This window comes from Solanum stenotomum, chromosome 9 (assembly GCF_019186545.1).
Source record: "Solanum stenotomum isolate F172 chromosome 9, ASM1918654v1, whole genome shotgun sequence".
Taxonomy (NCBI): domain Eukaryota; kingdom Viridiplantae; phylum Streptophyta; class Magnoliopsida; order Solanales; family Solanaceae; genus Solanum; species Solanum stenotomum.
In genome coordinates this window covers 4,717,764-4,789,852 of record NC_064290.1, presented here as the reverse complement: position 1 = coordinate 4,789,852, position 72,089 = coordinate 4,717,764, and the positions used below count along the sequence as shown (strand labels likewise).

At 28.6% G+C, this 72,089-nt stretch overlaps 4 protein-coding genes and 3 non-coding genes across 7 annotated transcripts in view; 1 reads left to right on the top strand and 6 right to left on the bottom strand.

Moving 5' to 3' along the window:
• Window positions 1-486, bottom strand: part of LOC125875853 (transcription factor TCP4-like) — a 2,438-nt gene extending 1,952 nt beyond the window's left edge. Inside the window, exon 1 of the mRNA XM_049556896.1 lies at window positions 1-486. This exon is cut by the window's left edge and continues 827 nt beyond it. Coding sequence (XP_049412853.1) covers window positions 1-106 — 106 coding nt within the window. The 5' untranslated portion in view covers window positions 107-486.
• A 12,650-nt stretch (window positions 487-13,136) lies between these two features.
• TRNAW-CCA (transfer RNA tryptophan (anticodon CCA)) lies at window positions 13,137-13,208 on the bottom strand. Its single transcript has one exon. It is a non-coding gene; the product is annotated as a tRNA-Trp (tRNA).
• Window positions 13,209-13,404: 196 nt separating this feature from the next.
• On the bottom strand, window positions 13,405-13,476 carry TRNAC-ACA (transfer RNA cysteine (anticodon ACA)). The gene has a single exon. It is a non-coding gene; the product is annotated as a tRNA-Cys (tRNA).
• A 2,105-nt stretch (window positions 13,477-15,581) lies between these two features.
• TRNAW-CCA (transfer RNA tryptophan (anticodon CCA)) lies at window positions 15,582-15,653 on the bottom strand. The gene has a single exon. It is a non-coding gene; the product is annotated as a tRNA-Trp (tRNA).
• A 5,418-nt stretch (window positions 15,654-21,071) lies between these two features.
• LOC125875837 (pentatricopeptide repeat-containing protein At3g58590) lies at window positions 21,072-24,244 on the top strand. Its single transcript, XM_049556882.1, has one exon. It carries the CDS (start codon window positions 21,219-21,221, stop codon window positions 23,478-23,480), a length of 2,262 nt encoding a protein of 753 aa, XP_049412839.1. The 5' UTR covers window positions 21,072-21,218; the 3' UTR covers window positions 23,481-24,244.
• A 19,875-nt stretch (window positions 24,245-44,119) lies between these two features.
• On the bottom strand, window positions 44,120-46,053 carry LOC125875842 (seed biotin-containing protein SBP65). The gene is made up of 2 exons (XM_049556886.1): window positions 44,754-46,053; window positions 44,120-44,647 (listed from the first exon to the last, which is right to left on the bottom strand). Exons 1-2 carry the CDS (start codon window positions 46,035-46,037, stop codon window positions 44,384-44,386), a joined length of 1,548 nt encoding a protein of 515 aa, XP_049412843.1. The 5' UTR covers window positions 46,038-46,053; the 3' UTR covers window positions 44,120-44,383.
• A 10,722-nt stretch (window positions 46,054-56,775) lies between these two features.
• On the bottom strand, window positions 56,776-62,913 carry LOC125875849 (protein trichome birefringence-like 39). The gene is made up of 5 exons (XM_049556893.1): window positions 62,482-62,913; window positions 62,126-62,297; window positions 58,430-58,605; window positions 58,005-58,163; window positions 56,776-57,437 (listed from the first exon to the last, which is right to left on the bottom strand). The coding sequence occupies exons 1-5, from the start codon at window positions 62,775-62,777 to the stop codon at window positions 57,149-57,151; spliced, it is 1,092 nt and encodes a 363-aa protein (XP_049412850.1). The 5' UTR covers window positions 62,778-62,913; the 3' UTR covers window positions 56,776-57,148.
• Window positions 62,914-72,089: the final 9,176 nt, after the last annotated feature.

Genomic DNA, 72,089 nt, shown 5'->3' with positions numbered 1-72,089 from the left:
CTTTTGCCGTATAAACTTTACTATGCCGGTCTTTTCTACCAGTAGACCGGAGAATATGACCTCCTTCAACTTGCACTATCTCTCCTCCTCCCGTTGCTCTCTTCATTATAAATCTTTCAACATAGTAATATGAATATTCAGATTCTCACAATTTTCTTCTTATCATAAAATAACACTACTGGCTTTATAATAAGATCTGAAAATTAACTCTGCTAGTGCTGCAGCTGAGGCTGATCCCGAGGAACACTGACAACGTACGCTACAAATCCCATAGGCCCAATGAGATTTCTTTGTCCCAAATCTCAAATATCAAAGAGAAAAAAATTACTACTAACAATAAAAGAAAACCTAATTAAATTTGAAATTTTTGGAATTGTTTTGGCAATATTGAAAGTAGCATATATCTAGTTTAGGCTTTAGCTTTAAGCTAGGGTTAACAAAAAAAAAAAATTATTATTTTTTGAAGAAAAATGAAATTATAAGAATGAAAATACAATGAATGTAGTTATAGAGAAGGACTTATCTTTTTTGGCCTTTCATGGTCATTGGAGTAGTACTGATGTAGACAGTTACAGCACGTCAACTTTATATTTTAATTTTTTTTAAAATTATTTTTGCATTATGCTTCCATCAGTATCATTCTATTTCTTTCAAGTTGGAATTGTTTGAAAGAAAAAAAAAAACGTCATATATAAACATATGTGCATGTTTTGTTTGAAAGGTGTGTAATGTGTTCGGTACGATGAAAAATATTTTTTTTTTTTGTGTTCGATACCTAAAAAAAGAATTATTGTAAAATTATTTATAGTATATGATTTAGACAAAAAGCATTGGAGGTGAGTATTACGGGGGGCGGGGGTGTGTTGGAGGGTAACATTTGTGGAATTTGTTTTCCTTCGTAACGAGCACACCCTAAAGCCATGTACATATTTTAGAATTGGGCAATCTCCCGTACTTGTTAAAGGGAAGAATGCGGTTAAGGTTAGTAGCTAGTGTTGCGTTTGGTTAAGGGCGGAGCTATCATATTAGATATATTAATAACTATAGGCTTAACGCATGGGGATTCGAGGAATCGGAGTCAGATAGGCGTAAGGTGTTCATTCGAAGTTTTTGGTAAATAATTTTATATATATATATATATGATTTATTTTTGTTAAGTAGACAAATATAGGTCTACCAATGAAAATGATAAATATTCACAATTTATTAGACGACAAAGATATAAATACATAATTTATTAGATGGGGGGATATTTATTCATGTTAAATCACAAAATTGAAAGATTCATTTAAACACTTTTTTTCCAATTTTGAATCCCCTCAATAAATTTTTTAACTTAACCATTTATTGATAAATTCAAAATCCATAAATCATTAAATTTTGGCTTCTCTTTACCTTTATATATGACCTTATCTAAGTGAATAGTACTATTTATTAAAATATATGACTATTCATCATGCATCTATTATATAGTGGTGGTGCTATATATGCTATGATAAAATTTTAATGCAGCCTGAAAATAATATTTAAAATTGATATATGATCAACATTCTCATGATACATATATAGAATTATTTATGATTAGCTTGATCTTTTTCTAAACCTATTCATAAAAACTTTTTTCATTAAAAAAATTATATTAATTAAGGGTATTATAAACTTTAAAAGAGTGATGAGTAAATGCAACTCTTGATGGTCCCAATACAGCAATATATATAAATAAATTTAGACCCACCCTCATTGAAACATGACAGTGATTTCTAACTGCTTTTTCCTTCATTGCTCTATGAATTTTTGTATATATATATATTTTTTTTTTTCTTTTAGGGTTTTATCGTTGTTTGATATTTATTGGGGTGTGACTAGCTAAATTTGAATTTACACTGAAAAATTTCATATAAAAAATAAAGTGTTTTCATATTTCATAACGTTGGAACTCAAGAGCTCTGATCTGATAAATAATGAANACTGCTTTTTCCTTCATTGCTCTATGAATTTTTGTATATATATATATATATTTTTTTTTCTTTTGGGGTTTTATCGTTGTTTGATATTTATTGAGGTGTGACTAGCTAAATTTGAATTTACACTGAAAAATTTCATATAAAGAATAAAGTGTTTTCATATTTCATAACGTTTGAACTCAAGTGCTCTGATCTGATAAATAATGAAGATTTAGTACTACTAAAACAAGTCGAAAACCGACGGATGCCCATGATTATTTTTCTACTAAGACCGCGGACTTGATAACATCACTAGACAATGCATACTCTTTGTTGAAATATTTTCGTTATTTTTATTTGTACTCTTCAACTGCAGTTTTGCATTTCAAAAACCTAACAAGTGTCCTTTGATTTTCATAAAAATAAAATAAAATCATTTTTTGTAATTTGCTTACATCTTCACCCCGGAAAATGACCAATGGACATCTATAATTTTCTTAAAGTCCTTCGATTTTCTTTATTAATATTCTTTAAAAAAAATTGAAAATCCAATTATATTTATCAATTTCATCACAATTCTTGTTGGTAACTTTATATATATTATTTCGTACATCGGATTATATATAAATACTAGTTGTGATTAATTAACTTTAACTAACTAAATTTAAGGCATCTAATTGCCATCAATTTAATCAATGAATGTGATTTTTCTCGAATAACATATATTGTTTCTATGTTTAATTTTATAGAGCTAACTCCCTTTTACATTATTTTATATTTATTACTTGGTTTTATGTTTATGGTTTCAACCTTTTTGTCTTTGACAAGACGAAGACAGTTGAACTTTACGAAACCTTAAAAGAATGAAAAAGAACAAAAAAAATCAGTAATTTATTGCCTTATTCAATCGTTTCAAATTAAAAATTATGATTTGTACAGACAAGTAATTTTTAAGTTGTCATGTCACAATAATATCTAAAAAGATATATTTTTTAAATAAATTATCACCGTATAATAACGTGACAATTATATTAATGAGTAAAATTATAAAGTTAAGCGTGATCCACTATTTCACGTAGAATACTTTGAATGATTTATCTTGTCTTGTACGAGTATATATCTTCTTTTTAACGACGATACAAAAGGTACCACATCATATGATGTTATAAGAAAAAAGAATACATGCTACCTATTATAATAAATAAAAAATATTTACACATATTACATAAAAAAATTACTTGGCTAGCAATTTAGGTCATTAATTGCAAAAGTGATTATCTTTTTCAAAATTCTATAAAAGGAAGTGGTATACATTCGTTCATCCACTAGTCGTAGAAAAATTTAAAGAAGAAAAAAAAAAGAAATAAAGAAGGAGAAAGGTAAAATTAGAAAATGTATGGTCTATATTTATTTATAAAAAAATAAAGATAAAAATAAAAAAGAGAAAAGGGAAACTATAAAATCAAGAGGAAAAAATGTAACCTTAACTCGTGGAAAAGATCTAATATTCAAAAAGATATCCTTAATATGCTAAAGTATACAAGAAAAAAATGAAGATGAAGAAAAATAAGAAATTATTCAAGTAAAACTAAACACAATTCACATATAATAAACATAATCATCTAAAAGTTTAAACCAGTTATGTCAAATTGAACATTAATATATTAATTCAACTTTTTAATTTCGATTAAATTTAACTTAACCTGTTCATTTGACGCTCTTAATTTTTGCCCAAAAATTCAAATTTAGAAGGAATACATTAGGAAAAAGCATTTATCAATTGGACCTCCCAATAAAGATGATCAACTCTCATGCTCCCTTTATTCCAATTTGATAAAGACTTGCTTTCATTTTCTTTGAATTATTTGCATTACATTTCACACCTCTATTTTCCTTTTTATCATCATAGTCACATGACCATCATCCTTCAATTCCTCTTTATACAAATCAAATTAATTATTTTTATGTAGTACAAGTCAATCTCTCTCTTTCGCTCTTCATCTCCAATCTTAAAATTTTAAGTTTTATTTCGGAGCGAAAAGGTGAGAGTTTCTAGGCAAAAGAAAATGTTAATTAACATTTAGTTCTAAAAAAAATGACTACAAAAATAGGAATTTGTCTTTGATGTTTATATAATATAATAATATAACAATTCAACTTATGGAAATTGTGGTACTTTGTCTTTCGTTATGGATGGATGAGTGACACTCAAAAAGGATAAGAATATATTTATTGATATATGGATAGGAACAATACATGGGATAGATAATTAAAATGTGTTCAAGCTGCAACAAGCTAGGAAACATTTGTTGATATACATGTACATACTAAAATAATCCATATCAATCATTTTATTGGTGTTTTCTTATATAGTATATGTTTTTGGTGTTGAAAGTACAATTAAGTAACATAAAGTGTCTCTCTAACAATTTAAGCATTTTTTAATAATATGATTACACACTATAACATTATATATATCAAAGCAAATAGATGTCTTAGAATTGAATTTTAACACCATTTATTATAAAAAGAAAATTGTCACGTGCTTGACCCATTAAAAAAAAAATCAAACTCGCTCATAAGAAGGAGTGTTGAGAATATAATTAATTAAATAACAAAAATATAATCTCTCTAACAACTTAAATTTTTATATGAAATGATCGCGCACTTCAACATATTACACTCCTATCTCAACCTTCCAATACCCCCATCATTTACCACCAATTTTACAGTGTTTGTTTAGTTTATATATATGATTACTTTCGGGATAACTTTGTACTAGAAAACAAAGAATTATCAACAGACAATATTCTGTAGCTAAACAACAAAAAATCTCATACTAATCTTATCTAGTTACATATTAGCAACAAATTATAAACAGAATCAACTGGAGATTACCGACAAATTTCATAGCTAGCTAGCTAGTTCCATATTATCTAAAAGTGATTTTCTTTCTACTTACTTACCAATTACCAATAGACAGTGTATAAGAAAACCACTTATTTTTCACGAAAACATTTTCCTTTGAAATACACCCTTAATTAGATTACTACTAATATATATAGGAAAAGGATAGGAGAGAAATAATGTGAAAGCAATCCTATGGTGAAAGCAACATAACAATGAAATGAAAGTGTCAGTATGGTGTGTGATCCAAGAATTAGAAAACAAAGTCCATCTTATAGGTGTAGGTACTGCATGCTTCCTTCTGATAATAAAATCAAATAAATGTCTTCACTGATCAGCATATATATTCTGAAAGACAAATGAAAGAGACAACACAACATATATATAGCCATAGGATCAGCATCACAATATATATGCCTTAATTGCTTACAATTTATTATGACTACTCCTACCCAACAAAATGACAATATGTCACTTTCTTTTATTTCAGACAACTTGCAACCATTCATATATATTGGAGCAACCTCCCCTTCCCAAAATACAATTAAATAATATACACTACAACAAAATAAGGAGTTTTTAGGTTCAAAATTCAGTGGAGATAAAAAAATATTAGGTGATTTTTTCGATATGTTCTAATCTTGGTGAACAGAGTTACCTGGTATCTATTGTTGGTGAGGAGTGACAGATATCACGTTAAGAGCTAGTTCAGATACTACGGTCATAAAAAAAAAGAAGTTAATCCATAACTAAATGAAATTTCATAGAGTTTTGTAATTTGATTACGAAATTTTATCTATCGTTATTTTCTAGTAATGATATGAGCATCGATCATCCCTAAATGCCAATATGTTTCGATAAACATGTATTAATTATGGTGTGCTTTTTGGGATATGTAATTTGTTGGATGCACATCCTCAACTTGGAGAGAGGGTGTCCACTTACGTACTGGGTAGGAAATTATGCAGAATAATTTTGGAAACGAGTGATTTTGAATTATTTAACCTCAGTTTTCCTCATGAAAAGTAAAATTCGTTAAATTTGAAGTTTTATCTAAGTAAGTATGATAAAAAATTCAAGATCGATAACTTTTAAGATCATTTTTATAGGTAATTAATTGACAAGATCATGTGGATTTTGACAATAATTGATAACCTACGTTGATATTGATGGATGATATATTAACAAGAACAATAATTGTGTATCTATTAACAATACTGAAAATTTATCGAACCTATATAGATAAAAAAAAAACTCCAAGTCGTACCTTTTAATTTGAAGAGAAGAAGAGGTTACAAAAATTACAAAATTTCCTCCAAAAAATCCACGTTCAAGATACTTCTAAGTAGCCTTTTAATAACTTCCTCTTTGTTATTTCTCTTAATTAGGTTGGGTAAGATCAGTTCACATAGGCGATTCATGACCTAAACTCATATCCAACATATATCATGATAAGATTATATATTTTGAGTTTAACTAAACTTCAACATCTAGCATTTGAGGTAAGAAATATTGAGAACATATAAATATCTCACTATGAATGTGGGACTCAACACATTGGAGATATACGACGACATATCATAGCCAGATATTTAGTATTTGAGCTAGAAATTACTAGAAGATTCAAAATATGAAGAAGTAACACATGAAAATATTTAGAAATTCCATATCTATTGTATATATATATATATATAAAACAATAATTTTAATATTGTATATCGATGGAATTCGAATGAACCCTTATGTATGTCTAGAAAAATTTCAAAATAGGAGATACCACAAATACTTCACCTGTCCAAACCAGTCTTCTATTTCCATTTGGACCACAAATTCAAAGCCCAACTTGCTGACAATTGGAATGGTATAAAGACAGTTTTAGTAGTTGGGCCTGGAAATATATTTGAAAAGATAGCTAAAGTTTTTGAGTGAAAATTTTAAATTTCTTCGAAAACCTTTACACAAATAGCCCAACGGATTCATTGATTACGTATTTTAGCCAATATACATATATTATATATTGATTATACACCGTTATTTATATAAATCATAATGTACATAGTCAGTGCTAGATTTCTTCAAAGATATAACTAGAAGCTTTATACATCATCAATAAATCATAATGTACGTAATCTTATTAATATTTTAATTTTCTCTGACAACTTAAGCTCTATCTATTTAATTTGCCCGTGATAGGCTATTAATCTTTGGATTTTTAGGCCAATTCTTTTTTCAAATTTTACCCTGCAGGGGCAACAACTTTCACATATAGCAAATATAAAAATCATATTTATATGCTATAGCTATAGTTTGCATAATTGTGCTTCATAGCATGGTTATCAATATGTATATTTCGATATACATATACAAAAGAAGCAATTGTATAATTTGTTTCGGTATACATATACAAAAGAATCAATTGTATAATATGTATTTGTATAAAGCGAGAGAGAGAGAAAGATAAAAGAAAATTGGGCAGGGAAAAGTCTGTATTTGTATAATCATAAGTGTATATGATGAAAATATATGTATTTATATATGTATATACAATCTTCTCTCGCTTTATACATACACAAACGCAATTTATATATTTATGTTTGTATAAAGTGAGAAAGGCGAGTGAGAGTGGTGAGCGAGATCTGGGAGAGGGGAAAGAGGGGTATGTATATATACAATTTTCTCTAGCTTTATACAAACACAAACACATTTTATACATTTGTGTTTGTATAAAGTGAGAGAGGCGAGGAGAGACTGCCCAACGAGAAATGAGAGTGGCGGTTTGCTATGGGTTACAATTAAATCAAACTGTGATTATAACATTTAATTTAAATTAATAGTTTTTTATTTTATACAATTTTTCCCTAAAAAATTATGTAACAATGTTGTCGTCATGGGTAGAGTTCCTCATACTTGTGTGATGTGTGTATTGAAAGATAGCTAATAAAAGGACAGTTTGGTGCACAAAGTATTTTACATTAGATTGGTTCGGAGAAGGGTCACATCTTGAATGGTGTGATATAGACAACCTATTCTATTACAGATATTAATGGTAATTTAAAAAAAATGCTAGAGATAAAGGTAAATTAGGCCTAATATTATAACCGTAAGGGGTCGTTTGGTTGGGAACTAGCTATCCCAGGATTAATTCTCCTGTGAACTAGTTATCCCAGGATTAGTTATCCTGGGATAACTTATCCATCACTATGTTATAAATGGTGGAATAAGTTATTCCAAACATGTCAACCAAACAAGACATCAAAATTTTATCCCAAGACTTTTTATTCTAATCCCTGACACCAAACGAGTCCTAAGGGTAAATTTAGTTGGATGCTATAACAATAGAGATAAATTGTCGTATAATTTTAGATTTTGAGAAATAATTTAAAGAAAAAACTAATATTGAGAAAAAATTTGAAAAAAAAAATTATATTTTTTTATTACATAAAAAATGACAAGTAAAAATCATGGCAGTAAGTATACATGAAACCGGAAATGTATGAAAAGTGAAAACTATGAAAATTGAAATATGTTCAAAGCATCAAAATTGAATTCCCTCTCATTTGATAGGAAAATATTTTTGTTTTGACTTAAAACTTTAGCGGGCCCCATCTATATTTCTTCAAATTTCAAAATCTCCCTCGTTGTTCATAGATTCTCTACCAAAAATAATCATTAAAAATTCAAAAAAAAAAAAACTCCAATTCTCCCTCCTATTGCCCAAAAAATTAAACACCTACCTAAAATTTTACAAAGAAAAAAATTAATTTCAAATCCTTCCCTCCAACATTTTCAGTCCTTATACCTATAAATATTTATACAAATCTCATTAGATCTATCTATTAATCTCCATTTCTATTTTCTCCACATTACTTCGATTTCTCAAATGGAGGTTTTAGATATTTCTATATACGAAAATGAATCGAATAAAGAAAATATTGCGCCAAGTTCTGTAGAAAAATTGTCCACAAATTGTTTGAAGGTGAAATGCTGCACAAAAAAATTTAAGAGGAATTTCAAAAGGGGGCCATTGAGGGATATTACTCACCTATTCGATTCGCCGGTTCAGCCTGGTTCGATTGCATTCAAGAGATTCCATCAATCCGTTTGTGGAAAACGGAAAATGGTTGATGAAGATGTTGATTTGTTGCAGAAGAATAAATCGAAGATACTTAGAAGAGATTTCAGATAGTTTAGTTATGTTTTCGACTTTTCACTCAGGTTCTGTATCTAAAAGTGATGTTCCCAACGGTATTTTCTACTTTGAATACTAATAAGACAATACTTGTAGCATAGGTAAACAGATGGAACATCATTTTTATTTGCCCAATTGTATTTTGGGGAATATATGGAGACAGAAATTTGTTATGGCATAACATTAATTAGTAGAATTGATTTGATAGAAGAAACAATTCTGCTCTCTTTGAATTTTTATTTTCTAAGTATTGTTTTTGTTTTAATTTATTTGTTTTATTTCTTATTTTAGTTCATTCCGAAAGGAATGTTTTTCTCCTTTTCTAATAACTTTTTAATTTTAGTTCTCCTATTACATGTTTAAGATTAAAGATTGAAGTGCATTTTGGAAATTATAAGCTATACATCTTGTTCAATACTTTCTTTGTCCCTAATTGCTTGTCCGCTTTTGAATTGTCAGACATATTAAGAAAACAATGATTGTCATAGTGAGTTTACCATTTACTCCTATTAATTATGAAGTAGATGAATTAAAAATTAAAAATTTTCAAGAAGTTTTATCTTTTTCAAAATTAATTAATCGAGAGTATAATAGATAAAAAGATAAATAAAAATTGTCATTTCTTGATTTATCAAAATAGACAAGTAATTAGAGACATATGGAGTATTATTTTTATACTTAATAAACTATGACATACCTTCAAAAGTTTATTTATTACTCCTTCCGTTCAATAATAGTCAACAATAGTTATCTACTTTATGAAATTAATAGATAATTTTACATTTAGTTCTTAATTTACTTTTATCATTAATTATAGTCATTTATCTATTATATTTTTCAAGACATTGAATTTATTATATTCAAAGAATGATATAGTAAAATTACCATTTTATTTATAGTTTTCTTTAAAAATGTACAAAATCAATAGTGGACAAGTATTATTCACATTCTAATACACCATATTCATTAAGTACTAATTATATTCTAATATACCCATTCATTAAATACAACAAACCAAACATAGACAAAAAATAATACCAACATCACTAATCTTGCATTACTAATACATCTTATTCACTACTATCTCTGTCACAATTTATATGATTTACTTTTTTTTTAGTCAGTCTCAAAAGAATGACACGTTTTTATATTAAGTAACAATTTAATTTTAAAATTTTAATTTTATTCTTAATAAAATAATTTGTAGTCACACTAACATCTATCATTTATTTTAGATCACAAATTTCAAAAAAATTATTTCTTAAACTCTATGTCAAGTTAAACTAACTCATATAAAATAAGACAAAGATAATACTATTTTATACACGCTTTCATACAACCCCCTGATGTATTAGAATAAGGGTCCTACAAATTTCAATTTGGTGACCATTTGATCTACCACAGTTAAGAACCCTTGTGATATATATTAATTATTAATTTCTTTTGATATTATAATTTGTTATCTTATATTAGTTAAAAATCTACAGTAGTTCAATATCTTAGAATTTAAGGTCAAATAATTTTACAAGTTTCACATTTGCAATAGTAGTAACTCATAATGATTGTTTAATGCTTGTTTGGAGAGCGTAAATCAATAGTATTGAATTTAATTCAATATTTAATCTGAAATCTAGTTATTATCAGTTTGTTAATAGAAAAATGTACAAGCTTCCCTCTAAACACATACCTTTTATGTTTTTTTTTTCTCTCTTTCATTTTTATTTAGACCCTTGTACTATTTATATCTATAATAAATACTTACAAAATTTTTTGGTCATTTGATGTAATTTACCCAAATAAGTTTATAAGATAACCATTTAATCAACTTTTATCGCTCTAAGATCAAGGGACTATAACTTTTCTGTTTTCAACCTCGTTGTCAAATTCATATTATATCTTTTATTTGAGCTATTTAATGATTGAGCTTAAAAAGTAAAATAAAGAAGGGCCCTACCAGATTCGATGCAGTGAAATGTTCTACCACTAAGCTAAGGACAATTGTTATATATATTAATATTTAATTTCTTTCGATATAATAATTTACTATCTCTTATTGATTAAAGGTCTAAAATAGTCCACTATTTCGAATTTAAGGTCAAAATGATTCTACAACTTTCACATGAATAATCCATAATGATTGATAAAGTAGTGTATATTCAGGTCGAAACCTAATTTTGTAAGTTTGTTAATGGAGAAAATTGTACAATCTTTTCTCTAAGCACACATATTTATATTTTTTTTCTCTTCCATTCTTACTTAGACCCCCACTACTTCTATTTATAATAAATTTCACTTTCAGGAATTTCCTATTGAATTGATGTAATTTAGTGTTTAATCAACTCTTTCCTTGCGCTAAGATTATGGGGTAAAAACTTATCATTTTTAATCTAGTGGTATATTTCAATGTGCCTATTTAATGATTGAGCTTAAAAAGTAAAATAAAAAAGAGTCCTATCAGATTTGAACTGGTGACCTTTTGATTTGCAGTCAAACCTACAACTAAGCTAAGGACCCTTGTTATATATATATATTGATATTTAATTTCTTTCGACACAATAATTTACTATCTCTTATTGATTAAAGGTTAAAATAGTCCACTATTTTGAATTTAAGGTCAAAATGATCCTATAACTTTCACATGAATAATCGATAATGATTGATAAAGTAGTGTATATTCAAGTCAAAACCTAACTTTGTAAGTTTGTTAATAGAGAAAATTAAACAACTTTCTCTCTAAACACACATATTTTTATTTTTCTCTTTCATTCTTACTCAAACCCCCGTACTACTTCTATTTTGTAGTACATTTCACTTTTAGGACCTTACTGTTCAATTGATGTAATTTACCAAAATAAGCGCATAAGATAACTATTTAATCAACTATTTCCTTGCTCTAAGATCATGGGGACTTCTCATTTTTAATCTAGGAGAAACGCCATGAAGTCACCACTGAAGTTGTCCCAAATTTTCAAAAAGATACCTTAATTATGCGGGTGTCCTATTACCCCACAAAAGTAATAAATATCGTTGTAAAGAGACCATTTTGACCCATTTTCTCACCAATCCAAGAGGTCTAATAGGAGAGTGATGCACATCCCCTTTTAATGAATTAATTTAAATATTAATAAAGTGCAAACCCAAAACTAAAATATTGGCACATCTTTGCTTGTAAATGACGCTCTTGCTACTTTCAATTTGTGGGTTTCTTCAGAACCTTTTCAATTGATGATTTCAATTTCTTGGGAGCTGATTTGCCTCCGGCTGCTAAAATAAGCTTTCGCTTTTTGGAATCATCCATTTTTGCCTCTATTGTTATGAAGAGTTGAGCTTCTTTAAGTTTTGGAGATTGGGATTTTGCTAGGATTTAATTTGTGGCATTTTTTCATAATGAAATAATGCTCCAGACTCACTCATCTCATGGAACGAAATTTTAATAAACACCAGAAGCTTTTAGAAATGAGAAAAAACATTTTTTTTTTACTTTGACCACTAAATTTGCACTGAAAGTAAGTCTTCATGCTTGCATCGCATCAAACACAACATCGAATCATTCTCGTCATTACAAATATGATTCAAGATTTGTATTTGACATTATAGGAATGTTTTTCCTCAAAATCTAATCACAAAAGATAACTTGATTTCTCAATTTTCAAAGAAATTAAACCTTGACGACCGAAAATTAACAAGAAGTTAGAAAGTTCTTATCTTTTTGGGTTGATTTCATTCAAGAAAAAAGATAAAAAAAATTTCGAGCTTAAACCTTCAACCATGGGATCTTTTTGAAAGAATTGGGGAAGATGGAGTATTTTAAAAAAAGCAATTAAATAATAGAGAAGGAAATGACACGTGGCGCCTTTTAATTTGTTTTTGAAAAAAAATATTACATCCACGCGCATTAATGGTCTCTTTACAACGATATTTAATACTTTTGTGGAGTAATAGAACGTCCGCATAGTTAAGGTGTCTTTTTGAAAATTTAGGATAACTTCAGGTGTCACTTTATGTCTTTTCTCTTAATCTAGTTGTATCTTTCACATGATGCTATTTAATGACTTATGATGCTATTTAATGACTGAGCTCAAAAAGTGGTACAAAAAAGGGCCCTACCAGGTTCGAACCGGTGATCTCTTGATCTGGAGTCAAATGCTCTACCACTGAGCTAAGGACCCTTGTTATATATATTGATTTTTAATTTCTTTGGATATAATAATTTACTATCTATTATNTAAGATAACCATTTAATCAACTTTTATCGCTCTAAGATCAAGGGACTATAACTTTTCTGTTTTCAACCTCGTTGTCAAATTCATATTATATCTTTTATTTGAGCTATTTAATGATTGAGCTTAAAAAGTAAAATAAAGAAGGGCCCTACCAGATTTGAACTGGTGACCTCTTGATCTGTAGTCAAATGCTCTACCACTGAGCTAAGGACCCTTGTTATATATATTAATATTTAATTTCTTTCGATATGATGATTTACTATCTCTTATTGATTAAAGGTCTAAAATAGTCCACTATTTCAAATTTAAGGTCAAAATGATTCTATAACTTTCACATGAATAATCCATAATGATTGATAGAGTAGTGTATATTCAGGTCGAAACCTAATTTTGTAAGTTTGTTAATAGAGAAAATTGTACAATCTTCTCTCTAAACACACATATTTATATTTTTTTCTCTTCCATTCTTACTTAGACCCCCCACTACTTCTATTTATAATAAATTTCACTTTCAGGAATTTCCTATTCAATTGATGTAATTTAGTGTTTAATCAACTCTTTCCTTGCTCTAAGATCATGGGGCAAAAACTTCTCATTTTTAATCTAATGGTATCTTTCACATGAGCCTATTTAATGATTGAGCTTAAAAAGTAAAATAAAAAAGAGTCCTATCAGGTTCGAACTGGTGACCTCTTGCATCTGCAGTCAAATACCCTACAACTAAGCTAAGGACCCTTGTTAGATATATTGATATTTAATTTCTTTCGTCACAATAATTTACTATCTCTTATTGATCAAAAGGTTAAAATAGTCCACTATTTTGAATTTAAGGTCAAAATGATTCTATAACTTTCACATGAATAATCGATAATGATTGATAAAGTAGTGTATATTCAGGTCAAAACCTAACTTTGTAAGTTTGTTAATAGAGAAAATTGCACAATTTTCTCTCTAAACACACATATTTTTATTTTTCTCTTTCATTCTTACTCAAACCCCGTACTACTTCTATTTTATAGTACATTTCACTTTTAGGAATTTACTGTTCAGTTGATGTAATTTACCAAAATAAGCGTATAAGATAACTATTTAATCAACTATTTCCTTGCTCTAAGATAATGGGGACTTCTCATTTTTGATATTGGAGAAAAGCCATGAAGTCACCACTGAAGTTGTCCCAAATTTTCAAAAAGATACCTTAATTATGCGGGTGTCGTATTACCCCACAAAAGTAATAAATATCGTTGTAAAGAGACAATTTTGATCCATTTTCTCACCAATCCAAGAATTTTAATAGGAGAGTGATGCACACCCCCTTTTAATGAATTAATTTAAATATTAATAAAGTGCAAACCCAAAACTAAAAGATTGGCACATCTTTGCTTGTAAATGACGCTCTTGTTGCTTTCAATTTATGGGTTTCTTCAAAATCTTTTCAATTAATGATTTCAATTTCTTGGGAGCTGATTTACCTCCGGATGCTAAAGCAAGCTTTCGCTTTTTGGAATCGTCCATTTTTGCCTCTATTGTTATGAAGAGTTGAGCTTCTTTAAGTTTTGGGGGTTGGCATTTTGCTAGGGTTTAATTTGTGGCATTTTTTTTGATAATGAAATAATGCTCCAGACTCACTCATCTCATGGAATGAAATTTTAATAAACACTAGAAGCTTTTAGAAATGAGAAAAAACATAATTTTTTTTTTACTTTGACCACTAAATTTGCACTAAAAGTAAGTCTTCATGTTTGCATTGCATCACACACAACATCAAATCGTTCTCGTCATTATAAATATGATTCAAGATTTGTATTTGACATTATAGGAATGTTTTTCCTCAAAATCTAATCACAAAAGATAACTTGATTTCTCAATTTTCAAAGAAATTAAACCTTGACGACCGAAAATTAACAAGAAGTTAGAAAGTTCTTATCTTTTTGGGTTGATTTCATTCAAGAAAGAAGATTATTTTTTTTTCGAGTTTAAACCTTCAACCATGGGATCTTTTTGAAAGAATTGGGGAAGATGGAGTATTTTAAAAAAAGCAATTAAATAATAGAGAAGGAAATGACACGTGGCGCCTTTTAATTTGTTTTTGAAAAAAAATATTACATCCACGCGCATTAATGGTCTCTTTACAACGATATTTAATACTTTTGTGGAGTAATAGAACGTCCGCATAGTTAAGGTGTCTTTTTGAAAATTTAGGATAACTTCAGGTGTCACTTTATGTCTTTTCTCTTAATCTAGTTGTATCTTTCACATGATGCTATTTAATGACTTATGATGCTATTTAATGACTGAGCTCAAAAAGTGGTACAAAAAAGGGCCCTACCAGGTTCGAACCGGTGATCTCTTGATCTGGAGTCAAATGCTCTACCACTGAGCTAAGGACCCTTGTTATATATATTGATTTTTAATTTCTTTGGATATAATAATTTACTATCTATTATTGATTTAATGTCTAAAATAGTCCACTATTTTGAATTTAAGGGCAAAATGATCATATAACTTTTACATGAATAATTCATAATGATTGATAAAGTAGAGTATATTCAGGTCGAAATCTAACTTTGTAATTAATAGAGAAAATTGTACAATCTTCTCTCTAGACACACATTTTTTTAATTTTTTTCTCTTCCATTTTTACTCAGTCCAGTCCCCTGTACTACTTCTATTTATAGTACATTTCACCTTCAGGAATTTTCTGTTCAATTAATGTAATTTTCCAAAATAAGCGTTATAATATAACTATTATAATCAACTCTTTCCTAACTCTAAGATATGGGGCTAAAACTTCTCATTTTTAACATAGTTGTTTCTTTCACATGAGGCAATTTTGTGAGTAAGATAAAAAAGTGATGCAAAAAAAGGCCCTACCAGGTTCGAACTGGTGACCTCTTGATCTGCAATCAAATGTTGTACCTATGAGCTAAGGACCCTTGTTATATATATTGATATTTAATTTCTTTCTATATGAAAATTTACTATCTCTTATTGATTAAAGGTTTAAAATAGTTCACTATTTCGAATATAAAGTCAAAATGTTTATATTACTTTCACATGAATAATGAACATAATGATTAATAAAGTAGTGTATATTCAGGTCAAAATCTAACTTTGTAAGTTTGTTAATAGAGAAAATTGTACAATCTTCTCTTTAAACACACATATTTTTATTTTTTTTCTCTTTCATTTTTACTCAGACCCCATACTACTTATATTTATAGTACATTTCACTTTCAGGAATTTTCTGTTCAATTGATGTAATTTATCAAAATAAGCGTATAATATAACTATTTAATCAACTCTTTCCTTGCTCTAAGATCATGCGGTTAAAACTTCTCATTTTAACCTAATTGTTTCTTTTACATAAGGCTATTTAATGACTAGGCTCGAAAAATGGTACAAAAAAAGGCCCTATCAAATTCGAACTGGTGACCTCTTGATCTGCAGTCAAATGCTCTACCACTAAGGACCCATGTTATATATATTAATTATTAATTTCTTTTGATTTAATAATATAGTTTCTTATATTGATTAAAAGTCTAAAATAGCCCATTATTTTGAATTTAATCTCGAAATGATCTTATAACTTTCACATGTGTATCAATAATGATTGATAAAATTGTATCCACTTCCCTCCAAACACATACTTTTTTTTTTCTCTTACATTCTTACTTAGACCCTCACACTACTTATGCTTATAATAAATTTTACTTGCAGAAATATCCTGGTTATTTAATATAATTTTCCCAAACAAATTTATGAGATAGTCATTTAATTAATTTTTTCATCCTTCTATGATCATGAGGCTAGAACTTCTCTTTTTTCAACCTTGTTATCAAGTTTATGATGATCTTTTACTTAAGATTATTTAAAGAGATTAGATCTTTAAATTTCAAGGAATAGAAAATAAGAAAGAAATATTACTTCCTTTAAAGTGTATTTGTAAAATTAACCTTTTATTGAATATTCTTTAGAAAAAACTTGTATTTATAGTTGATAGACTATTCCAAAATGAATTAGAAGAGGTAAAGAAAAACAAAAAAAGATGGGGGTGGGGGCGTTCGGGGGTGAGGAAGGAAAGATATGATGAAAATAGAAAAAAAAAAAAGAAATGAATTTGTATTTAGTGAAAAGATAAATATGTTAAACTACTGAGAGATAAATAAATATAAATTTATGGTATTTTATCTTGAAAAATTAATTTTTTGCCTTTTGAAATAATTAAAAAAATTGTAGATTATTTTCAATTATAAAAAAAATTGTTTGTGTTGTTAAACAAATTAACACTATTAGTGGTACTTGTTTCGTTCGAACACAAGCTATGCTAATATTATTTCTTATTGTATGTTTGATTTGTTACATATATTACATAATATCTAATTTTCTTTTATTTCTTTGCAAATAAATCTTCCATCTTGTTTAATAGAAAAATGATTTGAAGGACCCAATGGATCAAATTTATCATTTTCATTGTTTTATATTGTAATAACTAATCATCATATTATTATTCCAACCTCAAGATAATTTATCACGATATCAATTACTATAATCCTAACAAAAGCAACGGCAAAACTAGAATTTTAATTTGAAAAAGTTTTTATTAAGGTGCCAAAAACCAATTAATTTGGTCCCACTTACTTTTTTAAAACTTTCAAATCTCCCACATTCTTGTCTCTATGTCACATCTTTAGATTCTCTACCAAAAAAACAACCCAAAATTTCAAAAAAATAAAATTAAAAAAAAACTCTTCCCTCCCTTGTTTAAAAAAATAAGCACCCACCTGAATTTTACAGATTAAAAAAATAAACAAATTTCAAATCCTTCCCTCCAAAATTTTAGTCCTTCTTCAAAATCCCATATCTATAAATTACTTCTTCAAATACTTTGTTTTTTACATCTGAAAAAATGGAGGTGTTAGCTATTATTACTGAATTTGATAATAAGGAGAATATCTCACCTTTCTCTGTACAAAAATTGACCCCAAATTCTTCAAAATTGAAATTTTGCAAGAGAAAATTCAGGAGGCCTTTGAAAGATATCACCAATTCAGTTGCATTTGCTAGATTTCAGAGATCTGATTCTTTTTCTTCTCAAGAGATTGTTCGTCGAAAGCGAAAAGAAATTGATGAGAATGTTGATTCATTGCAGAAGCAGCATTGTTCGAAGATGCTTAGAACAGATTTCAGATAGTTCAAATTTTTTTTCAAATAAATATATTAAATTCAATTGTTTTTTTTTTGTTGAAGAAACTATTTGCTCTCTGTTAATTAATGTTCTGAATTAAACGAATTGCACCAACAAAATAAATTCCCAAAATGTATTTTTTTCATATGTGGTTTGATATATGCATTGGGAAATAATTAAATTCGGATTTGTGTATTGGAGAGCACATTTTTGGGGCGGTGCTTTCAGTTAAGTGTAAAGGAATTTCAACCATCTTATTATATCTGGTTAAATTTCTAAAACGATTGTTATATTGTCAATGAGTCTTGCTATATTTCTTATGGAAAAGATATGTTTGATTTGGAATGAGCGAAGGGATCTCAATCATCCCGTACACTTTAATTAGTATGAAAAGGGCCCCACTTAGCTTTTGTTTATTGATTGACTTCATGTTGATTGTTACATTTATCTATATAATTAGTAGTTAGTGCTAGTGAGTAGTGTATTAGTGACATAACCTTATTAATAAGACCAAAAACCAGGCCAGTAAACGGGATTATGCACCTAGATTTTGTAAATTGTGTTTGCAACTTTTCAATTTGACTTTGTCAAAGTGTTTAATGAGTTTTGTATTTGATTAAAAACAAGTAATTAACAAGATACGTAAATCTTGCTTTGAAACATGTATATGACTTAAGCTTCTAATTGCCTTTAGTGGAGTGTGACTAAAATAATATAATTAGAAGAATGAGACTTAAAACAGAGAAAGAACATTGTTTTGGTTTGATATTTGAACAAAGTTTTAAATCGCACTATATTAAAAGTATCTTTGGACTGACTTAGTTAACAACTGGTTTCAGAGTCAATGATTCGACCATACAATTATGAAAATGGTGAAGTGATAGTATAATATTCGGTTTACTATATACCTTTAGAGTAGCTTGAAGATGTGCACACACAAGAAGAAACTAGCTAGCTCCGAGTTTCGGTGGGGCCAAAAATGCTCGGTCTTGTAGTTGGAACACAATAATCTCGGAATAAATTTGTGGATTGTAGTGATGGGCCACGTGAAATTTAGTGTGAGAAGGAGATTTTTGGGTGTGCGAACAAAGTTTCATATTAATAGTTGAAAAAACTAGAAAAGAGCATTTAAGTTGTTTGGATACCCCTAATGGTATGAAAGTGAGCCTTTTTAAGGGAAACCATGGAGGGACCCAGACTAGACAATATCACACTATATCAAGAATATCTAAATATTGAATTTGTTAGTATTATCTTATTATATGCTAATATACAAGAATAGAATGAACGAGGTACATAGGTTTACACCTTTACTTTATCTCTTTCATCTTGGTATTATAGCAGACAAAGCTCTTGAGATCGAATCTCACCCGTCATTCATATAAAAATGAATTTTCACGTGTTTGACCCATAAAAAAAAGCAGGATAGTCACTAACCAAAAATAAAAAGTGGAATATGACAAATCAAATTGATTGTCACAGACCACTTGCAAAACTAAAGATAGACAACTTTTATGAACTATAAAAATAACTTATGTTAGGACAAATAGAAGTCGACTCTTGGATGCCTCACAAAGGAATGTTAAGACAACAAATTAAAAGTTATATTTCAATAAATCTTTTCCAAATAACAAACTCTGAACAAGTGGCCAAATAAATATAAGAAAAATATTTTTTGTCTATATATATGTATGTTGAAAACTAGGCTACATCTATGTTTCAAGTATTTATCATCAATTAGGACAATGTACATGGGGAAATTTTATGTATTTCTAATTGTTGTGCTTATTATGGTGCAATGTTCAAATATTGCTCGTCCTATGGAGCAAAAAAGAAGTTTAACTGAACCTTTTCTCGTATATTTCGAGAGGAAAAAAGCCCTCGAGGTACATTATTATGACGGATATAAAAGCAAATTACAAAGAAGATACAAACCAACGCGACGAAGTCCTTGAGGACCTGATCCCAAACATCATTAATCCATGAATGAGTTGTTGTCATTGAAGGGAAAATAAGAACTTTGTATCATTTTTATTTGTGTTAGATGGATATGCAATGGTGTTGATACTTGCATTTTCACCTTGTTTTCTTCACAAGTAGTAGTAAGAGAAATATATTAATAGTTGAAAGACCATAGTATGATATTTTCACGATACAATTTCCCATAGAATCAGAGATCAATTCTCACTTAATGCATTTTTTTTCGTGATGTATTCATATTCTAAAAAATCTTTAGATTCTCCTCTGTATGTTATATATATGATACNATTGAAGGGAAAATAAGAACTTTGTATCATTTTTATTTGTGTTAGATGGATATGCAATGGTGTTGATACTTGCATTTTCACCTTGTTTTCTTCACAAGTATTAGTAAGAGTAATATATTAAGAGTTAAAAAGGCCATAGTATGATATTTTCACAAGACAATTTCCCACAGAATAAGAGATCAATTCTCACTTAATGCATTTTTTTCGTGATGTATTCATATTCTAAAAAATCGTTAGATTCTCCTCTGTATATTATATAGATGATATGATCCTCGAAAGAATGTTTGATGGTTTAAATAACTTTAGCCTGACTACAATCTTGTGTTTGATTTAAATCCATATGGTTCTTTTTTCTTGAATATAAAATCCATAAACATAGCAGGTAAGGCCGTGTACAGTAAACTCTTGTAATCCGATCTTTCCTCAAATCAAGTGCATAAAATTGTAGCTCCTAAATGCACACAAGCTTAATACTTTCCAGTACTCTTTGGCTGGTGCTGCATGAGGAACACTACTTCACTGTCAAGAATTTCAATATTCCCTAAATATTTCTCTAATCATGGAGATAAAATCAAGCATCAAAGGCTCATTCAGTTACTTCAAGAACCAAATTGGATTCAATCTCTCGACGCAACTAAGGCTCTTCACGCACTCACAATCACAATGGGGCAACACCCAACTCAACCCTTTTTGGCGAATAACACTATCATGTTCAAGTACTCTGTATTCGGTGATATCCGCATTGCACGCAAGGTGTTTGATAATATGTCCAAGAGAAATGTTGCGTCATATAATACAATGATTAGTGGTTATAGTCGGAATGGAAGTTTATTAGAGGCTTGGAAGTTGTTTTCTGAGATGAGGGGTTGTGGATATGAGCCGACTCAGTTTAGTTTTGGTGGGGTTTTGGGTTGCGAGTGTTTGGATGTTATTCAAGGATTTCAGTTGCAAGCGTTGGCTGAAAAATTGGGGCTGTTTTTCGTTGATGCTGTAACAGGGACTGCATTATTGGGTTTACTTGGAAGGAAAGGATGGTTAGATGAAGCTATGCAGGTTTTCGACGAAATGCCTAAAAGGAATTTGGTGACTTTGAATTGTATGATATCCTTGTTTGGACAGTATGAATGTGTTGAGGAGTCAATGATGGTGTTAAGGAGGTTATTAAGGAGTGGAATGGCTCCTTCTGAGAGCACTTTCGTGGGCATATTGGTCGGTTTTGTTGGGGAACTTGATTTTATATTAGGGGAACTAGTACATGGGTTGGTAGTGAAAAATGGACTGGATTTTTCTGTTTCAGTGAATAATTCATTGATTAACATGTATGCGAAATGCTCTGACATACATAAGACGGAGAAAATGTTTGAAGATGTTCCTGTTAAGGATGTTGTGTCGTGGAATACAATGGTTGGTGCAATGGCGAAGATTGAAAGAGCAGATAGGGCATTGGTTGTTTTTAGGAAAATGTGTGTAAGTGGCTTATTGCCTAATGATACGAGTTATGTGAGTGCCCTAAGTTGCTGCACTAGCCAGCAGTTTCGATTGCTTGGGGAGTCCATCCATGCGAAAGTAATCCAGAAAAAGTTTGAATCTGATGTATATGTCGGTAGTGCTTTACTTGACTTTTATGTTAAATGTGATAGATTGGATGATGCCCGTGTTTGCTTTGATGAAATATCAGAGAAGAATGTGGTTACTTGGAATACGTTGATGCTGGGTTACTCGAGTAAAGGTTCTTCTTATGCTATTTCGCTGCTTCAACAAATGATTCACTCGGGTTGTCTTCCAACTGAGTTTTCCTTTTCTATTGCTGTGAAATCGTCAGGAATATTAGAGGTACTTCAGCTCCATTCTTTGTCCATAAAAATGGGTTACATTGATAATGATTATGTCTCTAGCAGTCTCATTTCTTCATATGCAAAAACTAGTTCAGTTGATGATGCCCTAAGGTTTGTCACTACCAATGACATGCCACTTCCTGTTGTTGCATCCAATATGATCGCAAATATTTATAACAGAAATGGACAATTCGACAAGACTCAAGAGTTGTTTTCTGACCTTGAAAATCCAGATACTATATCTTGGAATATTTTGATTGCAGCCTGTTCTAGAAATGGTGATTATGAAGAAGTTTTTGAACTTCTTGAACACATGCGGATGGCTAGAGTATCTCCTGATAGATACACATATGTTAGCCTGTTTAGTGTGTGCACCAAGCTTTGTAACCTTGGTCTAGGTAGCTCACTTCATGGCCTCATTACAAAGACTGATTTTAAGCGTTGTGACACATTTGTCTGCAATATCATGATTGACATGTATGGCAAATGCGGGAGCCTTGCAAGTTCAATCAAGATTTTCAATGAAATGACGACTAAAAATGTGATCACATGGACATCCATTGTTTCAGCCCTTGGACTGCACGGTTATGCATTAGAGGCATTGGAGAAATTCAAGGAGATGGATATGACCGGGATTAAACCTGATAAGGTTGCTTTCCTATCCGTGCTTTCAGCATGTAGGCACGTTGGATTAGTGAAAGAGGGGATGGAATTGTTTGGGCAGATGAAAGGAAAATATGGGGTAGAACCAGATATGGATCACTATCTTATTGCAGTGGACTTGTTGGCTAGGTATGGCTATTTGACAGACGCCGAGCAGTTAATCACTGGGATGCCTTTCCCTCCAAATGCTCTAATATGGCGCATTTTTTTGGAAGGCTGCAAGAAAAAGAGAAGCATAGACGACACTCTCGCTCTTGCTTCATAAAATATGTGTGATGCAGAGTACTACTAATGAAAGTAATGATCATGTTGCTTGGTGGAGCTTATTTATTGTTTTCTCCCAACAACATATGAACAAACAGGAAACTGGTGTCTTGATAACATGATGTTGCCTCAACCGGTTCCAAGGTCGATGGATTATCAAGGTATGAGTTAGTTCCTTGATTATTACTGATGCAGTTGTTGTTTCTTCTGATGGAAAACTAAATTCAACATCAAATGGATGCTCTTAAGTAGAATATTGGAAGATCTTTTCATGTACTTACCTTAACAAATCTGCTTTTAGTTTTTTCCTACTGAGGTTGAATAGCTTACAGAGATCAACTTGTCCGAGCATGAATGACTAAGAAATCATCAAGTACAAACTGGTCTAAACTAATCACAAAGAAAACAGAGGAAACATGTGAGATCTAAAGAAGTCTACCATAAGTGAACAATGGAGTCCTGGGCTTTTGACCACTAAATAATGTGGTGCAGTGGATGAGTCTGCTCCCCCCTTAACTAGAGATCTCGGGTTCGAGCCCTGGATATAGAGAAATCCTTGGTAGGGAGCACTTCCCTCTCAAATGGGGCCCTACGCAACAAGAATCAAATTAGTCAGACTCCAATGCGAGGACAAAGGAGTCATGTCTTTTGTAATCCATAGGCCATTACTCTGCTTCAATTGTGAATCCATATCATCAACATAACATGATATTGTTCGATTTTTTCTTGTTGATTCTATTGATTAAGTGTTCTATCCAGTTGGAGAAATATGAGTTAGGCTTAAAGAAATGGTCTATTTGGTTTATATTTCTGATGATCTCTTTATTTGTCATCAATAAGGATTTGTAATAGAAGAAAAAAGTTAAATAGTATATATTGTGACCATAATAATCAAAACCACAGGGATGCTAATTATATTGTGGTTGACCATAATAATAATAATAATCATTATCCATCATTGCATGATCTACAATTGATACTCCAACAAAATAAAAAATTAGAGTGATCAATTCAACTCAATTGACTTTCCACACTGCCTCCTTGATGTAGATGAATTCCTACAGGTTTTAGAGCTCAAGTGATTTACAGAACTTGAAAGCTGCTTTTTCAAGTGTCAGTAGCGGAACGTTCTATCGATACGAGGAGGTTTTTTTTTCTTTTGACAACTTACATTCTCAAAAAAAACAAGTTATAGTTCTAATGAAGAACCTTCATAGTACTCCAAAGTCTTACCCATGGCAATAGAAGAATGCTTCATATGTACATTTTTTATGTACCTCTTAACTAGAAGTTTATCTTTTTTTTGTGATGTAAAAGGAAGTCGCCATAGTTTACTTTAATATAACCAATTCTAAATAGGAAAAGTCCTCCTATTATGGTATTGATTTTCCTATTAATTCACCCCACTAGTTCTTTTGTTGACTAATTAAACTATCTTTAGCAAGATAGTTGACTAGTGTTACCACCATTAGGATCGGAGGTTAGGTTTATGTCTGTTGCTTTGTACTTTTCATTAATTAAAGATATTAACATGTTAATTAGGAGCCAATGCTAAACCTTCCACTACCATGGAAGATAAAAGCCTGGCTCGATAATTTTAACATACAATATATTTTCTTTTCTACAATGTAATGTAATATAAATATATATTTTTCAATAATTAATGTTATTTAATTTCTTATAATAGATTCCTTACCATTTAATTTATTCTATAGTATCAATCAATACTTATTAAATAGAATTATTTGTGATTACATAAAATTTAAACTCTTCATTGATAGTAATTGCTTCTATTTCTATGGGAGTGTATGGCATTTTCTCCTCCTCTACTCGGGGACGGATCTAGAGAAGGGTTAAAAGTAGGGGTGTACATTGTCGGGTTGCTTCGGGGTTTTCAAATATCAAATCAAATTATTTGTGTCGGATTTTTAAATCTACAAATCAAACCAAACCAAACCAATAAAACTCGGGTTTTTCAACCTCGGGTTTTTCAGATTTTCGGGTTTTTCCGATAAAGTGTTCATATAAACATAAAATTTACTTGTACTTCAAATATTTCTTTAGTCCTATCAAAATACAACTATCTAAGGTGTTTCTTAAGAAAATAACACAAAATGTGATATGAGTAATGACACTAAAATATCCAACAAAAAAATAATAATAATGAAATCGTGTAAAACAAATATTGCAAATTAACAAGTCATAATTTAAAAGTACTAAATCATGCTAAAATAAGTTTAATAAGTATTGGTTACATGACTAAATATTAAAGGAAATTAAAATTAGATTATGTATTTGAATTGTCTAAACCAATGTAAAACCAAAGAACAAATATTCAATATTATTGTCATTCTTAGTGTTGAATTGATTTTCTTTTTGCATTAGTATTAATTTGATTTTGATTTAAGCTTTATTATAATTACCAACATCTGTGAACTATAATCTTTATTGAATCATGCAGAATTCTAAGTTTTTCAAACTTGAAATAATATATTAAAAGATAGAAACTATGAAAAAGTATAAGAAATATTTAAAAATTATATCAAAGTAAATATTTTTATGTATAAAATAAAATTTTAAAATTATATATATAATGTCGGGTTGGTTTGGTCTCGGGTTATTTTTTTTTAGTTAAAACCAAACCAACCCAAATATAGTCGGGTGTTTTTTTCAATACCAAACCAAGTCAAACCAACCACTAGTCGGTTTTGTTTTTCTCGATTTTTAGTTTTATTCGGTTTTCGATTCGATTTTGTACACCCTTAATTAAAAGGTTCACCTAAACCTGCTTGATAAAAAATTACACTTATATATGTATTTGAATGTCCTAAATATATTTTTATTTTTTGGAATGTTGTTAATGAAAATTTTGAATCTGCCAAGATCGCTAACCCTTGGTACCAATGAGAGGTCATTATTGAATATTAATAAACAAAGAACACAATCTAGTCAGCCCTTGTGTTTTGTTATAATGTCATATGTTGGTCGGTGTTAAACTATAGTATAAAGAGACAACCTTATCATTTCTGACATGTTATATTATTCCTTTGATTAGTCAACAGAAAATAACGACACCTGCATTTAATTATTAGCTTTATAATTAATTTATTAATTAAAATATTAATTAATTAACTAACATTAGGGTTAGCAGACAAAACACACTTTAGTATCTTCTATTATCAATTAACCAGTGAATTTGACCGTGCGAAATATAAAGTTATTTAAATTTATTATACCATCTTTTTATGAAAATAAAATTACTTCTAAACAATATATATTTGAGTAATTGACAAATGTAAATTATATAAAAGATGGTGTCAAATTTAAAAAAAATGTAAGTTACAGAAATAAAAAAGAAACGAAAAGTGAAAAGAACGAATTGAAGATAAAATTACCAATAAAATAAAATAATCATTTTTATTTTGCCTATAGAAGGTACTACATCGTCACTCCTCCACAAATCAATTTTATACAAATTACAAAAATCAATGAGTTTACCAAATAAAATTCATACGATATCAAAATGAATTCATTCATCAAATTATCTAAGAATCACAAATAAAAGTATTTTTATGTATGATTTCTTTGTGATATGACATACCAACACATAGTTGATAAAGTTGTGAAGTATAATGTCTACAAATTTTAATCTTTAAGTGCTTACTAATATTTTTAATGTATACTAACACATAGTATTGATAAATTTGTGAAGCATAATGTCTACAAATTTTAGTCTTTAAGTGTTTACTAATACTTATCAAGTTTGTGAAGTATACTTTTTGAAAATTTAATCGTCATTAATATATTTATATGCATCTAACCCTAGGTTTCTTTTATTTGAGTTTTATATCATAAAACATGAAATAAACTAAAAAAAGAAATAAATGATACAATCTAGTTTCTTTTTCATTTTAGTTTTTTCTTTCTTTTTCCTAACACGTTAATTATGCGCCTTTCTTATTTATAACTTTTATTTTCAAGGTTTTCTCTCAAAATAGAAGTCATTTTCTTTATTCTACTTTATTTCTTATTATTTTATACAAAAATGATTGTGTCAATTACTACTTCTTCATTTATTTATATACTTCAATATAAAAATTAATTATCTTTATTTCATAATTCTCATGACTTTTGATGATCATAACTTCTAAATTATATATATATAAAATACATTAGATATTCATATATTGTCTTATAAATAAAAGCATTACAAAATTTTGTTACAATATATTTTTTAAATTATTTTTTTATTATTATTATAATAATATTATTATTATTGTTATTTTATTTTGTTACAGTATATATATACTCCAACATAGGTTTTCTTTTTTCTCCATTCCTTTGGTACTTTTTTTTTATTTCTCCTCTTTATGTACTAACTAATTAAATTAATAAATGTTTTATTCTTTTGTGAGAACCAATCCACGTATATTAGAGAAGTGATCTTCTAATTCTGCCCATGACTATGAATTGAATTTGTATGACAACTTAGAAGTCATTTCCTTTCTTATTCTACTTATAATGAATTCAAATTAAAATACCCTTTTTTTGTTCTTAAATAATATTTCTTTTCATTTAAATAATTTATTATTATTCTCTATAAATTTAGGAAGAATATATATGGAACATACTAAGACTTATATCTGGAATAAAATAAATGGATCATTCTTTAAATATCAAAATTTAATTTGGTAATATTATATATATGGAACACACTGAGACTTATATTTGGAACAAAATAAATGAATCATTCTTTGAATTTAAATTTTAGTTTGACAATATTATATATATGGAACAATGTAAGACTTATATATATGGAACAAAATAAGACTTATATATGGAACAATATAAATGAATCATTCTTTGTATATTAAATTTTAATTTGACAATATTATATATATGGAGCCTTTTCTTTTTCTTCTTTTTCTTGACATCTTTATTTTTTCTTATCCCTCTTTATTTATTTCATTTTTCTTTCTCTCCCGTAGTACTTTATATATTTCCTTTTTGTCTTCTCTTAATTTTAAGCAAAATCCCTCAGTATCAATTTTTTCTTGAAATATTGTCACTTTTTTGTCATACAAAATCTAAGTATTCCAATGAAAAAAGAAGAAGAGGACAAAAGAAGAAAAATAACAATATTCATACAAGGGTTTGAGTTGAAAATTATACCTATCGAATTAGTCGTAGATTCAGACTAAAACTTCTTCAAAAGTTTCAATTCTTGCATCTTTTCTTCTTCTTGCTTTACTCTCGGATGTCAGTCAACTTTTAAATGCTTAGCAGTAGCCGATGATGCCTTTTGTTATATCACGTAAATGGTGTTTGGTATCTTGAAAGGTGATCAATGAAGAGTTATTTTGATCCAACAATACTACAAAAATGCAAGATAGTAATAGTGATCATGCATTAAGATGGTGAATATATTTTGTTTATAACTTTATATAGTTGTTTTCTCATTTAATGGTACAGAAACCTTTCAAATTCTATAATTAAATAATGTGAAATTATTATGTTGTAACTGAAAAAATAAAAATAAAGAGTTTTTCTTATTATAAATGGTAAGGATTGATTTTAACATTGATATCTTTTTGTAAAGATTTTTAATAAGTAAAAACGTTTGGACAATTGTCTCCAATAATGTTCTTTTATTATTTAGTCTTTATTGATGAATTAAGAGAGTTCATAAATTATTCTTGATTTCTACATGACTTGATTATATATTTATTGGATGAGTCTTTTATTAGTCTATTTTATTAATAAATTGGGTATAAAAATGAATTAAAAAATATTTTTTTTTTAGGAATAGTGGCCATTGAGGCATGTCACATAAGCGGACTAAAGATCCTCCTTTATATATATACTAGAGAACTTATTCGCGCTTCGCGCGGTTGTAGAAATTGGTAGGATATCAATTTCTTCTTCCGTCCATTTTTATTTGCCTACAGTACTAAAAATAGATGTCAAACAATACTTGTCCAATTTGAAAATCAATGAATTATTTATCTATTTGTGTCTATTTTACTTGACTATTAGATACTATTCAATATTTAATATATTTTCCAAAGAATTAAATTTAATATATTTAAAATGTAATGTTATATTACCCTATTATTTATTGTTTCTTAAGGCGTTTGTTTAATAGTGGATAACTACCGTAGAATTTAGCTCATCTCATTATAATCGCCAAAAACTTGAAGTTATTTAAACTCCCTCTAACTTCTGAAATATGATACTTGCACCCCTGGGAGGTTTACTTCATCAAGTTTCGCCGCGAATTAATTAGTGGTGTTTGTTTAGACACTTTAGAGGGGAAAATGACATTATTTTGATATAATCTGGACATAAAATATTTTGTTAGTAGTTAGCAGACTTCGCCAACGAAGCATAAGTTATTATTTTGACAAAAAAAACGTATAAAATATAAAATAAAAAATAAAAAATAAAAGAAAAATCATAGAAAGAAAATGTAAAAAAGTGCACTAAATTTTTTACAATCTTAATCATTAAAAATAGAAGGAAACAATACGAAATCAATGCACAATCTTGCAAGCTCTTGTCGATTTCCACTCCCACAAATTGATCATCATTCAATAGCCTTCATCTTATTCTTCAAGTCAAACTAAAGCATGTAAACACCAAAAACATAACAACTTAAAGAGCTAATAATGTGATAATTTCTACAAATTCTTATAGTGTCCTTATTTATAGTACTACAATATTAAATATCAAATAATGTCATGTCTATTAATTATTTTAGGATTTATAATGATAATAAAAATGTGAGAGTAGTGAAAATAAAGATCATTAAATTACATTAACTGCTTGTTTGGATGGTTGGCTTGTTTTGATTGTTAATCTAATTTTATTGTATTGTATCGATGAACTAACCGTAATAACAAAAATTCTCATTATTCTATAAGAAATGAGTTTTTAACATTACACATTTAATATTACTAAGAGAATAAAATGTGTGAATTTCCAAAAAAAAAAAATGTAATATAGCATATAAAGTAGGAAAAAATAAAGAAAATCTCCAAAAAGAGAAAGATACCGCAAATTTAATCTCTGTGAAATTTCTCAACATCATACTAAATCCCAATAAAATGTAAGCATATCTAAAAATAAAAATAATTTAATAGAAAAATATATTAGTGATTTTTTCAGAATCAATCAATTATATATGTTTATAAGTACAAATATTTATATCAATACATCTATTTTCAAGTTAATAAAATCATAACATTTATAAGTTCTTTAGCAATAATTTTCTTTAGTACTTATTTGTGAATGAATTAGAAATTATTTTTTGGTCAAGGATGATTAGATTGCTTGAATTGTAAAATGATGTTTTTTTTTTGGATTTTACGTAAGTAATTATTATTTTATATTATTTTTCACTTTCCTAAGTTATGACGCTATAATGAATAGTGTAATTTTGACTAAATAATACTCCAACAATATACTTGTATTAAAATGAAACAAAAAGTAAGAGATAAAAAAAAGTGCATACACCATCTTTCCTGAGATTATCTCTACGCATTTTGAATGATCATAATTCTATTTCAAGCGTGACACGACCATTTCATCCTTAATAACATAAAATGTTGTATTCATTCAATAATTTTAACGTCTATATTCCTTCGACGCCATCCCTCACTCCTCCATTTTCTTGTCCTTTCTGTTATTAGATAATACTTTAATATTAAAAAGAGAAAAACTTATTACATCAAAATTTGTTGTCATATTGAAGCTCTTTTACATATTAAAGTTTAATTAATTTGTGTTACATGGATTCAATATTCCTTAACATGGGTCATTAAGAAATTAGGCTTAGATTCAATATTCCTTAAGATTGGTCATCAATAAATTAGTTAGGCTCGCGTACATATAAATTTTTTAAATAGTCTGTATTGTACAAATTCAATATTCCTCAAGATTGGTGATAAAAAAAATAGTTAAATTTTGATACATTTGAATTAGAAATGAAAAACATAAAATTCAAATTCAAAATTAATGATATTATAATCTATATACAGTTTTTAAAAGAAGATAATTGATCTTACCTTGATGAAAGCAAACCTATTTAAATATATATAGAGAAAAAAAATTGTATCATACATGAGGAAAGAGGAAAAAAAAATGAAAATAAAATTTACAAAGCATATTATTCACAAGCGACAAAGTGGATTGTTGAACTTATATTTAAAAGAAGAAGAGAGAATTGTTGAACTTACCAAATTTTAATGGAGATATTACAAAGAGAATGAAAGTGAAATCAATTTGTGGCAGAAGGAATATGACATTTTGAGTTTGTATTTGTAAGTAAAAATTGGCAGATTTTTTCTCATACATTAATACTCATAATGATGATATACAATTTATCCAATCAAAAAGAAAAAGAGAAGAAAACCAAAGTAACATAAGGAAAATGGAGAGATTCTAAGAAAGATTAATATTATATTAATAAGGAAAGAAACAAATGAGATATATTTCATCTAATTAAAACGAAAAACTTTTGTAACATAAAGAATATAAAGAGATTCTAGGAAATTAATAGTATTTTATTGATAAGGAAAGGAATAAATGAAATATCGTTATTAGTTAACATATATGATTGGTAGGAGTGATTTCAATAAATGCTAATAATAATTAATAAGGAAATATATAGTTTTTCATGAAGGTTTTAGAATAGAAAATAAACAAAAATTTCAAAATTCTGACAAAATAGCTAAATAGTCATTCTGGCCATTGAGGCATGCCACATCATCATTCTTACATTCAGCTTTATATTATTATATAGATTGATTTTTCACGTAGAAATCGCACTCTCTGACATTGGGATATTCATGTGGGCCTCATGAAATATTAATATTTAGAAACTTTAACATTTGAGGAAAAAAAAACGATAGTATTTGTCATTTTCACTTTTCGAAAGACAAAATTATATTAACTTCTACCAATATTTAAAGCTATGATTCTCACTAAATATCTAAAATTGATATAAGAAAAATTATAACTTATAATATTATTAGTATAACTTTGTAATTTTAAACAAAAACAAAACAAAACAACTAATGAGAGATTGAGGAAGTAAAAACGTCATTAACAAAAATGATAAGTCGACACACAAAATATTCTATGTTCAGGTCTAAAAAATAGTTGCCCCAAGGGTTAATGATGTAGGTAGGCATGATCTGACCCTAGCATCAGTAATTCTGAAACTTAAATACATAACTTATCGATCATACAAATTAAAAGAAAAAGTCAAAAGATGGAAAATTCAATATTTTATATGGCAAGATTGGATATATATTCTAGCGGTGTGTATCGGTCGGTTCGGTTTGATTCGGTTTTAAGTATTATTGATTCGGTTTATCAATTTTCGGTTTTTAAATATGCTAAATCGATAACCAAACCAATAAGATATTTGTTATTAGTTTTTGGTTTATCGGTTTTGGTCTTTAACGGTTCGGTTTTCGGATTAACCAATAAGAAAATGATTTCAAAACAAATATATGACTTGTCCAACAATTTAACGCGAAATAAAAAAGAGAGAAATCTAATTACTCATTGAGTGCAAAAATTCTGCTTAGTGTAGTAAAAGTATAGCAAATACTCATAATTCACAACCCTAGTTGTTGCCTAAAAGAGTAAAGTAATACTAAAACCTAAAGAATAAATGCAGAGAGCAAAGTTAATTAAATAATGTTAATTGTTTAGGGTCCTTATAATTAAAGTCTAATATAGTGATTATATTAATATTTTTTGTTTGATATTTATGTATGACTAAAAATTAAAATGCTAAATTATTATATTTTTAATGGGTTATCGGTTAACCCAATAACCCAATATTAAAAAACCAATATCGAGCCGATAACAATAATTTTTTTTATAAATTCATTAAATAACCGTTAACCCAATAACCCAATAACAATAAACCAATAACACTTTTATTGGTTCGATTTATCAGTCAATTCGATTTTTGTACACCCTAATATATTGGACGTTTGATTTTGACAAAAGAAATAGCAACTATATGTTTAATATTTGAACTTTAAATAGTGGAGAATCTTAAAAAAAATAAAAATTGCAAAATATTGAAGTAGAAAAGAAAAAATATTTTTAAAAATTGGAGGAGACTATACAGACGTTATAGTATTTGGTTAGTGCCATCAACTAGATAAGCTTTGAACATATATAGTGTTTTGACTTTTTGTATCAGCACACTGCCCCATTATAGTTTACGCATGCAATATAATGTAATAGTACGAAAAAGGTTTAAATATGTCTTTGCACTATATAAAATTGAGCAATTTATCATCATTAATATTTTAACTTATGTATATTCTTATCGTTAAATATTTGGCTTAGATATACTTTTACTTTAAATGATTTCCCCATTTAAGTAAAATCTTCTAAGTTTCTTTTTATTGTAATTTGAAAATTTGATGATATTCACAACTTATGAGATCTAGTCCCCGAGTAGAGCATGCCTCTATGGTCATATGGTGAACAACTGTAAAACTGTCAATTCTAACATGGTAGGTGAGCACAGGAAATGATAACAGTGTACTCAACCAATGAGAAAACACTAGGTTGTTTTGCTCAGAGGACAATATATCCTTATTGATATGAAACAACCTAGTCAAGACATTCAAGCATATCAATTAAAAAATGTATTTTCTCTTTGAAGAACAACAGTCTTCAAGAACCTCAAGGGACTTGATAGAGTTATCGAGTGTTTCTTTTGAGTGTTGTGTGAAAAAGCTTGTGTCGTGTGTGTTTAACTTATAAGATTCGTTTCTAATCTATAAAATGCATCGTGTCTTTACTGTGATAACAAACAATGAGTATGATTAAAGTTAATTGTGTAGAATGTGATTGGAGTCTATATTAATTAGAGATAATTAGTATAGCGGGAAATGATACAAAACAAAGTTCAATGACTTTGCTAGGTAAATTGTCAAAGTTGAATGACCTTTTGAGATATTAACTCAGTCAAGTAATTAAGTTTTTGGTCTCTTAGATTATATGACCGGGGGGGTTCATGGGTTCGGATGAACCAATAACTTTTCTGTGAACCCTGTATTTTTATTAGAAAATTAAATAAATATATATGTATATTAACTTGTGAATCCATTAACAAAATTGACTGATGGCTTAGTAGAACCCCGAACTACTAATTTTAGCTCCGCCTCAAATTATGACATGAGCGATATAATGTTAATATTGAGTAATTAATTTCATAATCAGGTTAAATGAAAGAATCATTTAAGATAAGAGCATGTTTAGACTAATTATTTGACGAAAAAGATATATGTAAGCTAAAGTATTATTTGAAGGCAAATATGTTCAATTTTATATAATATGAAGTCCTATTTGAATCTTTTCCATTTTTAATATCTGAATTACATTATTTTACTTTGAAAGGGCAAAAAGTACACTGCAATACTTTAGTTTTAAACTTTGACTCTTCAAGGCACTATTCTTCAAAGAAATAAAAAGGAGCAAATTAAAGAGGCAACTTTGTGTGATGAGACTCGACGCAGGAATAGAATAGTTATTTATTTAATTACTCCCCCCNCCCCCCCCCCCCCCCGCCAAATCCTAATTTTTGTCACATCTCATTTTTTATAGTTAATTTAGATATTTAAAAATTATATAAAAAATATCATAAGTTATAATATTTTCGAACCAATTATATGTTTCAACATACGTATTCAAAATCTATGTAATTTAATTCTCAAAAAAATAAAAAATGTCAAGTGACCCTTTGGGATGGTTCGGTGGTTTGGGCTCAGGACTTTCATGTTAGATGTCTCAAGTTAAAAACCCCTTGTTAGTGAAAGCAAGAGATTTGTCTTCTGGGTCGAGCTCGTCGCACCATGCGGGTCACCTGTGCGGTTTGCGAGCTATTGTATAGAAGCGAAGGTTTTGCCCTCTGCGCACCTAAAGAGTAGCGAATATGGACAAGTATATTGGGACGGAGGGAGTAGTATTATATAATACTCCTATAAACTATAAATTCAGAATGCAATTTATGATCTATGACACCCTTGATGATGTTATCAAAGTCACCCCAGCTCAGCACCAGCAAATTGAAGTTAATTAATTGCTTTAAACCCTAATCTAATTAAGTCCTTGTTTGTCGTTACTACTTAATTTTCACTCTAGGTTTTATGATCACTGCCTAATACATATAGACTACTAGTTAACTTTTGCATTTAGTTAATCTCAAAAAGAATATTATTTTTTATAATTAGAAATAATTTAATTTTAAAATTCTCTTAATAAAATAATTTATAGCTTTATAATAAATGTCTAAAGTTTGTTTTAGATTCTAAATTTCAAAAGTGACCCTAGTAAATATACATGTATGTATGCAATGAACAACAGTATAGAGATTGTTTAATTGTATGAATAATCAACTAGGAATGATTATGTGACTAGTAACAATAGGCATGAATTACTATTTAAAAGAGATTTTTATTTCTAAATAATCTTATTCATAATACTCCTACTCTTAATAAATAAATATATATTTTTTTGTTTTTCATCCTATGTGAGGTATTCATTTTGAGACCTGACTAATTCAGGTCCGCGTCATGAAGATTTTATATTGAATGTTAAGCATTTTCTACTGAATGCAACTCCATACCTAAAAAATTCAAATCTAAAACTTCTAATTAAGAATGAAAGTACTCATCACTCTACCAAAATTCAAATCATAGAATTAATTCATGTACTATCCTCCAAAAAAGAAAGGAATATTGTTTCAAAACATTATATATATGCACATATTATTTTCTAAAGTAACAACTAAAATACATGAAAATGAAATGAATGTTGAATGTAATGAAATTGGAACAACTAACCTAGAACAAAATCCACATGAAATTGGCATGTGAAAGTCGGCGCTCTTATGTTCCTACTAATTATTTTCTTATAATTAAATTAACTGTTTTTAACGATACCTAACTAATATATATTATCTCATGACTAGGAGCTTTATCAACATTGGCATCAAATGAAAGTAAACGGCAAACAAATATGTCCATTGCTATATATAAGAAAAAATATATTCAACATGAGTATTTTGCAGCCATTTAAATTAGAGTTATGAGTTAAAAACATATTTAAATTATTTTACTTTGCTCAGTTTCATATCTCAACTAATGACAGCGTGGATTTTCTACGTGAACTATCACCCAATAGTCAGCGAAATATATCTAGACATTGATTATACCAAATGTTTGTCTAGAAGTAGTTTGAGGCATGTTTATTCATAAAATCTTCGTCCACCTTGCATAAATAACGATTCTATTTATTGATACATTATTTTTTAAAATATATTTTTAATTGACTTCTTTAAAATTCTAGACTCTCCCCTTTCAAATCGGAGATATCCATTGTCATAGACCACAACTAAGAAGATGGTGGATGACACGGTTGAAATAAATTAACTTGTATGATGATAATTTTAACCTTTTACCTAACATTAACTTATTTAAATTTTTCTCAGTGAAATTATGTGGAGTGCCACGTGTTAGTGTACACACATTATCAAAAAATAATCGAGGTGTGTTTCACTTACTATTGAGAGATAGTTCAGGTATGAAACTCACACTCTTATGAATAGTTTAAGTATGAAACTCAAAAAATAAAAATAGTTAAGATATGTTTGTAACCTTTAACCTTTAAAATTACAATATTAAATTTACCTAATTTAATTTATTACAGTTGGAAATAACTATTTGATTAGATCCACCGATAACTAAAAGACACCAACATGTCATGTGAAGCTCACTATCTCAAAATCTAAAAGAATGATCGAGGACGTGGCGCCACGCCTATTTAATTAAAAATAGATAAATTTATTTTATGTTGCACAAATAAAGCTTATGATATACTAATAAATATAAATATATAGGCTAATCAAATGATGGTTGAACCTAAATAAAAAATAATGGCGCCGCCAAGGCATGATAAAATGTCTGTCTTATCATATACTTATTAGTGTATATAATATATCATCAACAAAATATAATTAATTAACATTTTCTTCAAGACCAGGTGTACAAACTACAAGCAATGGTGGTGCCCCATTATGTTTTTATATATTTTTTTTTTCAATTTTGTGTAATTTTAAGGATAATGTAATAGTACTGAAGGACAAATAATTAATGTATAAATAATTGATATGAACTCTAGGAGCGACAGACAGTCAAATTGTCTATTTGCAACTGCTTGTCAGGTGATCGTTGGCTAAGCCAACTGCCAATATATACCAGGGGCCGTTCGACCAATAGAATGAACGAGTTGAATTGAATGAGTTTGAATCGATCTAAGTATGAATTAGTAAATAATTAACTTGCACAAATGTGTCTAAGATTAAGATGAGCTAAGTAATTTAGATTGGTTCATAGTTCAACTTGTCCAATATTTACTAATCTAGTATTTTTTTTTAAAAGAAAAATAATAATTTGTTTAATGACCAAACAAAACAAATAATTTATTTATTAAGATGGTATACGACATATTTTGACATGATCTTTTATGGATTATTTTGAGCTAAATACTTGGCCCAAAATAGCCCTTTTACTTGAGTTGAAATATGTTGATCGATCAAAATAACTTGAATAAATACATGAGCAAATTAGTTATATCACGCTTTTATGAATTAATTTTATCATATAATTGGAACAGATAATAAAACAACTAGAATTTTTTTAAAAATTTTTTTAAATGAGATAATCACAAACTGATGTAAACATTATCAACCATGGAATTGGATAGAGATGATTATGATTACTATGAGATGAGGTTAAACATTATCAACCATGGAATTTGGATAGAGATGATTATGATTACTATGAGATGAGGTTAAATAAAGTAACATGATCATGTGGGAGTTTATTTAGTCAAAAGATATAATTGTATTTTCACAAGAAAATTTATCTCAGATTTTGTTGAGAGGCATAGGAGCTAGATAGCTAGAGTAGTAGAGTATTTTTGTACGCCAACGAGTTGATATACCTTTAATAAAAAGTCAATATGTATATCAATAAATTTGTTCCTTTAACTATATAATAAAATATATACAACTTTAAATTAAGGCAAAAGTTGCGGACTTTGAATTAAAATTTCACAATATCAAACCTTTACGGCTAACATTTGGGTTGTTTTAATTTCTAGCCTCTATTTATTCCTCTTTAATTAGCAGCAAAAGAAGAAACTGACTCATTTTGTGGGGAGAATCTTATCTTGATGCTTCAGATGACTCATACTAAAAGCAAACAAATCGCTTCGTCTGTATCAATTTATGTGATATTTTTTCGTTAATTTTAAAAAAACTAAAAAATTTAAATTGCAATCGATTGTATACTTCTCATTTTACTCTTAAGTAGAGATTTTTATAATAATACCAATATTATGGAACATTTGAAGCAACAAATTTCAAAAGTTTTATCGTTACACAAATACAAATATATTTTAGATCACAAATTTCAGGAAGCTTCAATTCTCTTCTTAAACTTCAGGCAGATTCACAATATATATATATATATATATCAAATACTAAATTAGAATGGAGGGAATATTTAGTGTTGATATAAGTTTCCAAAATCTTTTGAATATTTGTTATATGTACCATATAGCAATGACGTAGCTACATTGGTCTAAGGTGGTCAGTTGAACACTTATCGTCTAAAAATTATTTCTTGCATAAAGAAAATAATATTATAGGTCAAAAACAATTTATATATACAGTATATACTATAGTTTCGAATATTCTTAACAAAATTTCTAGCTTTGCCATTACAATGTAATTTATTGAAGAAACTCTTTGTTTAGTCAAGACATCATTTCAATTCCTTATGATACTTTTTCAATACCTTAATTTGACTTGGTAAATTATATTTCATCTGAATTTCACACGCACCAAAATAGAAAAGAAGAAAAAGAGAAAGCTACAAGCACTAATCATAGGTATAATAATCACACAATTACATTGGTTCTACTAAATTGACAAAGCTTCCATCTATGTTCTATCCTAGGTTATGCTTTTGTTTTTTTCATTTGGTGGAGCAAAAGTGGAATTCTCCCATATGAATATATTAGAAAAAAAAAATAATCCTAATAAAGATATCAATTAAAAAATCCAGTAAAGACTAAAATCTTTTAGATGATATTGGAGAATCCATGCTGGAGGTTTGTCTGTTTTAGTCCACCTAACTACAAAATTAATTTTGATCATGCATGTTCTCTCCATTATCAATATCATCATATAATATCCATTTTTCTTCCTTATAAATAGAATTATCCCATCATAATCTCCATGCAACAACAACACTTATACACCCTCTTTCAACTCAATTAGCCAAAAACCCTTCATTAATTGTTCTTTGCTTAATTAATTAATATTCACATGGCTAATTCATCATCAAAAATGTTACTAATCCTCTTCATGATTATTTTTCTTTTTTGTCACTTCATTTCTTTGGAGGGTCGCATTCTTGGTGATCTTCAAGTTGTTCAAACCAAATATGATAGTCATTTTGTTCTTAGTAAGGCCGGATTTAGCCTAATGGAGATTGAGGAGTATACGAGGCGATCTTTAAAAGGCCGTTCAGATAGAGTTGCACCTGGTGGACCTGACCCTGAACATCACTCTTCGCCTCCAACTAACTAGCGTGCCATCATATGATGCTCGGATCCTCTAAAAATGTCTCTATTATATCTGTGTCGAATCTTTTAAAAATGTATTCTGCATGATATTTTTGAAGGATACGAGCATAGATTGGAGTTGATCAATTGCTTTTTTACAATTTTCGTTTTTCTTATTCCTTTTTGAAGTCATGTCCTTTTTTTTTCTTTCTTATTTCGTTAACGAGAATTAACGTATTTTTGCAAGATCTCATGAAACAATATGAGAGAAAAGCAGCTTGCTGCATCCATCTTGTAACTTATGAGATGATTTGTAATGAGAATTCTCCTTTGTGAAATGAGGCTACATGTTGGAGGTTTAATTATCTCTTCTCAACCCCGCCAAGTGAATTTATAATATAATCTTGAAAATACGACATGCTATCTTCTTTTTCTACGATAGATGATCAAGATGACTTTGATTGTCAAAAAATATATTGATAGTTGGCTAGCACATATGGAACACGTAACACAACAGTTTTCTCTCAATTTAAAATTAAAAAACATTAAAATTTATACTCCCTCCATTTCACTTGGACGTTGTCCACTTTTTTGTTTTAGTCCGTTTTAAAAAAAATGTCTTTTTCTCTTTTTGACCCTTTTTTAATTTTTAATTTTCACGTGACATGTTTAATACCACAAAATCAAAAAATATTTTAATAAATTCAACATATCTTTAATTTAAGATCATCAAATTCAAAAGTCTTTTTTTACTTTATTAAACTCCTTATCAATAACTCAAAAACAAGACAATCAAATAGAAAAAATATGCGTAGTAGATCAGCCGTTAAAAGTAATAACAAGCAATTAATCCCCTTCGTATTTCTTCTTTCTCTACCCTATTTTTTATTTTAAAAAAAGGTTAGGTTATACTATATAGTTCAGCAGTGTACTACTCTCTTCGTTTTTATTTATATGTCGTTCTTTGTTATTTCACAGGTTTAGTACATAAATGAATTTATTCTTCCTATTTTATCCTTGAGAGTTATTAACTTTGAAAGTATGAATTTGACCAACATAGAAAAACTAAATGATTAATTCTTGTTCGTTGGTTAATTTAATTAATCAAAATAATATAATTTTTATTCATTTATTTAAAACTTGACTCCAAAAAATCACTAAATAAGGGCACTATGATAAACTTATTTAGTTTCTTAAAAGACGTAAAATCTATAATTGTACTGGTCCTTTCAAATCAATCTTTCTAAACCCAGAAAAGGACTTTGGCTACGATTCAACCTTGAAAGCTCAAACTTCATAAAAGGCGACTGACTATTCCACTGCTGCATGAACCATCCGCTTCCTTTTCGATTCTTCTTCTATATACGTAAACAAATCGACATATAAATAGAAACAGAGAGAGTAACCTTATCTTAAGCCATGCAAGTAGAGTTGCAACTTACAAGCTTCACTTTTTCTTTTTTCTTTTAACAAAAAAAGTAGTAGGAAGTGGGTCTTACCATAAACATAGCACATTGTACACCAAATTTAATTTGTGGATAAAATAAAGAATGGATACAAAGATCCTATGATAGTGACACCAAATGAAATTTAACATATCACTAGGTTTCATTTAATACGTTGCCCTAGTACTCAATGATAGATTAAACTAATATTTTCACAATAATTAAATATTAGGCACCAGAAACCCTAAAAAATATTCCATAATCCTACCTAAAACCCCGTGCGTGCTAAAAGTATACATCGTCACAGGATTAAAGCAATAATCCATTATTTATTTTCAAGTACTTTAAATGTTTTGTCCTTTAGTATCTGCCAGACAAAATGACTAATTGTGATTACGTGTTAATATCGTGCTTAGTAGATGATTTGTCTCTCTTCCTTTTTATCGACTTGTTTCTCTACAAATAATCATTAAAAAGAGCCTTAATTACTCCTCTGTTCTTAATTATTTATCCATTTTTAAATTGACACACATATTAAGAAAATAATTATTGACATAACGAGTTTACCCCTATTAATTATAAAGTTGATGGATTAAAAATTTAAGATTTTCAAAAAGTTCTATCTTTTTCAAAGTAATTAATTGAGGGTATAATAGGTGGCGGCGGAGGCTAATACCTACCCCATTTGTTATTACTGTGAGAATGATAATAAGGAGGATACTGATTTTGATAGATTACAGATCTAGTACCATAATTTGACTGACTAAAGTTAAAATGGTAATTTTAATTGGAAGGAGGCGAATAGTTGGATGGGGGAGGAGGAGTTAGTAAAGGATAAGGGTTTCGGGAAAGGGGAGGTGTTGTAGAAGTTGTAGGTAAGGAGTAGGTTGGGTGGGGAGGTGGTGAGGAAGGGAAGGAAAGGGCGGAGCAATAGAAGAAGACGGCGGCGGTAGCATCGGAGAAGGTGATGATTTTGATGCCTTTTACTTCATGAAATTCTCATTTTTTCTTCATTGCAGGAACCAGTAGAACAGTAGAAGAAGAATTTTGAAGAAATCAACAGAAGAATTAGAGAAGAAGAATTACTGAAAAGAATAATGAAAAATGTGGGACCCACATTGTTAATGGAAAGTGATTAGTATGTTGACTTGTTGAAAAATAATTTCAAAAAATAAGTTTTACAAAACAATCCATTAATTAATAGGAGTATTACAATAAAATTCTTATTATTATCAAAAATTTTAAAACGCGTGTAAAGTTTAACATAAATAAATAAACTTTAGGATTTTTCTTTGGGATTTTAAAGAGTTTATTTGTGGGTAAATCAGGTGGGTTAATAATTGGGTTATGGGCGGGTTTTTGAAATTTGGGTAAAAAAATTGGTTAACCGCGTTGTGGCATAGGATTGCGACACGTGTACACAATCAATGCTTCGTTAGTGGGAGGGGTAAATATGTACTTATTATTGGACGGCAAGAATTTTGATGAACGAAAAGTATGACGAAGGGTATTGACATACCATTTTCGAAAGTTCGAGGATATATTTGTCATTTTTCCCTTTATTTTTTTAAAATATATGTTTCTAATTTGACAATTCTTTAATTTCAATATCTCATACGATTTACCTAATTAAGACCAAAACAACCAATAGATGTATATGATTTTAATTTAAGATCACAAAAATTTAGAGTCTATCTGGATATGAACTGAATTATACTCCCTCTGTCCAAATTTATGTGACATATTTCGCTTTTCGAAGTCAAACAGTTTAAGTTTGATCGAGAATTTGCTCATGAAATTTTCAATTTTTTAAAAATGAAATTTATATATTTGTAAACTACATAAAACGTACTATAAGTCTCAATAATTGATAATTCAAAATTTTAAAAGATATAGGAAAAATTTACGGTTAAAGATACACTTGTTTGAATTTCGTAATCCGAAATGTGTCACATAAATTGGGACAGAGGGAGTAACTTATTTTATACATTATTTTGGGTTAAAAATATTTCTATTTTATTTTGTGAAATACTGCCAAAAAAGTTGATCGTAAAATACTATGTTCAGCGCACAAGTTATTATTTACATTTTCCTTAATAATTCAAGAACCTAAGAATTTCTCAAAATACAAATATATAATATAATTTTTCGAGAATCGAAAATATGTCTATTATTTGTGCAAGTAGTGTGCATGTATGGTGAATTAGCCATGCGCTACGCCAGCTTGTCTTGTGCGTTGCTTCTATATCGGTATGTTGATTCAAGTATTTTTAAAGTTCAATGATATCTCCCTCAATATGTCTTGCACTATGTTAAACCAGAGTTCAACACTAATTATTAGTAGCTCCGTCCATTTTTAATTGTCATAATTTCATTTAAACTATAAAAAATTTATTAACATTTTATGATGTATTTTTTTCATCATCTAAATTTTTTTGTTTAAAATATGAAAATTAATATAATCTAATTAAACATTAAAAATTAATTATATTAACTTTCGAAATTTTGTGGACAACCATCAATATCCCATTAAGAACAACATATTTGTATCCCCATTGTAAACAAATATCAACTCCCAATGCTTGGTAATTGTTGTTCATAAGGAGAGACGATACATCGTAGAGTCGCCTTATAATAAGGCTAAATGTGACAACAGAACACTATTATTAACATGAGAACATACATAGTACACAAGTCTACGCGATTTATGCTAATTATTATTCAATAGTCTCAGAGAAACAAAACCAACTCGAAACCAAACCAAATCGAAACGAAATGATATGTGTCCATCTCAAGTTCTCTTGATTGTGGTTGTAGACTCTTTCTCAATTCCCACAACTGGTTCATCTCCACCGCGACCTGCAACAAGTTCAGTAGTTGTTTTCCCAATCTCAACTATAGTTTCGCCAATGGCTTGCAACACCACCGCTGCACCTTCCACCGGTTTGCTTTCTTTTCCGACTCCTGATTCTTCTTCTTCCTCGAAGTAGGATTCTTCTGTTTTCTCCTTTCTCCTTTCTTTTTCATCAACCTTTTCTCCTCCTCTGTTTTCTCCCTGTTTAAAATACATTACAAGATTCATAATGCAAAAACTATAATCAAAATGAACCATTAATCAACACTAATTACTTGTGGAAAAAACCCAATTACCGTTTGTTTACCTTGGTGTCTTCTTGTAATTTCTTAGTTTCTAATTCTCTTTCTGCTTCCGCCTTTTTCCTAGCTGCATACTCTGCTGCACTTTCCTCAGCTGAAACTACATAATCCTTCGCAGCACCCAACGTATCCTCTGCAAATCCCACTGTTTTCTTTCCAGCATCAACAACCAAATCCTTCGCGGCCACTGTCGTTCCTCCGGCATACCCAGCAACAGTAGAAGTAACACCAGCTATAGCTTTAGTTGCATCTGCAGCTTTTTCAGCAGTGAAATGTGCAGCTCCCCATCCAGCTACAACCGCTTTGTCCTTCACTGTTTCAGCTACTTTCCCTGCGTATCCTACCGCGCCTTTCCCTGTTTCTAATGTAACATCTTTAACTTGTGCTGCCTTTTCTCCTACATAACTTGCTGCACCTTTGCTCTGTTCTTGAATTTCCCCTGTTTTTTGAGCAACATAATCTTTGGCCTCCCCTGTTTTTTGGGCTGCATAATCTTTAGCTTCCCCTGTTTTTTGCATTGTGTAATCTTTGGTATCCCCTGTTTTTTCCATAGTGTAATCTTTAGCTTGTTGTGCTGATTGAGCTGCAGTTTGTCCGGCACCCGAAAGGGTATCCTTAGTTGCAGCATAAGCTTGTTGGCCTTTTTCGAGGGCGACGTCTTTAGCAGCTCCAGCTTTTTCAGCAACATATTGAGATCCCTTTTGCAGGCCTTGAGTAATGGTGTCTTTAGCTTGTGCACCCTTTTCTGTTGCATAAGTACCGGTAGCACCAAGTCCATGAGTTGCAGATTCTTTAACATTCTGCAATGTGGAACCACCCATTTCCTTCGCTTTTTCGTATCGCTCTTCAGCAGCCCTTATCGCGTTCATCGAGTTCTGCTGTGCCGTTGCTCTGTACTGAGAAATTTCCTCCAAAGACGGACCACCTTTCGTCTCTTCAGCACCACCTTTGCTCTGTTTTCCTTTGCTAATGTCGGAATCTTCGTGTTCTTGGCCCTGAACTCCAAATTTAACACCACCTTGTTTCTCTTGAAATACTTGTTGCTTCCTCTCTTGAGTTTTATCGATTATATCAGATGATTGTTGCTTCTCCGCTTGATGTTCTTGATAAGGAACACTACTAGTAACAGTAGTCTTGACATGAACAAGATCAGGAGAAGTTGTTGTATCCTCATGAACTTTATCAGCTAGAGACTCAAAATGACTTGCCATTTTGTGAACTCTGTCTTTCTCAAGTTGGAGTTTCCTTTCATCAGTAACATTTTCTCTTCTTGCTTGCTCTGAAGCCATTGTTGACAACAAAACTAAATTAATTCTCTTGTAGTTTATATATATAATTGTGATGATGATGATGAGTTGGTAACAAGAAAAATGAGTCTTTTATACTAAAGAATTTAGAGTAACATTGTGATAACTATTTCTTGAGAATTGACAAGTGGTTCAATGTGAGCAATTTTGTCATGCAACGTGGTGAAAAAAGATAGCTGATTTAGGGAACTGCATGACTCAGCAGCTACATGCTAACGTGTTGCCTTTGCCGTCGTGTGTATCCCTTTATTATTATGAAGTGTAAATAGCTTAGTCCAAAGGTTATCCTAAGTAGATTATAACTAGTTCGATGATGACATAGTTTGACTTGATACGAAAAAGTTTTGACACTTATGATTTAGAAGAATTCTTAGTTATTTTTGGAGATAATATTTCAAAGAGAAAAGACATAAAGTGATATCTGAACTTATCTCGAATCTTCAAAAAGATATCTTAACTAATATCCTATTACCCCACTAAACAATTTTGAACTTGTTGGGTTTAGCAAGATGTGAATGGAAAATAAAAAAAAAGAAAATGGAAAGAGGAAGAACCAATGAAAGTGGGGGAACCAATTTTGGAGGGAAAATGAAAAGTCATTGCAAAATGCAAATGAAAAGTCATTTTTACCATATTGGTAGAAGAAAGGAAATTGTTGTTCTTATATTAGGAAACACTTCATTTAGCTCTTAAAGGGTTAAGAAGAAGGTGCCCCTCGCGCCGTCGTCCTCGCTCCCTCAGCTTCGGCTTCAGATTTGGATTTAGATTTGAATTTGGCAAATGATGTGATTGATTGATAATATTTTTGGACAAAATTTATTTAATCAATCTTGTTAATTCATTTCTTTTCTCTTATAAATTAATTCAGAATGTTAGTTAAATAACAGAATTAATTTGGCGCAACGGAATTTATTTTAATTTCATATGCAACGGTAATAACGTTCTGAAAAGTCATTATTTTTTCCAAAAGACATAACCTTCTGGAAAAAATGGGTCTGAACAAAATTGTCTAAACAGACGCATTCCTTACTGTAAATGACTATAAATAGAGATGTTTTTTCCGATTTTAAACACTGAAAATTTTTCCTCTCTGCATACATTTTCTTACATAAATAAAATTGTCGATCGACTGAGTCTGTGTGTGCTCTTGTTGCTGTTCTTGCGTTCGCTGAAGTTATTGAAGTTTGAGGTACTGCTACTTCTTTAACAGGTTAATCCGTTTTATCTTGGGAGGAATTAATCTACAACCTCGGGTACAGTGAGGGGATTAAATTTCTTAAGGAAACACAGTGATTTCTGTGGACTCGGATTAAAAATATTCTCTCTATTTCATCTACTTTCTGTTTCTGTATTTTTGGACTAACCTGAATACATGAGATAACAATCTTAAGAAATTTAATAGCTTCTGTATTTGAGGTTTTTGGAGATTAAAACCTTTATGGTTTTCTATTTTGTTTGAATTTTTAAAATTCATTCGATTAACGATTAAAAGAACATAAAAACTTTATCGTTAAATCAGAAAGTCTGTGTAAGGATTTATTCTTTACTGGTAGTATTTCACATACTAAATTATCTGCCATTTGTGACAGAAAAATGACTAATTCAAGTCAAGTAAATGCTGGAACAGTAAGTGCTGCAACAACATCGGTTGCACACAATCGTTCAAATGCTGCCCTAGCACCGTTTTAATAAGTTGCTCGTTTTAATTATTTTATTAAATTTCGTTGAAATGCGTTTTTTGTTATGAACTATTTTTATTTTTAAAAAAAAGTTAAGATTGCTGCTGCGCATTGGATTACTTCTCGATTACAACCTTTTTTTAAAAAAAAAATAATCATATTTCAGGATATTTAGTTTCAGTTAGACAATTGCTAAAACGGAAAAGGGAATTCTTTTTTGTCATTTGCTACTATAAGATTTTTAAAAAAAAATGTAATTAACAATTAGACCGGGATTGATAAGATAATTAAAATAGATATTTTATTATTTAAAAAAAATATAATTTAAAATAAAAATTAGATTTCAACAGAATTTAATGAAAAAAATTATTCAAATTGATTGGGTGACTTTCTACGTGAAATATCACTAGTTGAATGACTTTTGAGTTACTCCTATTAAACAAAGTTGAGTGATTTTCTAAGTGAACAAGTCTAAGTTAAGTAATTTTTTAAGTGAACTATTCANTAGTCTTGACATGAACAAGATCAGGAGAAGTTTCTGTATCCTCATGAACTTTATCAGCTAGAGACTCAAAATGACTAGCCATTTTGTGAACTCTGTCTTTCTCAAGTTGGAGTTTCCTTTCATCAGTAACATTTTCTCTTCTTGCTTGCTCTGAAGCCATTGTTGACAACAAAACTAAATTAATTCTCTTGTAGTTTATATATATAATTGTGATGATGATGATGAGTTGGTAACAAGAAAAATGAGTCTTTTATACTAAAGAATTTAGAGTAACATTGTGATAACTATTTCTTGAGAATTGACAAGTGGTTCAATGTGAGCAATTTTGTCATGCAACGTGGTGAAAAAAGATAGCTGATTTAGGGAACTGCATGACTCAGCAGCTACATGCTAACGTGTTGCCTTTGCCGTCGTGTGTATCCCTTTATTATTATGATATGAAGTGTAAATAGCTTAGTCCAAAGGTTATCCTAAGTGGATTATAACTAGTTCGGTGACATCGTTTGACTTAATAAGAAAAAGTTTGGACACTTGTGATTTAGAAGAATTTTTAGTTATTTATGGCGATAATATTTTAGATGGTAACTTAAATTTGAATAGTTTAATTAGAAAGTCATTCAACTTAAAGTAGGTTACTTAAAAAATCATTAAATTTTATTTTCTAACTCAAAAGTCATTTAATTATTACTATTTTATTGATATTTTACTTAGAAAATCACTCAATTAATTTAAATATTTTTTAATCAAATTTTTATTGAGATACTGTTACTGTTTTAAACTTAATTTTTTAAAAATAATAAGTTGCTCATTTTAATTATTTTATTAAATTTTGTTGCAATGCATTTTTTGTTATGAACTATTTTTTTTAAAAAAAGGTTAAGATGGCTACGGTGCGTTGGATTACTATCGATTCCAACCTTTTTTTTAAAAAAAAAAAATCATATTTCAGCATATTTAGTTTTATTTTAGACAAAGGATAAAATGGAAAAGGGAATTCTTTTTGTCATTTGCTACTATACGTTTTTTCAAAAATATGTAATTAAATAATTGGAGTGGGATTGATAAGATAATTAAAATAGATATTTTATTATTTCTTTAAAATATAGTTTAAAATAAAAATTAAATTTTGTTATGAAAAAAAATTTACTCAAATTGATTGGGTGACTTTCTAAGTGAAATATCAAATAGTTGAATGACTTTTAAGTTATAAAACAAAGTTCTGTGACTTTCTAAGTGAAAAAGTCTAAGTCAAGTGACTTTCCAAGTGAGTTATTCAAAGTTGAGTAACCATCTTAGATATTATCTCAATATTTATGTAATTTTAAATCATTTTATTAAGGATAAAAAGTGAACTTTAAAGTTAAATTATTTATAATTAGAATATAGTAACATTCTTTTCAAGACAGACTAAAAAAAAGTTGTCACGTAAAATGTGGAATAATTATTTTGATATTGATGATTTAAATTTTATTTTTGAATTTTAAAATATAAAGAAAATAATAGAAGTAAAAGATACTAATTAGATGGAAATACACAATCGAATCAATTTTTTTGATTTATTTTCAAATACTTATATTGCTATAAAATAGTGTCAACAATTCTTTTAATAGTTACCTTTAAGAAAAAGTTTTTCAAAACAAATTGACTATAAAATAGTAATTAATGACTTCACATCTAGAAAAGTTAAAAAGATAAAAGTTTAATTGAGAATTCTTTTTAAAACAAATAGACTTTAGGGCTCTGATATCTTAATAAGTTGCTCTACTTTTTGTCATATCCTCTCCTCCTAAAATGACCAAATCAAAATTTGACTATATAACATTTCTAGTCTCGAATTTCATATTGACACACTTGCAACAGAAATTGGATATTTACTCAACTTATGATGAGCAAAAGAAACTCATTAACTTGAAAATATGTCCTATTAAATAGAAAAAATATCTCATTTATCGTTCGACATTATATCAATAGTTGCATAAACTTTTTGATCATTTCTTTAAGAAATGTTCAAAAAGTTTATGCAACTATCGATATTGTGTCAAACAACAAAAGGGGAAGTTCTATAAACTATTTGATCGATTATTAAGATGTTTTTTTAAATTTATATATATATATATATATATATATAGTGATCAATTTATATATATAATTCATAATTATTCAATGTAAACAATAATTATATTTTATTATATAATGAAAAAGATTCATTCAACTTAATAAAATGATAGACATTTGTTGCAATACAATACATTGGTTCCTCTTCTTAAAAATCTTTATTGATGAATAATAACTTTTAAATAATTCAATTCAAAGTTCTAAAATACCAAACTAAGTTACTATCGTATAATTAAAAACTTAAAATTATTGCAATGTTATGACTTTATAATTAAATAAAGAACTTTTCTAAATATTAATTGTACTACATATATAATAATATTTTTCTAGTGGTTATAAGAAAATTTTTGCTAAAAACAAACTACAATTAGTTTCTAGTAATTATAAGAAGACTTTTGATGAAAAAATTAAAATTAATTGTAAGTTAAATATTGAAATTTAAAACACAATGATCGGGAAATTTTTATTTGTTTCAATATACAAGAAAGTTATACAAAAATTATATCAAAAAGAGTAGGAATGAAATTTGACGCTATGTAATTAACATTTAGTATAATATTTTTAGTTATCTTTACCAAAAGATTATTTTTCTTAAAATAAAAAAATCATTACTTCANAAAATTAAAATTAATTGTAAGTTAAATATTGAAATTTAAAACACAATGATCGGGAAATTTTTATTTGTTTCAATATACAAGAAAGTTATACAAAAATTATATCAAAAAGAGTAGGAATGAAATTTGACGCTATATAATTAACATTTACTATAATATTTTTAGTTATCATTACCAAAAGATTATTTTTCTTAGATTTTAATTTGAGTTGTTCAATTAAGTGAGTAAACTAAATTATCACCTTTAAGCTCTCTTTATTTGTTTGAAATGTACCTTTATTTCCATGCATTGAAATACACTTATCACCTTTCATTTCTCTATTCTTTAGAACATAATCAATAATAATAAAAAAAATCATTACTTCACAGCTCTGTATGAATAGTATTCATGAATCGATATTTCATCTTAAAAATATAATCTCCATGTATTTTCAATTATTGGACCGCGCCTGTATCGGCGCGCGCCAATGCTACCTAGTATATATATATAAATTATTGATATTGTATAACGATGTATATATGATATATAATGGTATGGGTGGTTCCAATTTCTTTTTGGTATTGTAACAATACAAGCAAACTAAATTCGATGCTGACCTTCTTGTATTAAACCGTTAAAGTTAACATTAGCAAAACAATGACATTTCTAATTGAATGAAACAAAGAATTTCTTCACGTAAAAAGAATTCTTAAGAGAATTACAATTAGCTGCCTATTACAGTCTATCGTTATTGTTAGGGATGACAATTGAGCGGTGCGGGGTGGGGCAGGTTGAGTTTAATCGTAAAATTTTTAATCCATCCCACCCAACCCCGCATAACATTTTTTTTTCATTTTCAACCATTCCCACCCCGCCCCGCATAGACCCGTTCCACATGAACCCACCTCACATAAATTTTTTAATATTTTTTTTCTAGTTAAGTTTGATACTAAAAATAAAATTCATAAAAATGCATTCATTTTTTCATTAAGTTGTATTAATTTAATAGGATAGTGACTTAAAATTTTATTTTTTTAGAGGTCAATTGAGAAAAATGTAACAAATTGAATTATTTTNTAAACTAATAAAGTATCCGATTAAGTTGAATTGGGAGAAAATAAGGGATTTTTGTATTTTAGTAAAAGAGTAGGGAAATATTGAGAATAGGTAAAGAAGTGTTGTGTATTTAAGTAATTTTTCTAAAATTTTTAATATTTCTTTTCTAGTTGAGTTTGATACTAAAAATAAAATTCATAAAAATGCATTCATTTTTTCATTAAGTTGTATTAATTTAATATGTTAGTGACTTAAAATTTTATTTATTTAGAGGTCAATTGAGAAACATGTAAGAAATTGAATTATTTTTTATTAAACCATTTTTTTTATTGAACCATTTTCATTTACTATCTTGAATATTTTAGTAGCTTTAAAGAAATTATCTTAATAAACTAATGCTCTATCACTCTTATAACATGTAAAATATTAAAATTAAGTTTAACCCCACATAAAATCACATATACCCGCAACCTGCCCCGTATTAATTTTTAAAAAACTTACTTCAACCCACCCTGTACAACCTTAAATCCGCCCCGTACAACCTTAAACCAGCTCCCCTCGCATAGCCTTAAATCCTCCCACCCCGCATCCCCTGTCCCATTGCCATCCCTATCTATCGTATCCATGGTTCTCAAAGAATGTTCAATTTTGCAATATTTATACAATCAAAAACCCACCCTCACTCTCCATGTAACGACCCACCCTACAAGTGATATTGTCCGTTTTAAGCTTGGGCGTGCACGATTTTAAAACGTATCACTAGTTGGTAAGACCTCCACTCAACAGTGAAGTTTGTCTCGCTTTACTGGAATTTGCCTAATTAAATTTAGTTGAACTCATGCCTGCATCACAAGGTTGACATATAAGTGATTCTAATACCATTTAAAATGGTCCAGCCTATTAGTCTGCCCGACTTTAAAATGTTTCACTAGTTTGTAAGAGTTGCTTACTTATATACCCAATATCTCTCATTTATTTTAACGATATAAACTTCCTATCTTAAGCTAGAGTGTCGCACCTATCTGGTTATATACCATGAGCACAATCCAACTCATTTTCTATGCAAAGAATGATTCAAGTAAAATTTGCTTTAAAAAAAAAAGATCAAGTCAATTTATAAATGTCAGAATAATGCAAAAATGGAAAACACAGTGAATTACTAAATAGAAGCACGAATCGTGATACATGTCTTTTTTAATTAAAAAACTCTAGTGAAGTTATTACATTCTAATAAGATTGAAGTTGTTGCTCTTCAAAATAAAAATAAAATAAGTAAAACTACCTAACAATCATTGATTTCAGATTTGATCTCAAAAAATAAGAATTGTTTCAACATATTTAAAGTCACATCTTAAAGAAGTTATGCAACATGGCAGTACTTATATATCTTGAGATAAAAAAAAAAAAAACTCCACTGCATCCAGTTCTTTAGTCATTGTAAAAAAAAAAAAAAATTCTCAGATTGCTCCTAAATAATCACATTTCAAAGTAACAAAGAACAATGAAATTACATTATCCTAAATAATGACGTTCAACGATACATAAAGAGAATACAGAAAAAAACACTTTGAGACTTATATCAGAAGAAGGTCCCAAATGGTGGAAGGAACAAATTAATAGCATCTACGGTGGCCTACTTTCATAAAATTAGAAATTAAAATACTTATTTGGCAAAAAAGTCTAAGAATTATAACAGAAAATAGAGTAACTGCTAAACGTATATTTTGGTAATCCAAATTTAAGAGAAGTAAAATTGAAGCCACATTAAGTCCAAAAAGGCTCAAAAAGGGAGCTTGAAATTTAGACTCAAAGGAGATGTAATTCTTAATGACGCCCAAGTTAGTTGAATTGGGGTGTGATTTTTGGAGCAAAACAATTCTTTTTCTTAAAAAAAATTCAATAGTAACTTTGATATTATTATTTTTTATAATTTTTCTATCAGGAGTGAAAAATAAATTTAAACTTTTTATTTTTAAAAAATTATTTTTTGATTTATTATTTTGATAGTCAAAATTACTTTTCACTTATTTTCTTGTAAGATTTTCTATAAAATTCTCTCTCCCTTTTTTCTTATGACTACAAAAAATAAATTACAATATAAAAGCAACAAAAATAGTTTTATCTGTTTCCTTACTTTTTTTTTTCTTTTTATTTCTCATATTTTAACACTAAAAATGACAAAAAAAAAGTTTTAAATTTAATGTTTTCACTTCTCTTAGATGAAAGAAGGTATACATGAATCACTTTTGTAATGATAGGAGTATATGTGAGCCGTTTTTATAACGATAAAAATATATGTGAGTCACTTTTATAATGATGATCTATTAGCTCTAAATAATAAAGTAGAGATATATTAGACCTTTTTTTCCTATTTACTTTTATATCCTAAATAAAATCATTCAGCAGTGCTTTCCGACTTTGGAAAGGATCTATGTGCGCGGGAGAATATGACAGAAACTTTCAGGCATATCATTTTACACTTATAAATCTTCTCCAAAAGTAATATTGAAGGTCCTCTGTTGACAATTCTTTATCAAGCCTACACTACTGTGTTATAATCAAAAAGCACACCTCGACCTTTTCCACCGGGGCTATTTCATCCTAAAATAAGATAATTTTCAAAAATGGTTAAAACTAAACGTTTTTCCTCTCTATTGTTATACCCTAAATAGAATCAGTTAAGACCCTCTGCTATCTGACTTTGGAAAGAATTCAAGTCAGTGAGAGGATATGATAGAAGCTTTCTAGCATATCTTTTCACAGACATGAATTCTCTCCAAAAGCAATACTAAATGTCCTTTTTTAACTAGCCACTAAAAATGACTAAAACTAAAGTTTCACAATATAAAGTTATTCGTCTCAAATTTCATATTGATGTGCAACAAAAAAAAGGTATTTTCTTAATTCTTGATGAGCAAAAACCTCATTAACTTAAAAGCACGTTACATAAAGTTAAAAATTTACTCTGATTGTCGTTCAACATAGTATCAAATAGTTCCAGAAATTATTTGATTATTTTAAAAAGGTAAGGGTTCGCCTCTTAGGCCCAAAAACATTGTTTATATATATAACTAGTATCATTTGTGTATATAGTTTATAGTTTTTTTAAAAATTTTATTATATAAAGAGAAAGATTATTTCAAATTAATAAAATAATAGTCATTTGTTGTAATATAATACATTGATTTTGTTGTCAAAAATCTTATTGATGGATAATAAGATTTAGATAGTTTAATTGAAAGTTCTAAAATATCAAATAAAATTTTAATATCATTTAAGTAAAAGCTTAAAAAATTGAATAGAAAATTTACCTCATCCTAATGCTATGACTTTATAAGTAAGTAATGAACTTTCTAAATATTAATTGTACTAATTAACAATATTCAGAAATGAGAGTTGGGCATACGAATAGGGATACTTTAGTATTTTCATATATGTCCTGTCATGTTCATCTCTCTAGTGCCACATGTTGAGTCAATTGTCTTCGATAGGCACTTCTAGCTTTTCTATTCATTGGGGTTACACTTTAAGGTACCATCTCTCTGCCTATTTTCTTTCATTTGTTTCTTCTCAAATATATACTTTTTGGAGAATTGGAGTGGTAAAATTAAATTTTTATTCTTCCAAGTTCTATGGAAAATGTTAGTATATTCTATCATTTTCCTATGATTCATGATTAAGAAAAGTAAATTTGATTCATGATTAAGAAAAGCTCATGAGGGTGTATTAAATTCACTTTAGTGAAAAGCATTCACAAGGTTATTAGTATGTTAAAAGTTCTATTGATAGACAAGTCAACGTTGAAGTTGAAAGGATTGTTCACATTTAGATTATAAAATAAGTTACTACTCATAATTTTTTAAAAAATGTAATATGTGGTAATGCAAGTCTTTTCCAATGCAAGAATGAGAAAAAGTTCATTTGTACTCATTAAAAAGCTCTAAAACGAAAGAAATTAACTTAATTTTAGTGTTGCTTAAATCCTATACAATTTAATTAAATATGTTTTCTTAAATGCTCTATTTTACATTGAGTATTCTCCGTTAGTTTTTGTACAAATCATTACATACTTGGTTATTTAATGTAAAAGAGGTCTTATATATATTTCTTATCCTTGTGCCAAAAGTGGATCACTGCAAAATATTTATTCTATAATTAGCCAAATTATATAATATAGAGGTCATAATTTGCTTCAAAAAATATATTTAGACAAATGTTGAAATTCTAATTAATAGTGGTGTTGTGTTTGCTATTATACATATTTCAATGTTTTTCATTCTTACCGTTGAAGTTGAATTGGCAACTAGGGGATCAATTTTGTTATCTTTTCTTTTGTTTTCTATAAGTTGCCATTGCATTCCCAAATGACTGCAATTTTTATAATTTTTGCATAGTTGATATTTGTCATTTTCACTCTAGACTAGATTATTGAAATTATAAAATTCTCAACAAAAATTAAAACATTTAATTTAAAATGTTGGGCCCAGACGTCTTTATCTAGTACATACATAGTAAGTACTAGTATTTTTCTAGTGGTTGAAAGAACGACTTTTGTTAAAATAAATTACGTTTATAATTTTCAAGTGATTAAGCAGATTTTTACTGAAAAAATTAAAATGAATTATAATTTGAGATATTGAAATTAAAATTTGATAATATAAAATTTAACGCTTTTCGCATTTGACAACCGATTTTAGGCCTAACAACTCTACATAATGATTTGATCTTTAGAAACATCCATCAGTTAACTACTAAGCCATAAATAAAACAAATTCATAAATTTCACTTTTAAATTATTATAATAAAAAATAATCTTACAACATCAATTGAATCAACAGAAATTAAGTACAAATTCAGAGGCAATATGCCTCATCAAATTCAACTAATTAAGGCATCCTCTCATGCCTAAAAATCATATTTTTTCTATATTACACTTCAACACTCACTAACCATTCTTCTTTTGTTGACTATTATCAAATGACAATTTAAAGTCAAACAAATTCCTAAACACAAAATCACCTTACAATTGAAAATCATTCACCACAATCAAACATCTCTATAACAACACCATCTGTTCAGATATGTTTTGGCTGTAACAACAAGATGTTGTTATAGAAAACATAAAATCCGATCGTATTTTCGTCTTCAACTAATGAGTGATGTATAGAGAAGAAGGTTCCAAGTATCAGGCAATCCAGGGAGACACCAATGGCTACAATCTAAAGTGTTGTGATCACTATAAGAAGTTGGATGTGCATCTTTTCTAAATTGAGAAAGTGTTGTAATGTCCAATAAATGAACTGATTTTTTAATTCTGCTTAGTACTTTGTTAACCACAATGGCTGCTTGAGTTGTCCCTGCTGGATACCTTATGCCAAAGAAGGGTTGTTTCTCATTTTTGCATGATTTTGTTGGATCATTCCAATCTTTTCCCCTGATATTTTTACAATAATAAGTGCATGTTAAAAAAAAAAGGAAACTTATGTAATAAGAAGTGATGAAAGTTAATTTATAATCATATAACTCATTCAACTCGTTTAAGTTTGGACACACATTTGACCTAACCAATTCAAGAAATCTAAAATTTGGATTGGTCTAGACTATATATGTAGTTCAAATTGACTCTGTTTTAAAAGAAAAAAAAACTATTTTTTGTTCGATATCTTACCATAATAAAGAAAAAATAAAATGAAATAATAGGTAATTAAGCTAATTACTATAAGAAAATAAATAAATAAATCAAAATTTGGCAAGAGTTGGATGGAGTGGTCTATATCCCATTGTTTAGCTAATCTTGACCTAAATCCATCTCCACATTAATATTTGTGTGGTTAATGACTTGTTCAATATTAATTACTGATTCATTTTATTTTAATTTGTTCAAATTCAACTCAATATGCAAATTTGGCAATCCACTAAATGTAATCATTGCTACTTGAAGAAATTGGAAAAAAAAGTTTAGAGTAAATCACAAATTGAAATGATTTGAAGAAAAACTTACTCGTAATGAGTTGGTGAAATTCCTTGAAAGTAGACTTTGGTTTTAGATGAGTCAACATTTCGGTCAACCCATTTTGCCCACGTGTACATCCCTTTGTAATAAGCTACCAAACGGTTCATATCTTTAAATATTTTATTACCTTCTTGCATATAATCCCACCTGCAATTATATTTAAAAAAAAGTTTTTTACTTTACATCTACTAACATCTCGAGTCAAGTCTTTAATTATTGATCTCGAGAAATTGGATGAGCCAAGTTGACTGATATGTCATCAACTGATCTCGGCCTCTAGGGCCGGATCTAACTGATGGATTAGGCTGGTGGAACTAGCCCAAGTCCTTAGGATCGAGCCATAAGTTATAAACTCATTTAAATATGTATTTATTTAATTGAAAAAACACGGATAAGATAAGAGAAGATCATACGGTTGAGAACTTTTAGTGTGGGTCCACCAATGCCAGCTGTTGAAAATCAAGACGTCCATTCCTCTCCAAGCATTGCCACTTACTATAGAATCCAACTTTAGAATAGTTCCAACATTTTCTCTCACCATGTCTACCAAGTAAGGAGTCCGGTACAATAACAATCTTACTCCATAATCCTATATTACACAATCAGAGTTTGATGAATATTTGACAAAGATCGAACGCGCTCACGTATAACAATAATGATAATAACATATCTATGTAGTCTCATGAAGTGGATTTGGGAAGAGTGGAGTATAATCAGACCTGACTTGTATTTTTATAGAGGTAGATTGATTGTTTTTGATAGACCATGGACTCAAGATAAAAAAAGTCTAATAAAAAAAAGGTAATGGAAATAAAAGAAACAACAGATAGTAGAAAAACAATACTACAACAAAATAATATTATAACAAATTATTCTATACAACATATACGAAACAAGAGTAATGCAATGTACTCGAATGGACGACAATTCAGTACACTCCTACCTATTGGTATGGACACCTTCTTACCTATTATCCTTCTATGTTAATTTGTGTTCTCCACACACCTTCTATGTTAATTTGTGTTCTTCACACACCTTCTTATTTAAGATCACGTCTTCAATGAGCTATAATTATGTCATGTCCTCAGTAAATAGAAGTACTCACTTGTGACAAATTTAAAAGATCAAAACTACAAAAGGGACATTGCACATGTAAATATCTTTTTCGTTATGGAGAAAGTGTAATGTTTTTTCAAAGAAAAGTAAAGTTATTTCTTATTAAAAAAACAATGCAATTTAATATACTTGGCACAAGTAGTAAAGAAGTGGTCCAAGTATGTTGTTTGCCATATATAAACTTTAGACATTAGAGAAGAAAGAGTATGAAATAAGTAATTAATGGGCTACCAAACTTTTACATGTCGTCTTGTTCTCCTAATTACTTCTTTTTCTCAAACAATAACTCTAGTGGAGTGTCTACCCACAACTACTAATATAACAAATAGGTATGGCCTCATTAGCATAACTTTGATTCATATACACTCCAAATATACTATATTTGAAGTGTAACATTCCTATATTATTAGTTAACTTTAACTTGTTATAGTATCCAATAATTTGATTGTGTAAATATTGTTTTCAAGATTGGTGTTTGACAAGATAGGCAATCTAGATATTACAAAAATTACTCTCGTCGTTTCAATTCGTGTTTTACTTTCTATTTTAGTTCTTTTGAAAAATAATATCTTTTTAATATAATTTTTTAACTTTTACTTTCTACCTGACATGTTTAAAATCATAACATTAAAAGACATTTTGATACATTCTAATATATTAAACGGGAAAAAGGACAAATATACCCCCAAACTATCGTAAATGGTATGCAGATATCCTCTGTCATACTTTTGGGACATTGGTACCCCTGCCGTCCAAAAACTAGAGCTTATATACCATTTATACTAACATGCATACACGTGTCATAATCTTGTCCACCGACCCGACATTTATTGAGTTTCAGATCGACGGATAAGTTTGTGCCACGTGTCCCTATTTAGTCTTCCGTTAAAGTGAAGGGCATATATGTTCTAGTTTTTGGACGACGGGGGCATCAATGTCCCAAAAGTATGACGGAGGGTATCTGGATACCATTTACAATAGTTCGGGGGTATATTTATCCTTTTTCCCTATTTTATATATATTTAATTTAAAATCACATAATTGACAAGTGTTCTTCACTTTCTTAAACGTTGTATCAAATGATCCCGGCTCATAAAACAAATTCATAAAAATGTCTTTCCTCATAAAAATTGGAAAAATGAATTTCACAATGTCTCCTCAACTAGAATAAATCAATAAAAACAATTTCCTTGTACCAAATCACCCTTAATTACGACGTGATCTCCGGCAAAATTGATGACAAATCTATATGCTTATAATATAATTTTCAAAAAGAAAATTGTGTTCAAATTTAGTCATGATTGTCGTGTGTTCTTTTTCCAATATTTGGTAATTCCAGCTTTAGAAATATTTGACGATTAAAAAGATTCAAAGAAGTGTGGAAAACGAACAAAAAAAGGAGTAAAATTTAAATTCCGACAAAAAAAAATCAATTCTCATAAGTGTTTCCGTGATTTGCTATGTGTGTTTAGTTAGGAGGAAATATATTTTTTTCATTTTTCGTGTGTTTCGTTGAACAAAATTTTGAAAGATATTTTCTTTACGAAAATAAGTTCATTAAAAATAAAAAGAATGACTTTCTTGAAAGAAATAAAAAAAACGAGTTTTATAAGTGACATTTATACATCCTCTCCTCCCACGCAATGCCCCCAACTCTACCCATTGACCATCCCACCCCTGACTCCCGAAGCCCACTTCCCACCCTTCTCATTCCTTCGGTGTTTTGTTAGATCATATATATATATATATATATATATAAATATATATATAAAAAAAATTATTATTATCCTCTCCTCTGTGTGAGAAAAAAGACAATAAATATATGGAGCGGCCGCCACATTGTTGTCTTTATTATGCCAAACAGCAAATAAAAGTGAAACTTGAAATTTAAAACACGCTGCACGCTTTATTTATTTTTTCACAATTATTATGATTATTGTCACCTCTTAAAAGTTGAAAAATAAAACATATCACAAGAATTCCTAAAAGTTCTATTATAACTAGTAATTCAATTTCATTGTTTAAAACACCAATTTATCAAAACCAAAAATTCCTAATTTAAATCCAACTACGTTTTTAATTAATTTAATAAAATAAAATTCAGCCGAAAAAAACATATGTCCTTGTAATTAAAGCATGCATTATTATAACACCTATAATAATTATGAATAAGCATCCTATAAGGTTAGAAGACAGAAGTAATGACTATGGAGTGTGTTTGGTATAAAAAAAAATAAAAAATTTAACGTTTAATAAGTAAGTAATAAAAATATTATGTAAAAATATTTATATGTAATTTATAAAAATATTATTAAGGGGATGGGACGAGGGTAGGACAGTTAAGAAGTGATGGTGATCTTGAAATGACTGTTAATAACAAAAAAGACTTGTTTTTCCTGGTTCCAAGGAAAATCATTTTTTCTGATGCTTAATTAAAAGCTTATTTTTCAAAAAATTGATGACTTAATCAATCAAAATAAAAAAATTAAAATATTTTTAAAATTTTCTTCTGTATCAAACACACCTTATGTTATATTAAATTTGATTACTCAAAATTTTATACTTAAATACATGCATATATGTAGCAAAATTTACCTTCCTTTAAAAGGCTACATAAAGACAAGGACAAGACAAGCATGTCTTAAATAAAGCTACTCCAACATTTTCGCCAATCTTTTTTAAAAATAAAACAAAAAGAGCGGAATTAGAAATTCAAATAAAAAGATTAAAAAATGAAAAAATCATAAGCCAAAAAATTCAAAAACTTGTATATGAACAAAAAAGAAGTTTCTCTATCTATATAATGTAATTTCTTAATAAAGGGTTCAATTGCTCGCACAATTCTGACTCCATCCCTATTATGAGACCGAGAAAAGATACTAGCACGAACCAATATTAGTAACAATATGTCTAATGTAATTTCACAAGTAAAATATTAAAAAAGTAAATATAAGTTATTTTCGATAGATTTTCGATAAAAAGAAAAGACTTACCATAAATACAATTTCAGAAATTCCTTCTTTCCTTATGACAGCAGTTTTAGCATTTGGCACCCATGAATGAATCATACAAGCTAATGATTCCCACATATTCAAACTCAATGAATCACCCACAAACATTATATTCTTCCCCCTATATTTCTCCAAGAAAACCAACCCATTAAACCTGCAAAATCAACATTTTCCAAAAAAAATAAAATAATTAGTAACAACTAAAAACAACCTAACTTGTTCCAACTCTTCAAAAATGATACCGCACATATGTCAGATCCTCTAACAATGCACCAATAACACTCCTGAAGAGTCGGAGCAACACAGAATGAGTCAAAAAAGATTATCTTCTAACAAACCTTGGCAGGTTACAAGAAAAAGGCTGCCATCTGTATTTAAGGTACAAATTGTCAGGTCTTTTGTACTTTTGGCAGTTGAATTCATTGTCAATAAAAGGACAATTTGAAGAATCATAGAGAGGATATGAAGAATCATAAACCCATTTTCCACTGTAAATATTACAACTACTTTTAATTCCATTTATGGAGTTGCTACTGCTGGTGCTGGTGCTGTTGTTGTTCAGAAAAAAATGCTCTGTTTTTGCTTTTGTTTCTACTGAGAAAAGTAATAATAGTGAGAGAAATAGGAACCCCATGTTTTCAATTTGGGTGTTGAAATTCAAATGAAAGTGTTAGTACAGTGTATATATAAAGAGAGGGAGTGGGGTGGGTGGGGTGGGGTAGAACAGGGGAAAGCAGAGAGGGAGGAAGAAAGCAAGCACATGGTGAAAGCCAAATTGTACTACTTCACCATTTCAATTTATTTGTATTACTATTTTTTTTTTTTCAAAAGTTTATTTTAAGAAATACTCATATTTTTCTTTATAGTAATTCTTTTATAAAACAAACGAAAAAAAAGATAAATATACCCATGAACTATCATAAATGATGTGTAGATATTCTTCGTCATAGTTTTGGGACATTGATGTCCCTGCCGTCTAAAAACTAGAGCATATATGCCCTTCACTCTAACGGAAGACTAAATCGGGACACGTGGCACAATCTTATCAGTCGATCTGATATTTATTAAATGTCAGGTCGGCGGATAAGATTATAACACGTGTATATCCGTTTGTATAAAGGGTATATATGCTCTAGTTTTTGGACGGTAGGGACACCAATGTCCCAAAAGTATGACAAAGGGTATCTGTATATCATTTACGATAGTTCGGGGGTATATTTGTCATTTTTCCCAAAAATAAAATTATTGACTTGATACATTTTACATAATGAAATATTTATTTTTCGTATAAAGATTTAAGTAAAATAAAATTGAAGGAATATAACTTTTGCATATGTCATATTTAACCCCACAAGATTAAATAATATTTTAGTACATTTTACATATATAGAAAAAAATTAATCTTTTAAAATATCTGTATTGAGTCAAATTCAGACAAATACTTGCTATTTTTCATACTTAATTGTTCACTTTTCATTTTATAAAATTAAGAAGAAATCATAAATAATATGAGTACCGTTTATTTATCAATACCATATATAGAAATATTAGAATCATTTATACAAAATATTTATTTGTATTGAGTCAAAATCAGACAAATACTTTCTATTTTTCATACTTAATTGTTCACTTTTCATTTTATAAAATTAAGAAGAAATCATAAATAATATGAGTGCCGTTTATTTATCAATACCATGTATAGAAATATTAGAATCATTTATACAAAATGTTTATCTTCAAATATAGGATAATCAATTTTAATTTTTTCGTTCCATTTCATTCTTTGATACTCCCTGCATTGCGTTTCTATTTATATGTTACCAATTTAAATTTCATGTTCCCCGAAAAATTAAATAAGTTTATCATTATACTCTTATTTAGTGTTTTTTTGAAGTCAAGTTCTCAGTAAATGGGCATAAATAATTTATTTTAATTAATTAAATTGACCAATAAACATGAATTAATGATTTAGTTTTCATATGCTGGTTAAATTCATATTTTCAAGTTTAATAACTCTCAAGGATAAAATATGAAGAATAATGTTATTTATGTAGGAAAAAACCTTTTGGCCAGAAAATTTGGTCAGAATGGTAAAATAACATATTTCACGCTATGTTATTTTACGTTTTTGAACATTTTTACCCTTTTAACTTTAATATTTTTTAATTAAAAAAATATCAGTTTATTTTAAGATAAAAAAGATATTATAGACTTTTTAAATTTCTGGCCAAATTTTCTAGTCATTTAGCATTACCCATTTATGTATTGGTTTTGTGAAATAGTAGCAAATATTAAGATACATCTATTTATAATAAGAACGATATATAAATAGGAACGGAGGGACTATATTTTTGCTTATGTAGTTCCCTTAAGAGTCTTTCTTATACTCCCTCTGTCCAACAATACTTGTTCACTTTTGACTTTGCACACTTTTTAAGATTTACTATATCACTCTTTGAATATAATAAATAGAATAGAAGGAAAAATTACAAAAGTATACTACTTAAGACTTTTATTAACAAAATATCAATATACTTATATTTAATTACAAGCTAAGTTTTTAAATTACATACATAACAAAATATTTAATTTTTGTATTTAATTGAATTTTGTTTTAATCAATTTTTATCTCTCATACTACTAGTATTAACTTGCCTTTTTATGTGGAGTATATTAGGTATTAGATTTTATCAAATATTATCTATCCTAATACAGATTCAAATACACACATTTCATTAATTTTGTTATTCCCTTTTTTACGCTTATTGGACCTTTTTGGGATCATAATTATTTTATTCTTTTTTTTATAAAGCCTTTTATTTTACCTAGAAAGTTGGTGTACTTATCAATACGGAGTTATAGTTCGAAGAAATCTTGAAAATATTTTTTCCAGTCAAAAGGGTTAACTCTTCCATATTTTTCTCCATATTCTTCTTCCATTTTTCTTAAACCTTAAATCTTCTTCACCGAATCGTTTGACAATCCAATTAACCAAAATTTTTACCATTGTTCAATGAAAAAGACTCCGCATAAAAGTCCTAGGCTTAACAAATTTGTGGTAGTCGTTGATATCCCGCCGATCAGTTGTTCAAGACCATCTTATGAGTTGAATGCATTTACGCAATCGCCTGTCAAAGTTGGTATTGGAGATGAAAACAAATTCGAATCTCACATCCCCTAAAATTGCTTTTACCTATGTAAAAATAATCAGTAATTTAACTACACCAACACATATACCACAAACACATACACACATATAAATTTGTCAAAATATTGGTATATAATAAGATATATAATGATGTTTAATATTGATGTTTACGGTATATTTTACCAATAAACATACTTACACCATTCACACTCTATATTTTAATGCCTTGACATGATATTTCATTAAATCGTAAGTGAGTAATAGTTATGCATTTGCAAATAATTACTTTATGAAAGCGTTAATGAATTTGAACTAATTTGACACCTTGTTGCATCATTATAACCATCTGTTATTCACACATTTTGTTGGCAAATCACATGTAGTGTAGTCTGAACACTAAATTTATACCTCAAGCTATATCAAATTAGTTGAAAGTTGTATTAAATTTTATATATTCAAATGATATTATTATATCACAACGAAGACTTTGGATTTTGACACTATTAACTTCTAGTTTCAACAATATAATGAATTACATCAATTCTTAAACAACTTATATACCAAATTAGTCTTACCATCAAAGTTAATAAAAAATATAGTAATTCATAATAACCAATATCTTAATACCACTAAAAAAATTCAGAAAATCTCATTCTTAAAAAATAAAAAATTAAACTCTGCAATGTTATTTTTGCGGTGGAAATTTGGTACAATCCTTTTTGTTAGATGATCATCGGTAGACATCGATCATTCACACTATATTTAATTTTCAACTCAAATATTGTTGTATCCACACCTAATTGGGAAGCAATAGTCTTAATTAAGACATCGTTATTGATATTTGTGTCATATACTACTCCTTCAGTCTTGAAATCTACACACCGTCCTGTAATATCATTCAAAATATAGTTAAAAACATATTAACTTTCAATGTTACTTAAAATTAAACAAACAAACTCGAAATTCCTTCATAAATCAGAAACTTCTTGTATTACCAATAGAATTAGTATGCAAAATGGTGCACATGATGGTTTAAAATTGGTGTCGAGTTCAATATTAAGATAATGCAAGACTTACACCGATCATTAATAAATTACATATAAAAATTGGAGTATAATTGGTTGAGAACTTGATTTTGATTGTTCCATTTACAATACATAACACCATAATTTTATAAACCAATTTCTTAGTATCATCAAATAAATTAAATTAGTGTATATTATAATTTAAAATTGATGTTTAGTTCAATCTATCATAATGAATGAATTACACCAAATATGGTGTTTACACCATCATTATGTACCAAACCATAATCAGTATGTTCACCATCTTCATGTACAACAATAAACACAACTCCGAATGACACCAACAAAAAATCAGTAGTATACCAAATAAATTAAAACGATTAATTTCACCAAATAAAAGCAACTCTGAATGTAGTCCATCATTGTGATAATTAAAAAAGATTAAATTTACCAAATAAATTACCAAAACAAATAATCACTAAATATTCTTTTTCTGTATCTCAAAATCATACAATAAACCAAGTAATTAATAATAAAAGATCAACCTATATTACACCATTGTTTAAACAACTCCAGATGGACAACATTTAGTTTTTTAAAAGTGATTTTTAACGTAATATGGTGTTTAAACCATCATTACGTACCCTTATATTATCAATACGTTCACCATAATCCTGCACAATAAAACCTACACCAAATGACACAAAAAAACCAGTAGTACAATGAATATGCTTTCATAATTTTGATAATTAAAAAAAATTAATTTCACCAAATCAATTACCAAAACAGATAATCACTATATATTATTTCTATTCCGAATCTAAAAACCATATAAAAAACCAAACAATTAATAAAAAAAATCAAATCACGGAATTCGTGAATAACAACAACAACGATCATGTTTTGCAATTACACGATTAAAAAACACCAATTAAATATTGAATTATCATTAATACATGATGCGTCCCAACATCCTTTATGTTGAATTAGGATTGAATAATTGTTGGTATGCATGATTGAAGAATGAATAGAAAGAGAGTTTTATATTTGTTAAGAAACCTTTTATTGATAGGAGAGAATATTTATAACTAATTTGAGTAAATCATGGGATTTGAGAAAAATGGGGAATATCATAAATCTGGAGCACGCATTGATGTTTTTTTTTTTGCTTTTTTTTTTTTAATATTACAACATAACTTCGAAAAAAAACTATTGTTATATAGGCGAAAAAAAAACTATTGTCATATAGTGGTAATTAAGAAACTTAATTTGTATACTTAAGTTTTTTGCCCTTAATAGAATGTCTTGAAAATGTAATAGGAAAATAACTATAATTAATGATAAAGGTAAATTAGGAACCAAGTGTAAATTGTCTATTGATTTCATAAAATGATCAAGTATTGTTGGACATCCCAAATTAGTATAGTGAACAACTAGGACGGAGGGAGAAGGGTAAAAGATTCGAATGGGTAGGAGCAAAAATTTAGGCATTTAATGAAGTCATTGAAAATGCATTTTTTTGGAACTCTATGAACTTGTCTATTTATTCAAAAAAACTTTTTACTAATTATAAAGGTAAAATAGAATATGTTTTTTATTAATTATATTTTAATTAGTAAAATAAACAAAGACTAATTTTGAATAATTTTTTTAATAAGATGAATAACTAATATGAGACGAAGGAATAAATTTTAAACGAAAAAGTACCATCCATGTAGGTAAAGTCAGCATATAATATGAGATCTTGCATCAGTGTATGGATTTGATATAATTCTTAAATAAATTGAAGTTGTATACACCTTAAAGAAAATATTACACCTTATTTTATCTAGTCGAACATAACAAATTATAATTTTATTTTTTAAGATAGGATATTAGAATAGTACTAATGTCACGGATTAAAACGAGTCAAATTGATTATTTTTTTAAAGAAGATATGACCTACCTCCTCCTCTTTTATTGTTTTACTTTCTCTTCTTTCTTTTTTTCAAAAAAAAAAAAAGAGAACTTGCTTTTTCTTTAAAAAAAAAAAAATGATTTTTTTTGTTTTTCGAAATTTAAATTATTTTTGTATATCAAAGCTGATCCAATCGTTTAATAAGATATTTGGGTTCAATTGGTTAAGTCAAGTCAACACGATACAACTCATTTGAACTTGGGTTGAATATTAAAAAAATTAGTAAAGAGTAAATTTAAGTGGTCACTCACTTTATTACTTAAATTAATAATAACAGACAAATACATAATTCATATGTAATAAGTGTACAATATTATTGTAACATTATAAATTGTATTTTTACTTTTGCTGCCGTTGGGATAAATCAGATCACTCCTTTCCATGTTCCTACCTACGTATATATATAATATTTTTAGAAGTGAACATTCTTTTTAATAGTAGGATTCGAAAAAGGACTAAAAAAAAACGTTATATCACTATATTTTATTAAGTCAATAAAAAACAAACGGTCATTTTCTACTTTCATTTCGGGGAGAGATACGATTGAGAGAAGTACTATATAATAACTGAATTATTAATATATACCAACAAAAAATTTCCAAGTATTAATTAATAGTAGTGGCAAAAATAAATTCATTTTGTATCTTTACTCAAATAATGCACCAAACATCAACCACATACACTATGCATATTTAAGAACTAACATGTTATTGTAATTTTAATCAACTTATTGATATAATAATCAATATACTATTAATGCACCAAACGTAAACTTTGAAAAAGGTGGGAAAGATTAGCATTAATTAGAAAAAGGAAAGCACTTATTTATTCGCATGGATGCTCTTTAATTAAGTTTGGTAGGTGATTATAAAACCTTTCACATGTATAATTTACTTTTTCATGATTGAGTGGGCCATGGAATATAACATAAGTTTCTGTTAAACTTTTTTTTTTTTCAAAAAAAAAAAACTAAAATATTGAAAACGTTATACTCGGAATTTAAACTATAATCTAAAACAAATTTTGAACTCTGTCCCATCACACTAGAATATTCTTTTATGTAAAGGAGATTTGACAGTTCATATATAATAAAAAAGATGGTTTTTACACTATTTGTGTCATACGGTATAATTTTTTGACGAAGGAAATATATTTGAGTCTTTGAGTGCCCCTAACCTTGAGGGGGGCGTAGATCGAGTTCTGGGCTAAGGTTTCTACACATCAGCTCCTAGCCAACTGGCTTATTGTTATTTATTTGATGATACTCGTAGTACTTGATCAACGAGAATTAGTTATTGTAAACAAACATATTGTAACTATATATTAAGCAAAAAAAAACCATCTTTCTGTCTTTTCTGACTCAGGAACATTATTATGATAGTTGAAACGATAAATTCTTTTTGACATTGTTATATATTTTTCCTTACACAAGAATAGCTCACCGTAGAATAATAGACATTAGGTATATGGAAAATAATTATTTCAATTTATTGTCAATTAGATCATGTATAAAAGGGATTTTTGTAGAGAAAATGAAATAACTTAATATATATCTTTTCTAATGTAATAAAGCCCTCATATAAAGAAAACAAAAATATAAGACATTGTAGACTGAGACAACACTTTGGACTATATATATATAGGTCCAGAGGCGGCTTTTGAAAATAAAAAATATATATATTTTAAAACAAAGCATATTTTTCATATCGAAAGTCTGAAAATCTCTGGTTAAAGATAGAAAAATTCGATGTTTTCCACCCAAACCTTTTGTGTTGTGATGTTTATTAATTGCTTGAAGCTCTTAGTCTACATTATATATATACTTCATATAATTTATGATATTACTAATTGCATGAATGTAGTTGTCAAGTTATGCTGCCAATGAGTATCTATATCTATATCTATATTCTGATGCATTTTAGTTATCTTATCGAGTATAGAATAATTCTATCCAATTAAATTTTGCCATTAGACCACCCATTCCTCAGACTAATATCTATCTTTATCCTCTTTACTTTTTGTTGCCCGTCAATTTCGAGGGCAACAAACGGAAATATATAGTGTTAGTACAAATTTTTGCCATCGTCCATGTGCGTTACTTGTTCAATTATTTTCTAAGAAATGCTGGTCCAGGACAAGATGAATTTTGAATAGTTTACTAGTGGATGGATTATGACTTGCACTCATGATTTCAACATGATGTATGCTTTAATTACACCTTTCATAACAAAATGGATTTTGATATCTTATTATGGATTTATGTCTTATCTTTCAATCAATCTAGCATCATCATAATTTTAACAACCTCACTTGTATATTAGTTAAAACATCTTTATAACAACTTTTAACGTGATCTCAACTAAGCATTTGTGTCTTCTAACTTTGAATGTGAATAAGTAGACACATATCATTCATGGCTTTATACACATAAGACGCCATGTAGGACATATGTCTAGCTAATTGTTCAACTTTATTCAAGTTTAAGTGTCTGTGCAAATCCAAAGTTGGAGGACATAAATACAAGATGAAACCAAGTTAAAGAGCATATTTATCTATTATACCTATTTATTTAAATATTTTTTTGTTGCTTTAGTGAAAACATTTTTATACCGATTAGAATGCATATAATATAACATAACATCAAAGGTTAGTTTATGCTTTTAATCGATATAGAAAAGTTTGACTATATACATATATACCAAGAATCTATCAGGACTATTTTGGACTTGTCTATAAGTGTAATCAACTTTTTTCCTATTATAATGGAATCATTGTGAATCGACAGTCTATTGAAAATCATTTTTTTGCTTGCTCAAGAATCGAAATAGAAATAACAATGCATACACACCATCATTTTCAAATTCACTTAGGAAATTATATTAAGTATGTTATTGTATATTGTACAAAAAGATTTTTTTTAGGTCCCTATCATTGAATTTAAATAATCTATTTTTTTCATATAATTAGACTCCATGTAGTCCATAGATGAATCTTTCTGCCAAACAAATTATTTTAAGAAGGAAAAAAATAACATAAAGAACCAAGAAAAAGTAGCAGCCACCAAAAGGAAGGTTCACATGAATACTCTAACACAACCCACCAAACAAAACATCATATTTATTTTTTATGTATAAACAATTAAGTAGACCAATGACTTTTAAAAAAGAAAACAAAGTTGGTTTGATTAGGACATGAATAATGATGATGATGTATATATCATGACTTTTCTTCTACATTTCCAAAAAAAAAAAACATAGTATTATTTTAAATTTGATTAAAGAAAACCTGGATAAAACTCTCAAAATTTCAACTGTGCTACATAAATTGGGACGACGGAATGAGCTTTTTAAATTTGGAACCTTAGAAGAAAAGGCACGCAACTGAATCTGTTAAAGGAATGGCCTACTTAGAAACAAATTGGAGGGACACAACTGCTATTTTTGCAGTATATATGTTGGAATTATGCTTTTGTATTTTTAAGTATATGTCAATTTTAAGATACAATGAGGACACTGGACCATTAAGTAAATTGGTTGTATTTACCTAACTTTGTGCTTTAATGTTTTTGGGCTGCTCAAATTAATAATGGATTAGGTGGAAATATTAAGTTTAAGCAAAGAATCTTATATTGGATTTATGTGAATAGAAACATTTTTTATTTAGGAAAAATCCTTTTGTCACGACCCAAAAATGGACGTGATGGCACTCGTCTTATCCCACCAAGACAAGTCAGCCTAACACTCACCCATTACAATAAAATGCGAAAATTTCATAATTAACTTAAAAATACCCCCAAAATCTAGTTGTCACGTGTAC

Excerpts from the sequence above, each read along its gene's own strand:
- LOC125875837 (XM_049556882.1), top strand. The coding sequence starts at position 21,219 with ATGAGGAACACTACTTCACTGTCAAGAATTTCAATATTCCCTAAATAT.
- LOC125875842 (XM_049556886.1), bottom strand. The coding sequence starts at position 46,037 with ATGGCTTCAGAGCAAGCAAGAAGAGAAAATGTTACTGATGAAAGGAAA. Across the intron at positions 44,648-44,753 it reads AATTACAAGAAGACACCAAG|GGAGAAAACAGAGGAGGAGA; the intron begins GTAAACAAACGG and ends TATTTTAAACAG.
- LOC125875849 (XM_049556893.1), bottom strand. The coding sequence starts at position 62,777 with ATGGGGTTCCTATTTCTCTCACTATTATTACTTTTCTCAGTAGAAACA. Across the intron at positions 58,164-58,429 it reads CACACTAAAAGTTCTCAACC|GTGGGATTATATGCAAGAAG; the intron begins GTATGATCTTCT and ends ATATAATTGCAG. Across the intron at positions 57,438-58,004 it reads ATTTCACCAACTCATTACGA|GGGAAAAGATTGGAATGATC; the intron begins GTAAGTTTTTCT and ends TAAAAATATCAG.